Genomic DNA, 57306 nt, shown 5'->3' with positions numbered 1-57306 from the left:
AACTGGAGGCTGGTCAAGAACAGTGTCAAATGACTGGGGGGCACTGAGGCGAAGGAACTGAATGTGGTATTTTGCCAGACTGGAACTTAACGTAAAAGAAGAAGACGGAAAGATCAAGACAGAGAAGAAACAGACTGTGTTTGCTTTGAAGGCCGAACAGGACAGTGGGAAGAGAGGGACCAAGGTCAGGTGAACCAGGACAAGTTTGACTGCGAGCATATAGGATATGATTGGGTTGAAGTTGAACGCTGGACTCTTGAGGGTTTAGGGATGTCCACCACATCACAACAAAGAGGTAAACAATACAAAAGGTAAAGATAATCAAAATAACTGACAATTATATTAATGAATAGAAAACACACATATACAAACTGTTACATGTGAGATTATTTTCGAAACGAATCAGAAGTGAGATAGTTTGAATGTAGAGCTCAGTGAAAAGATGCATAAATTAAATATGAATACATGAAAATGCAATGAATACATAAGGATGCAATGAAGAAGCAGCTTACATTCATGCAATGAAGAAACTGCTTACACTTAATTAAGATGATCACCTGGCATGCAATGAAGAAAACAGCTTACACTGCATTTACATGACCACATAACGCAAGGAAGAACACGCTTACATACATGACATAATTGGTATTTTTTACTAGAGAAAGAGAAATGGGTGGTTTAGTGGGTCGTTTAGGCACCCGTGATAATAATGCAAATGTCTTAGTTTGTTATTTTCAGGAGTAAAGCAGACCCGGACCAATTCTCCAGATGCAGGAGTCTGAAGAAAGTACAGGTTAACATGAATGGATATGTTAAGGAAAGTTTCTGGTTGAATTGTTTACAGTGTCCAGGAACCTGACAGCAAGCCCTAACTGGTGGCGGAAGATCAGGAGGGCTGTGATTTAAGGTGGGGAAGTAAAATTTGGGTTAGTGATTGGGGGACAGAGAAAACTGACTCTTTAACTGGAGAATGGGAGAGTGTCTGTGAGATTGTGAAGCCATATATGCAAAATAGCACACACAAACATACGCAATGAAGATCGGCTTGCTACTTGTATGAGTGATAGAATGGTGTGAATGTTTAATAAAGTGGTTGAAGTAGTTTAAAAGGGTGACTTAGGAGCGCTGTTGCACTGATTGATAACAACAAGTGATTAGTATAGAAAGAAAATGAAAATAATTGAATAATGTGATAAAGTTTAAACATGTATTTGTTTTGCCAAGTTAGGTTGTTGAGATGTGATTCAGTATGCGAATTAGTTGGGGGAGCTTATGTGAGTGAGGACAGAGGAGCTTGCTGTGTGTGTGATTGAGACCTTAGAGGAGAAGTAGACTGTTACGAGGTGAAAATTTGATTAAGAGGTTTATAAATTAGTGTTGACATATTGTGAGAACGTGCTTATATGTTAGGTTGAATGTGAGTTTGGTAAAGTGCTTAAAGGGGGATATTGTGTACGAAACGGTGTAGCTTTTTACGTTTTGGCTGTGTTCTATGGGTGAAATTTAAGATTGTTGAAGATTTTTGAGGTTGTTGTTTTATTTTTAAAGAGGGAGTTTTAATAAACATGGACATGTTTAAGGGGTTTTGTAACAGTGCACTTATAAAGAAAAAACCTGTCAGGTGATTTTGTTTTGTACTTTGATGAGCTAATACTCAGCTCTCTTTTTTCTCATTTTTGTTCTAAGCAGGCCTGCAAAAGACAACAATGAATAACGGCGCCGACAATAGTCTCAGGAAAACAAAAAGTAAGGTGACCTTTTCCGAATTACAATGGGTCAGATTGTGGGTCCCTGTCTAAGAGGATTGCAGCGAGCCAATCCAGTCCAAAAGTATAAAGAACTATTTTCTTAAGAAACGAGTAAAAAGAAAATAAATGATTATATAAATAAACTGAGTTTGCTGAAGGTGGTAAATCTGATTATTTGTGCGGAAGTCAACCAACACCCGATGTTAATGCGTGTGAGTGAATGTGTGGGAATGGACAGGTGAATGGACGGACCAGGCAGACCATAGGTTGGACCGACTGGACACTGACAAAAGACTGGACTAAGGTTGGACACATGACTGATAATTGTTATGTTTTAAGTTTTGTTTTATAACACAGGTTGGATCATAAGTGGAGAAAGTGAGTATAAAAGGTGATGTTCTGGTTAACACACAGGCTTTTGTTTATAGGACGTTTCAAGGATGCAGGCTGTGGATGGAGCCAAGAAGGGATTTTGACATGATGATTAATTTGATTTCATTCCTTAAACACAGGTTTGAAGGCCCGGAGCAACTATACCTAATATGATATGATTAACTTTTCTTTTAATTCCCTAACCTGAGTGAAGGATTTTGAGTTTGTAACACATGAGATGTGTCACAAAAAGGGGGGTGTTAATATATGCGATTAGCTACATGAAATGTGCTCTTTTAGGGTTACTAAGCAAATGTCTACGTGACCTTTACCTAACAACCTTTGTGATGATAAACTTGTTTACCGACTTGCTCTCTTGTAGAACATACAGACTTAGGAAAGGGGAACCTCAGCTCTGAGTTTTGAGAATAACTCTGTTAAGTTGACAGGAAACACGTCGGAACAGCCATATAGGGCAAATGTATTAGAGCTTGTAATTAAATGTGGGACTTGAAAAGAGGAAGCAAATTTGGTACAGGACGTACTTGAGATGATCAGATGAGAGAAGGAGAAGGTCAGGAATAGTTTAAAGTAAGATTGAGAAATTAAATGGGGTAAAAGGGGGTGTAGCTTCAGGGCAGTTCACAGCCCGGCGTAAACGCAAGGTGCTGTCACACAGCTTAAGTTATTTGGTTGATTTATTTTATGACAAAATAATAAGGAAATATTAAAAATATACAACACGTTGAGGAGATCTCTTTTGTTATATTTTAGTGTTTAACATGAAAGATGCCTCTCTGGAGCTTCTCTCCCGCCAAAGACCCTTATCCATAGAGACCATGTCAGCTCCCAAACAGACAACAACAAACCAAGACTAGCAATAAACAATCTAAATATAAATAATAATAAATAAAGAACAATACAGAATCCAAATCTGAACCGAAGAACAAAATTGTGAAATGTGGATTATTAAATATTAGGTCTCTCTGTTAAAAGAAGTCTCTGTTAGCTGACGCCAAGCGGTCGCAGCAGATGGCTGCCCGTACCTGAGCATGGTTCTGCCGGAGGTTTATTCCTGTTAAAAGGGAATTTTTCCTTCCCACTGTCGCCAAGGTGCTTGCTCAGAAGGGGGCACAAGATTGTTGGGTTTTTTTTTTCTCTGTATATATGAAATATTTTAATGTGTATCTGCTCATTATCTTGTTTATGTATTTTAATAATGAAGGCTTGTAGAGGCCAGTTTTTACTCACAACCAAGTGCTCAGCCAGACTGAAAAACAGGAAGTTTTAGTGCACAAGACATATTAATAAATATAGACACAAAAAGAGGAACTCACCATATAAACAACGTTGAAAATGTGTGAAGTATAAAGTACCGAAATAACACTATATACAGTGGCTTGCAAAAGTATTCGGCCCCCTTGAACTTTTCCACATTTTGTCACATTACAGCCACAAACATGAATCAATTTTATTGGAATTCCACGTGAAAGACCAATACAAAGTGGTGTACACGTGAGAAGTGGAACAAAAATCATACATGATTCCAAACATTTTTTACAAATAAATAACTGAGAAGTGGGGTGTGCGTAATTATTCAGCCCCCTGAGCCAATACTTTGTAGAACCACCTTTTGCTGCAATTCCAGCTGCCAGTCTTTTAGGGTATGTCTCTACCAGCTTTGCACATCTACAGACTGAAATCCTTGCCCATTCTTCTTTGCAAAACAGCTCCAGCTCAGTCAGATTAGATGGACAGCGTTTGTGAACAGCAGTTTTCAGATCTTGCCACAGATTCTCGATTGGATTTAGATCTGGACTTTGACTGGGCCATTCTAACGCATGGATATGTTTTGTTTTAAACCATTCCATTGTTGCCCTGGCTTTATGTTTAGGGTCGTTGTCCTGCTGGAAGGTGAACCTCCGCCCCAGTCTCAAGTCTTTTGCAGACTCCCAGAGGTTTTCTTCCAAGATTGCTCTGTATTTGGCTCCATCCATCTTCCCATCAACTCTGACCAGCTTCCCTGTCCCTGCTGAAGAGAAGCACCCCCAGAGCATGATGCTGCCACCACCATATTTGACAGTGGGGATGGTGTGTTCAGTGTGATGTGCAGTGTTAGTTTTCCGCCACACATAGCGTTTTGCATTTTGGCCAAAAAGTTCCATTTTGGTCTCATCTGACCAGAGCACCTTCTTCCACATGTTGCTGTGTCCCCCACATGGCTTGTGGCAAACTGCAAACGGGACTTCTTATGGTTTTCTGTTAACAATGGCTTTCTTCTTGCCACTCCTCCATAAAGGCCAACTTTGTGCAGTGCACGACTAATAGTTGTCCTATGGACAGATTCCCCCACCTGAGCTGTAGATCTCTGCAGCTCGTCCAGAGTCACCATGGGCCTCTTGGCTGCATTTCTGATCAGCGCTCTCCTTGTTCGGCCTGTGAGTTTAGGTGGACGGCCTTGTCTTGGTATGTTTACAGTTGTGCCATACTCCTTCCATTTCTGAATGATCGCTTGAACAGTGCTCCATGGATGTTCAAGGCTTGGGAAATCTTTTTGTAGCCTAAGCCTGCTTTAAATGTCTCAATAACTTTATCCCTGACCTGTCTGGTGTCTAAATCCAATCGAGAATCTGTGGCAAGATCTGAAAACTGCTGTTCACAAACGCTGTCCATCTAATCTGACTGAGCTGGAGCTGTTTTGCAAAGAAGAATGGGCAAGGATTTCAGTCTCTAGATGTGCAAAGCTGGTAGAGACATACCCTAAAAGACTGGCAGCTGTAATTGCAGCAAAAGGTGGTTCTACAAAGTATTGACTCAGGGGGCTGAATAATTACGCACACCCCACTTTGCAGTTATTTATTTGTAAAAAATGTTTGGAATCATGTATGATTTTCGTTCCACTTCTCACGTGTACACCACTTTGTATTGGTCTTTCACGTGGAATTCCAATAACATTGATTCATGTTTGTGGCTGTAATGTGACAAAATGTGGAAAAGTTCAAGGGGGCCGAATACTTTTGCAAGCCACTGTAAGTCACAGCTGATGATTCTAATGTTAGAGAGCTCTTGCAACTGGCGTCTGAGCTGTGCAGAGGTCGCTCTTAAGACAGGTACTTATGTAGGTTAGCATAAGGTTGAGTCCAACAGAAGCAAGGCACCCTAAATGTGCACAGCATGCAGCAGGGGTGGCCAAAATAATATAGGAAACAGCACATGTAGGGAGAGAACACTCACTAAAAGTTCTGACTACACATAGTGTGGTGGCTTATGTGAACTTGCAGGCGTTCACTATGACATCATTAGCACAACAGAGACTGAGTAAAGTTTTAGATGCTCGAAATCTGACATTTACACATGAAGGAATCAATATGGCAGATTTAATGGGATTAGGAGGACCTAATTACTGGACTAAGAAAGTAGAACTTGAAGGGAAAGTCAGGGAAGATTTAAAAGCAGGACCTGTTGGGATTGGGGATTTAGAGATTTTTATTGCTATCATATAATCTGCCTTATGATGACTGCATTAATAACATGTTGTACAGTATTATTTTAATAGTATTGAATATGTTTGTCATAACAGTGATGTCTCTATTTACAGGTTGAGTTCATTTCAGACACAATGCATAACTGTGCTTGTTTAGAGTTGATGTTCCGTCCAAAAGGGTTTTAAGCTTCACTGGTGAGAGTGTCCAGGTGATACATGTTGAGGGAAGATGAGAACATAGCAGGTTAATTGCATGCACGCTTACAAACACACATGATTTAAATATAGGCGAGGCCGAAGGCCTGGACTTGATGTAGCTTTGAAAATTTACAGCTCCTAACTTGCAGGAATGGCGTGGAGTGTAATGAATGAATGGAAAACATGATTACAGACACAAACATGATATGGATTTATTTTACAGGGTAAAGGTGGACCACATGTTGCTTTGTTTCTGCTTAGCAACTGCTGAGGTAAAAGGTGTTAAAGATAAATATGCAATAAGTGAACAGGAAACATGTGAGGGTGAGCCGGGTGAAACAAAATGTTGTAGATAATGGAAACTTGTCTAAACTGGCATTAACAGTAACTTTTGCATGTTATGTATATGCTTGAAGCCAAAAGAGGCGTAAATCCTGATAGAAGATTTTGAAGTGTGCTTTCTAGCGGAGATTTAGGCTGACAGGGGGATGGTGTGTATTTTACTCGGGTTGTGTTTAAGAAAACTAAAAGCGTTGCTCACACACATAAAGAGTATTGAGATTAAGTAAAGTTAATATAATGGATAGAGCCCAGAACATGATATTGTGAACCGACTTTGAATAATGACAGGAACCTTAGATGAACACAGTAGGTTAGTAAGGTGTAGCAGAGAGAGGCTGTTTGTTTTTTATCCCTTACAGGAGAAGATTTCCACTAGAGAGGGACCCAGAAAAGGAGCAGAGACCACTTAAGCATGAAGTGTTTTCAAGTGGGAGCTGGTGTTTTATTACTGGACCACCTAGAGGACATGAGGTGGTTGTCTGATTTGCTGACTCAGAGGACGGCTAGAGAGGGTCAGAGCGAAGGAAGTGGACCTGGGAATGGTGGTTTCGGGGCCCATGATGCCATTAATGGATGTAGAGGTGACAGAGTGGGTCGAGGAGTGACACAAGGAAATGGTGTGGTGATGTCTCTGGGAGAGACATCAAGAGAGGGAATTGTAGAATTAAAGAAATTAGTTTACTGCTGAACTGTATATAACCATCATCCTTATCATTACATTAATTATGATTTCATGAAAGCATTTATTGAAGCTGTCGGCATGATGTTATAATTTGTATTACAGGGGTTATCATAATCAAATATTAACATGTTTATGACAGGTGCAGTTATAACCACTTTAAATCGTTGAGGTAAATCTATCATCTTAAAAGCTTATAGTTACAGGTGACACAAGGAGGACAACTCCATGGGGACCTCAAAGGCCTGAGATCATCACCATATTTGGATGGATGCCAGAAAGGGGGACTTCTGTGTCTGCAGTTATCTCTTAAAATACATGAATGTTCTGTACATGCAAATTATGTGACTGTAAACGCAAGAGGGGGCGTTACAATACCCTGATGTTATAAAAGCCATCTAGAGTGTATTTTGGGTAGAGATGTACAACTGATGTTTTGCAGTTTACACCTCTCCATGCTGCGTGCATTCATTAAAATCAATTGTTTGACCGACCTCTTCTGGACTATCATTGTTTTACTCTCGTCCTCAATTTCGAACCCGTAACACATGGTCCTAAAGTACTCTTTTTATTACATTTATGGCTCTTTTAATGGGACATTAACTGGAGGGACAACTGTGCCACTGTCCATGAAAGAGCTGAGGAGAGCCCCAGATGAGGGGTCACCCCGCAGCCGTGGAGCAAAACCCAGAGGGGGTTGCAGTGACATGCCCGTGAGCTCCGCTGGTAGCCAGCTGTGCCAGAGTGGACCGAGCCCCAGGCCCGGAGGCCGAGTGCACCCCGCTCCCTGATGGGGCCCGACCGAACCACAGGCGGCAGGCCCCAACAGGCAGCCACCAGGAGTGAGCCGGTGCATACCTGAGCGCCTATCCCCGGACACCAAGAACCACCAACGCACCGATGTCTGAGGGCGCCAGCCACTGGCAGGGGGAGTGGTCGGGGGGAGATTGGAGGGCCTGAGAGGTGGTGTCTAATACCCGACCTGATATATAGACACAGACAAACAGGCACACACAGATACGAACATCCATTCCCACCCTCATGCTCTCATATGCAATTACTTAACACTCACCCAACGTGGAGACAGACATAAATAGACACTGTACACACAATCACACTCCCCAAGCGTACTCTATACCCCAGGTCTAGGTACCCTTGCCCCTAAAGGGGGAAACTGCACCCAGACCCAGGAGGTGTTACCCTTTTCTCTAGGGTGGAGACAAGCAGACCGCCCCGACTCTTCAGTAGCAAGGAGGCCCCACATTCCAGACCCCAATCGGATGTTATTAAAGGGTACATTTTATATAATATATAATCAATTATTAACTCAGAAACACTCCAAAACAGGAAGGCACTAATCACTACTGTAGTAGTCAAACCACTACTGAAGAGCAGTGGTTAGACCCAAAATAGGCCTAATGGAGTATTTTGGTAGTTTAGTCAAATTGAGTTCTAGCACACACTTAAAACATCCACTGCTGACCAAAATCAAGCACAATAAACAGAAATAAAATGGAAAACATAGGAGAACAGGACAGGATTTTAAAAGGAAGTAAAATAATAAATACATAAAACAGATAAAAGTAGTTGGACCGCTTTCTGATTTAAAAGCTAAAGAATAAAAAAATAAAAATGTAGTCTATGGAATTAACAATTTCTTACACAAGTAACTTCTAGGATAAATTACACCCAAACACACTTTTATAACAAGAGACACACTGACACATAGAGACACTTCAGCAGAACCACAAAGAAGGACACAAACACAGACACAGAGACATGTTCTCATACGGGGACGTTACATGTTGGCTTTTCTGTGTAATGAGGTAAAAACTTCCATTTCACAGATAAAGTTTTGTTTCTAAACTTTTCAGGTTCGAGTGATTAAAAGTAGCTGAAAATGCATCCCAGACAAGAGCTCAGGCCTCAGCAGCTTCAAAGTCAAACGTTAAATGACTCGTTCATTTTACAGAGCAGCTTGAAGTGGCTGTAGTGTCACTATCACTTAGTCAATGGCAGCCATGACTTTACAATTTGTTCTTTATGTAGACAAAGAAAAAAGAAAAGAGGTGAAGTGAGACTGATAGTCTGGGTTTTGTCAGCATGAAAACAAAAAGAGGAACAAACAGTTCACACTGATAAACGTCAGCCATGTTCATCCTGAGAAAATCCACTTAAACACAACAAATACATTCTGTGAATCTAAGACGACAGATGATTTATAATAATTAGACTAAATTATTGGGTCTTTCACCCAAACATCATTAGTGTCCAGATTTATGGCACTGGAATAAAACGCAGATAAAATGATTAGACTGCAAAACTCTGAACTGCTGAGTGTTAACAGTGCAAAGAAAAACATTCAAGAATGGAGACAGAAGGCTGGAGCTGCAGAGCTGTAAGGACAGACGATGTTTCACACAGCATCATTTTACAGATGGAAGAAAAATACATTCACCTGAAAACAAATCAGTGTCTGAATTATATTTTCTGTCACATTTGGTTACTCAAAGTAGAATTACTCACAGCAGACCAACCTGTCACAGTGAGGAGAACAAATCCACTGACTGCTGTTATTACACTCATAGCTGCTCCTCTCATTGCTCTGTGTGAGCCGTTAAAATGCAAGTAGATAACTGACAGTCCTTTCTGTAAAGCAGAAGTCCACTCATCCCAGTCTTTAACATACAGAAGTGTTAAAAAATGACACCCTCTCATCTTCCTCCTTATTTGCATACATGGTTAAGCAGATGCAAGTGGATAAAACTTCAAGACAGCAAACCTGCAGTTTTACCAGCAGTGACAGCGTGTCTGATATTCTTTACAACGTCTTAGTCATCCAGGAGATGCTCTCTGTGGCAGGAAGCCTTTTTCAATCTGTGAACAAATGTTTTTGATGTGATACAAGTGTGTGAGATGGACTCACAACACTTTACAGAATTAGAGCTGAGCTCAAAATGAGGTCAGAGTTAAAAGATGAGTGTGGTCTGAACCACGAGTGCTGAGAAAAGCACACATGAACTGTGAAAGCTAATTCCTGGTTATCTTCTTTGCATATTCATTACAGTTTAAATGTGTGTGTAGGTGCCCGTATGATCAGCTGACTAAGCACAGTGTACATAATAACCTTGATAGCATAGTGTAGAGAATAGAGCTCTCCTCGTCTCTTGATGTTGGCAGAAGAAGCATGACGAGACAGGTTCAACTTTTTATTGCAGACAAATTAAACAAATGCACATTTGCAGATTAACAAGTTCCACATGAATATTGAAAACACAAACTGGTTAATAACACGGCAGCTTCAGAAAAGACATCAGAGGGTTGCTCTGTGTGTGTTACATACTACACATATTACACTTGTTGTTGGCAGAGTTGGTTTATTGTGCTGCTTTTCAGTGTTTCTGCAGCATCTTGCACAACAACAGTTGTTACAGCACAATTCATCAGAAACTCTGTTTTCACTTTAAATAAAGATCAAGTTTGAATCAAAACATCATCAAAATGAACAGCTGTGGTACAAGTGTTACACCTGTTACAAGTGGTAACAGGTGTAACACTGACAATCTGATCATTGCATTTATGGACTGAAAACATTCAATAATGATGTGAGTACTGTCACATCAGCTGTTTGTCTTTAAGAGAGAAAAGTCAGAGGAAAGAATGAAACCCATTTCATTTGACTTCACTTGTCTGTCATTTGTCTTTTAGAAGAGACGAGGAAATGGAAACAAAAGCTTGTGTACATTTCTCTTTGGAGGCATTTTTGAAACTGTTTGAAAGAACAAAAGTGTTTAACGAACCCATTTTCAGATCAGTGGAGCCGAGCAGATAAACACTTTTATGTTCTGTGTCAGAAAAACTGAAATATCCCCACATTGATCTGACATGTGACACAAAACAGAGATTAACACTGTCTGTCAACAGAGGCGGCAAAATACTGACATTTTTTACTTATGACAAAGTACACATACTTCGACTTAAGAAGCATAAAAAAACACTTAATATAATATTAATATCTGAAGTACTGTGAAGTACTGATTCAACATCTTTATTTAAGTAAAAGTGAAAGTACTATCGGTTCTGAAATGTACTCAAAGTTTCTACCAGATATTTTTGTGCAAAGTTTACAGACATATTTGTGCACCCACACAAATATATACACATCCCTAGTGTTAAAATAGTGGGTGAGAACACTGGATCAAAGTGCTACCTCCTCCCTTTCTTTGCAAAACCCATACTTTTGTACCGCTTTTTAAACTGAGTCATGCTGGGACGTTGCTCCAGTTCTTCACTTAGTCTTTTCCACAGCTTCACTCCACACACAGAGATGCAAAAACCTTTTAGTGTTGTATGGATACAGGGATGTTTTAAATTTAGTTCCTCCCTCAAAGTGTCCCCTTCCCTTTAAAAAAATAGAATATTGTCAGGAAGTAGTTTGTTTATTGCTTTATTTATTTTACCCAGTGAGAAAATGAAACGGATTAGGGAATTTGAGTATTTTTGACTTTAAGAATCATGGATTTGCATGATCTCTTTAACCAGTATTATGGATTATCCTTATGGCTCTTTTTTGCAATATGAATATTGATGATAGCAAACATTTACAGTATTGCCCCCAACCTTTGCACAGCAACGCAAATGTGGTTAAATCAGTGAACAACAGAGAGTGTGGAGCGATTTGTGGTCCAGAATTATGGTTGAAATCATATAACTGTCATCAGATTAAATCAAATTCATATTTGCTACCCTTGATGTAATCTAATCATAAACAGCAAAGCTGCTCTGTTTCAGCCCAGCGCTGCTAGATAACCTTTTTATCCTGCACTAAACTGCAAAGCACTTCATGCAACATTTGAACAACACAAAGTTTCATATATCTCACTCTGATTTGCACTTTATAAAGAAAAAAACAGCTTCACATCATATTTATCAAATAGAAGTGAGCAGTCCTCACCTTTAATTCTAATCTCTCCTCTCAATCTCTTGTCCTCCATCTCAGTGAAGTTTTCTCATTCCTATCTGAGTATAGCACTAAATAAAACAATCATCATAAGTCATATGTTTTTGCTGCTTTCATCTCTTTTTATATGATAAGACCTGGTGATGGATAAAGCAACATGATTGTGTGTGTTATTGTTTAATTTTTCACTCCATTTAGGCTCAAATTGGTTTGATGGTTGAAGGCTGACGGAAATAAAAACTTCCCACAGATGTGTTAAACCTAACATAACGAGTCTGTTTTAAAAATTCAAGGAATCAAACGTACAGAAACTTGTGATAAAATTTAGTGAGTAAAAGTAAAAGGTGAAAAAGAATACTCAAGTAAAGTACAGATGTGTGAAAGTTTTAACTAAGGACAGTCGCAAAGTATTCCCACTTCTGGATGTGCACAAACCCAACACAGCCAGAGCTCGTCCACATAGGAACAGATGTTTTTCATACACATAAAAGAAACATTTAAGGTGATCAAGCAGCTTTCAGATGTTGCCAAAAATAGAAGTGAGATAAAATACCTTCACTTTCAGCAATCAGCCCCCACAACAGTCATCTGTAAGGTGGAGTCATGACTTCCTTTACTGATGAACAAATGAGTAAGTGAAATGAAAACTGTACTTTCCTTGACAGTCAGCTGTAAGGTGGCATTATGACGTCCTCTGCTGTTCTGGGCCTCACAGTAAAAACACCCAGTGAGTTCAGGTCTGATGTTGGTGATGATGAAATTCTGTGCTCAGGTTTTAGAGTTATCATTCTTCTTGGTTGGGTTTTTACATACGCCATATTTTAAATGTACAAGACTTTATAGAAACCCACAGTGGGCAGTGGAGCCTCAGTTCCATTACCCACCAAAGCAAATAGTGTTCATTTTTTTTCAAATCTTAACAGCCATTGTTACGACCCCCTCTGCTAGGCGACAGGAGGGGAGTAACATACACAAGGCCCCACACGCAAACTGAGTAAAATAACAGGTTTTATTACAAACTTTAAACGGAAAACCGACAGGGCTGTTCAACAGACCACTGGGCAAACAATTATTACATAAAGACAAAAAACAGTCAAAGCTAATGGTTAACTAAGGCAAGCCAGCATCACAAAACTCAAATGAAACTAAGTTCAGCTGTGTACTAAGTTTAACAGACAACGTGCAACACAATGAACAGGTTAGGCAAACAAAGTTCAAACACGAGGCAGACGCTGCATATTCACTTCTGAGCAGCAGTCCCCGTAGTGTGAGGGATCTTCAGCCTTTTATAACCACAGGTGCACACAATCAGCCAGTCATTTCCTCTTGGAGTGTCATGGGATCTCCAGGCAGCCAATCGTCCGCGTGGTCTGGCACACTTTAATCTGCATAAAAGAAGGCTGGCACTGGTCTCCCAGTAACCAATCACCCACGAGTCATAGCACACTTGGATTTGCATGAACAAAAAAAGGCAGTCTCACTCCCTCCAAGGCCCAGGGCCGTAACACCATTTATTTCTTTAAACAGCATGGCATGGTCCTCAAGTCCTCCTGGTACGACTCAGTTTTCTCTCTCCTCCAGTCTGTATGAGTGTTTGTGAGTCTGCACACCTCTGCTTGCAGGAGTGGGATTCCTCTGTGTTTCCCAGCCCTCGTTCCTGTGCACCTGGAGCTGATGGGCACACTCATGGGTCATCATCCTGCTGCCTCTACTTAAACTGGAAAACCATTAGTCAACGCCCGATCGTTGGGCTCAGACTGTTAGTGTAGCCGACTCCTTGTTTCTCTACATATGACCTGCTTTTGCTTTGTGACTGCAGGTTTCCTGTTTTCTTCTGTGCAGGATAACTTGACAGGTTTCTGGGAGAGGTTTGTGAGAGAGGATCTGTTGAGGGTAAATCCTCCACATTGTGCTTTTCGGCAAATTATTGTTCCCATTGATGTTGTTGATACTCTACAGTAAAACTGTTGTTTCAAATATACACGGTATCTGTATGCGACGAAATTCATGCAGCAAACTCATTTTCTTTTAAATGTGTTTGAGAAAATGTGATTGTGAGGAGACACAAACTTATGGCCACACTCGAGGTAAGATATATTTCTGTGTGGAGAAATCTGGATTATTGATGGTTTGAATCCTGTGAACATTCCTGGATATCTCAGAGCCAATCATCAATAAAACTTCCTCTTTTTAAAACAGCAGCACTTTGAATCAACAAGAAGCCCAGAGTTACATGGAGGTAACATGCAGGATCACATGTTCAGGCTCCACATGTTAGTAAATTAAGTTAATATGTGTATCATTGACCACACGTATAATATCAGGTGAGTTTCTTTCTTATTTTCTTTTAAATACTTTCTTTTCATTTCTGGATGTTTCTGCTTTATGTCATGATGTCACTGACTCTCTGGTCATTTCACTCTCATCCACCTTGTCCTGCTTTCCCACCAATCAGAGGACTCCAGCCTCTCTTCTTTCCTGCTTACCTGTTCACACTTCCTCTGTATATACACCACATTCAGTCTTTGCCTGTTTATGAATTTGCAATAACTGTGTGTTTGTTATCTGTTCTGACAGGTTTTCTTGTTTGTGCCTTTTAAAAAGTGTATTTATTTCTGCCTCTGTCTCGCCGCCGTTACCGTCACTCCCAAAACTCTCCCCTCTCCCAAACAATCAAATCCCACGTGTTGACTTTTTTTTAATTGGTCGACATGGTACATTTTTCCACCGATAGGAAAGAGGTGGCTTTTTTCCCCCTTTCTTTACTGTTTTCGCGCTCTCCTTAGAAAACGCTTAAAACAAACACAAAAACGTGAGGACAGTATTTAGAAAAAAGCGTGGCTTATATATATTATCATAACTCTGGATTTATTGGCCTGTAATTAACTTTCAATGTGGGCTGAAACAGAGACTCAGTGTGGCTGCAGCTTGTTGCTATGTCAGCTTACATCAGTCATGTGATTTGGAAGTAAAGCATGTTGGTGGACCACAGAGGGTTAATAACACTCACCTTCCTTCCATTTGCAGAGTGTAAAATCCAAACACCTGTGTAAAATCCGAAATTCCCATGGTGTTGTTCAAAATGTGCTCTGGCACAATCATAAACATCGCTTGCTACTGAAAACAAGAAAAAAGCCAGTCCTGCTATGCCCTGAACCATTTGTTAATGGTGCAGGGGGGGAACACTATCCAATATATTCAGTTTTAGCATTTATATTCTCTGTTGACTGTAACTACGCTTAAACTGGTAAACTGGTCTTATTTTAATAAACAACACTGTCATATGCAAAACTGGGGTGGCACTTGGGGTGGCAAGGGATCATTTTAGGGTGGCACTTGCCACCCCATGCCACCCTTCTACATCCGCCCCTGCGTCCACATACAGCACAAAAACACAATGTTAAACTCAAATCTCTTAGTTCCAACACACACTCACACATTTCCCCAAACACACACTTTTAGACTCGAATTCTTTTTGTTACTTTAATTGACTCCCGTACTTCAGACGAGACACAGATTCTACCTGCGGTTTCACCCACACTACGCAATCTACACACACTGCAGTCAGCGGGCAAAGCCAAGGAGTCGCACTGCCACTAACGAAGCAACTTGCCCCCACTCTCATGCAGGTTATCAACCGCGACTAGGATCCAACACCTAGCTTTAGTTATTTAAGGCGCCCTCAGTGACCAGGTCACTAACCCGGCTGTCCTGTCCCACAGGTCCCAACGACGCGTCCGACGATGGGTTGAGTTGCCAAACTCGGAGCACACAGCACTCGGTTGCGACGAGGCCTTAAGCCCCGCTTTCTAACTAATAGTAACACATGTTTCCTGCTTTAACGCACGGAGGACGGATCACAACACCGCCACTTTTTTCCTAATAACTAAGACGGATCACACACCGCCACGGATGAAACACCGATTCTATTAATTACTAACTAAGACGGATCAAACACGGTTTCTTTACTGAGTGAATTTACACTGAGATACGCTCAACTTAGCGAACAGATAATTTAGGCTTTAAACAATATGCACGGTTCGAAAATAAACAGGTCGTGCTTACCTTTTAATCATGTGAGCTAGCTCTCTGTTCGCCTCGTTTCATGATCTCAGCTCTGCCAATTCCTCCCTGGGCCTCAAGCGAATCCCGGGGTTTCGGCACCAAAACTGTTGCGAAATCAGTTTTACCCCGGTTCTTTTATTCGTCGAGGCATCCAGAAACGGCACCGGAACTCAGTAGTCATTTTTACAAAATCTTTATTCATCTTTATTTATCTTCATTTAAGCTTGCACTTCTAGAAGGGAAGACGAGGCCGGTGTCCCTCTGAAACAATCTTCACCCCTTTGTTAGTCACAGCCAGCTTTATAGAAGCGGCCGCATCATAAAACCCCCATGGTGTGCTGCAACCTCTGTCTCTGTGTCTATGTGCACGAGCACGTGAGTGCCTGTGTGTGCACGTTCCCGCGTGTCTATGTGAGTGCACGTGAGTGAGTGTGCATGTGGATGTGTGAGTGTAACAGTTTAAGCACTGTGTGTGTGTGTGTGTGTGTGTGTGTGTCTCCCTGCCAGTCATAAAAGTCCATCTCCCTTCCAGACCACAGTTATCAAGTTACATATGTTGAGACCCCCACCTAGGTATGCCCTGAGGAATTTCCACTTAACATTAACTCCTTTCTGTCTTAGCTTCACAGTTCAAACTGGGGAGGGTCTCCTAAGATCTACTCCCAAGTTCATGACACAGTCAGGCCTTTATTTATATCCAGGGCAGTGTCAGTGTCTCACAATTCTATATCCTATCTAACACATTCCTAAACTCTAAAATAAGCTAAACATTCCTACATGGTCAACAGTATCAAACGCAGCACTAAGGTCTAGCAGGACAAGCACAGAGATGAGTCCACTGTCAGAGGCCATAAGAAGATCATTTGTAACCTTCACTAAAGCTGTTTCTGTGCTGTGATGAGCTCTGAAACCTGACTGAAACTCTTCAAATAAGCCATTCCTCTGCAGATGATGTGTTAGCTGTTTGACAACTACTCTTTCAAGGATTTTTGATATGAAAGGAAGGTTGGAGATTGGCCTATAATTAGCTAAGACAGCTGGGTCTAGAGATGGCTTTTTGAGTAAGGGTTTAACTACAGCCACCTTGAAGGCCTGTGGTACATAGCCGATTATTAGAGATAGGTTGATCATATTTAAGATTGAAGAATTAATTAATGGCAGGACTTCTTTGAGCAGTTTTGTAGGAATATGGTCTAAAAGACACGTTGATGGTTTGGAGGAATTAATTATTGAAGTTAACTCAGAAAGATCAATTGGAGAAAAAGAGTCTAACTTAACACTGATGGTACTAAAAGTAGCTGTAGATAATATTACATCTGTGAGATGATTATTGGTAATTGTTACGGCCCTAGCTGGGCCTCCTGATACTGCCCTTGTGTGGGCGTGGTGTGTTTCTCCGCCTCCTCCTTTCTTGCTCCACCCCTCTGTCTCTCTCTCGCTTCTTCTCTCTCCCCCAGGACACAGCTGCTGCTCATTGGCCTCGTTTACCACCTGGGCCCAGTCAGCAATCACCTCTCTGAGGTTATATAAGCTGGGGATGGACTGGATGTGGGAGAGTGGCTTTCTCTGGTGTCTCCGCGTTGCGTGTTATGTGTGTGATTCTCCTGCCTACAGTGTGGAGTGGTAGGAGCAGTGGGAGAGGTTTCTGGTGGATTTTCCTCTGTGCTGGTCAGTGTGTGTTTCCAGCCTAGGTGTGGAAAAGGCCTGCTGTGTGTGTGTGACCAGCCCCACCGTGCGTGGCTCTTTGTGAGTAGCTCTTAACCGTGTAGTGGTTTTGCTTAGGTGACGGCGGCCTCCATTACTTTGTTTGGCCTGCCTGGTTATTGTTAATAGCAGCGTTGCTGTCTTTTTCTGTTGAAGCCTTATAGTTGTTTTCTTTGTTGAAGTGGTCACCATTCTCCTTGTGTTGATCTGTCTGAGTTATCATTAAAGCAGCGGTGCTGTCTCTTTCTGTTATTACTATTTAAACGATTATTGAGGTATTTGACTATAATAAAGATTTATTTTGTGCTAAATACCTCTGCCTGGCGTTCTTTTCATTTCACCCGGATCCAACTGTTACTGCCCCCCCACCCTCATCGCCTAGCTTTCATGGGGGGGACGTAACAAAGTGGGGGCTCGTCCGGGATAGGAATGAATGGAGTTGAGCTGGTTACAATTGTGAACAGGTGTTTGTGTGTTGTGTGAGGGTCATTTGACTAGCTGCTGCTCTCCCTGGCTAGAATAGGGGAGGGCCTAGCTGAGCGTTTGCTCTTCCTTCGGACACTCATTTTTTGTTTTTCCTTTGTTATTTTCGGAGCAAACCCGGGTGGGGATTAATTCTCTGTTGGGGGTAGGCTTTTCGGTGCCTTTGGCACTTGATGATTTGCCTTTAAAGTGGCCTCGAGCCTGGTACGCTCCAGAAGCTAGGTGAGGCTAGATTCTGAGTAGGCAGGACTGGGGAGAGGGTTGGTAGTATTTTAGTTAATGGTTGACTTGACACAACACATTTTGTTTTGCCTGTTCTTTTGTTTGTGTAGTAAAGGTGTTGTGTGGCCCTTGAGTGGTTAGCTTGTGTTTTGCAGGCCATTTTGAGTCTTCATGGCCACTTTTGATATTTCTGGGTTTACGGCAGAGCCGTCGCTTGCCCTGCTGGATGTTTGTAGGAAGAGGGATCTACATGAGGTGGCAACATATTACGGGATCAGTGTCTCCACTGGGCTACGCAAAGCAGAGCGGAAGGCCGCTCTGGTGTCCGGGTTGTTGGAGAAGGGGGTGGTTGTAATGCAAGAACCCCCGAGCACACCCGGTCCAGCTGGACCAAGTGCTTTGCCTCATGTTCCAAGCCAGGTCGTAGGACCGCCAGTGTCTACACCTGTGGGCCAGGGGCTGCCCGAGGGCGGGCCAATGACGCTGCCCCGTTTTGATCCACTCTCCACCCAGTCATCAGAGGGTTCTAAGCAGGATGCTAGGCTCAAAGTCCGTCTGGCTCGTCTCCAGCTGGAAAAGGAGCAGCTCGAGAGAGAGTTCCAGCTCAAAAGGGAAATAGAGCTTAGGCGTTTGGACGCGGAACTGGCTAGGACCAGGGAGGTTGAGCTGAAGAAGGTGGAGGCGGAGACTAAGGTCAAGCTGCGACAGCTGGAACTCCAGCAGGCCTCCTCCCCTCCTGTGGCGGCCTCGCTGTCACAGACAGAGGTGCAGTTTGATGTAGGCAGGAATAGTCGTCTGGTACCTGTGTTTCGTGACACTGAGGTGGAGGTTTACTTTGAATCATTTGAGCGGATAGCAACAGCCTTGCGTTGGCCGCGGGATGCGTGGGCCATCCTGCTGCAGTGCAAGCTGGTGGGCAAGGCACAGGAGGTTTGTTCCTCGTTGTCCACTGAGTGCAGTTTGGACTACGACAAACTGAAAAGTGCTATCCTGTTAGCCTATGAACTAGTCCCCGAGGCTTATAGGCAGCGATTTCGGGGGTTGAAAAAGGTGCAGGGTCAATCCTTCCTGGATTTCGCAAGGGAAAAAAGTGTCCTTTTTGACCGGTGGTGTATGGCCTGTAAAGCTGCAGATCTAGTTTCGGTACGGGAGTTAATTCTCATTGAGGAATTTAAAAACTGCATCTCCGAGCGGATGGCAGTGTATCTGAATGAACAGAAAGTCTCCACTTTGCAGCAGGCTGCTACACTGGCTGACGAGTTCGCACTTGTCCATGAAGCCAATATCATTAAGCAAGAGCAACGCGACACACGAGTGAGGGCTAGCGGTGCTAGTGGTGAGCAAGGCACAAGGGGGGAGGTGCCTGTGCCTCGTCCCAGGTCAGACCGTAAGTGTTTTTTCTGTTTCAAGTCTGGCCATTTAATAGCTAATTGTGGGGCCTACAAACAGAAACGGTCAGTCTCGAGGGCTAGGATTGTGCCAGCTGACAATGCTAACACAGGCATGGTGGCAAGAGCCAAAACAAAACTCTGTTTTTTCTGCCACAAACCTGGCCACCTGATTGCTCGGTGTCTGAAGGCCAAATCAAAGCAAAAGCGATCTGCTTTCAAAACAGTGAACCGTGGTTCGCAGACAGACAAAGTTGCCAGTCCTAGGCCACAATTGGAGCATAATTGCTCAGTGGTGCCATTTGGCCAATGTCAGAGTTCACCCATGTATGAGAGGCCACCTGTTGACAATCTGTCGGGTCCAGATGACCTGCAGTGTGACACCTTGTGTACGACACACACATTCAAACCTGCACCTCTGGCTAACAAGCATGCCCATCGCCATGACCTAGCAACGAAGCGCCTGAACAGTGTTTCGGAAAGGCCTTCTAGCTATTCGCTGGGTTCTCCATGTGTGATGGCTCAAAGAACATCTGGCTGTCGCTTGGGACACTATTTTGGGGGACTTGAGCCAACCCCATTCAGTGTTTTCGACCCATCAAAAAGGTCTTGGCAGATTTGGCAGGGTATGCCTAACCGTTATTGTGGTGCATGGTAAGTGATATGTTTAAAAGTTGGGTAGGACATTCCGTGACAAACCACTGGTTTGTATTTATGGGAGGGGGTGTTACGGCCCTAGCTGGGCCTCCTGATACTGCCCTTGTGTGGGCGTGGTGTGTTTCTCCGCCTCCTCCTTTCTTGCTCCACCCCTCTGTCTCTCTCTCGCTTCTTCTCTCTCCCCCAGGACACAGCTGCTGCTCATTGGCCTCGTTTACCACCTGGGCCCAGTCAGCAATCACCTCTCTGAGGTTATATAAGCTGGGGATGGACTGGATGTGGGAGAGTGGCTTTCTCTGGTGTCTCCGCGTTGCGTGTTATGTGTGTGATTCTCCTGCCTACAGTGTGGAGTGGTAGGAGCAGTGGGAGAGGTTTCTGGTGGATTTTCCTCTGTGCTGGTCAGTGTGTGTTTCCAGCCTAGGTGTGGAAAAGGCCTGCTGTGTGTGTGTGACCAGCCCCACCGTGCGTGGCTCTTTGTGAGTAGCTCTTAACCGTGTAGTGGTTTTGCTTAGGTGACGGCGGCCTCCATTACTTTGTTTGGCCTGCCTGGTTATTGTTAATAGCAGCGTTGCTGTCTTTTTCTGTTGAAGCCTTATAGTTGTTTTCTTTGTTGAAGTGGTCACCATTCTCCTTGTGTTGATCTGTCTGAGTTATCATTAAAGCAGCGGTGCTGTCTTTCTGTTATTACTATTTAAACGATTATTGAGGTATTTGACTATAATAAAGATTTATTTTGTGCTAAATACCTCTGCCTGGCGTTCTTTTCATTTCACCCGGATCCAACTGTTACTGCCCCCCCACCCTCATCGCCTAGCTTTCACGGGGGGGACGTAACAGTAATTTTTTCTCTAATGATAAAAATTTTATTTGTGAAGAAGTTCATGAAGTCATTACTAGTTAACGTTAAAGGGATTGTTGGGTCAGTAGAGCTGTGACTTTTTGTCAGCCTGGCTATAGTGCTGAAGAGAAACCTGGGGTTGTTCTTATTTTCTTCAATCAGTGACGAATAGTAAGATGTTCTGGCTTTGCGGAGGGCTTTCTTATAAAGCAACAAACTATTTCTCCAGGCTAAATGATGATCCTCTAAATTTGTGACACGCCATTTCCTCTCCAGCTTACGAGTTATCTGCTTTAGGCTACGTGTTTGAGAATTATACCACGGAGTCAGGTACTTCTGATTTGAGGCCTTAGTTTTCACAGGAGCTACAGTATCCAGAGTCGTACGTAGTGAGGAGGTAAAATTATTAACAAGATAATCGAACTCTGTTGGAGCAGCGTTCAGATAGCTGCTCTGCTCTATGTTGGTACAGGCCATTGAAGATGAGAACAGTGGGTGGATTATATTCTTAAACTTAGTTACAGCGCTTTCAGAAAGACATCTACTGTGATAAAGTCTACTCTCCATTGCCGTGTAATCAATTATTGTAAATGTAAATGTTATCAGGAAATGATCAGACAGGAGAGGGTTTTCAGGAAACACTGTTAAATGTTCAGTTTCTATTCTATATGTTAAAACAAGATCTAGAGTGTGATTAAAGTGGTGGGTGGGTTCTTTTACATTTTGAGAGAAGCCAATTGAGTCTAATAAAAGATTAAATGCCATGTTGAGGCTGTCATTTTTAGCATCTACATGGATGTTAAAATCACCCACAATAATTATTTTATCTGAGCTGAGCACTAAATCAGATAAAAAGTCTGAGAAATCAGAGAGAAACTCTGTGTAAGGCCCAGGTGGACGATAGATGATAACAAGTAAGACTGGTTTCTGAGTTTTACAGCTGGGGTGGACAAGGCTAAGCATCAGGCTTTCAAATGAATTAAAAGTCTGTCTTGGTCTTTGGTTAATTAATAGGCTGGTGTGAAAAATTGCTGCCACACCGCCCCCTCGGCCTGTGCTTCGAGGTTTCTGGTAGTTAGAATGACTCGGGGGTGTTGATTCATTTAAACTAACATAATCATCCTGCTGCAACCAGGTTTCTGTAAGGCAGAGTAAATCAATTTGTTGATCAATTATTAAGTCATGTACTAACAGAGACTTGGAGGAGAGAGACCTAATATTTAATAATCCACATTTCACTGTTTTACTCTTTGGTTCAGATGTGGATACTGTATTGTTCTTTCTTTGTGATTTTTTTTTTATGTTTAAATTGTTTATTGCTGGTTTTTAGTTTTTGTCTGTTTGGGAGCTGACACAGTCTCAATGGAGATGGGTTTTTTTTTTGGGGGGGGGGGGGTAGCAGGAGGAGAGAAGCTGCAGAGAGGCGTGTAAGACTGCAACTCTGCTTCCTGGTCCCAACTCTGGATAGTCATATTTTGGGGGGTTTAATAAATTGGTCCATATTTCTAGAAATGAGAGCTGCTCCATCCAAAGTGGGATGGATGCCGTCTCTCCTAACAAGACCAGGTTTCCTCCAGAAGGTTTGCCAATTATCTATGAAGCCCACATCGTTTCTGGGACACCACTCAGACAGCCAGCAATTTAAGGAGAACATGCGGCTAAACATGTCACTCCTGGTCTGATTGGGGAGGGGACCAGAGAAAACTACAGAGTCCGACATTGTTTTGGCAAAGTTACACACCGATTCAATATTGATTTTAGTGACCTCCGATTGGCGTAACCGGGTGTCATTACTGCCGACGTGAATTATGAGCTTACTGTATTTACGTTTACCCTTAGCCAGCAGTTTCAAATTTCCTTCAATGTCGCCTGCTCTGGCCCCTGGAAGACAATTGACTATGGTTGCCGGTGTCTCTAGCTTCACATGTCTGAGAACAGAATCACCAATTACCAGAGTTTGACCCCCGGCGGGTGTGTCGCCGAGTGGGGAAAAACGGTTAGACACATGAACAGGTTGGTGGTGTACCTGGGGCTTCTGTTTAAGACTATGCTTCCTCCTCACCGTCACCCAGCCGCCCTCTTTCCCCCGCTGCTTGGGGTCTGCCGGGGAACAGCTAGCGGGGCCTAAGCTATCTTCGGCTGCACCAGCTACAGGGGCCTGGCTAAAAGAAAGGGTGCTTCGGATGAAGCACGTGAAGATTATACTATGAAAAAGGAATGTATCTAAAAGTTTTTAATTAAATTGCTAAGCAGAAAAGCTACTCAGAAACACCACTGTGTTTGAGCAGGAACAGGAAGTGATACTCTACCACAAAGCCAGCAAATACCAAATGACAGCGCCACCAAAAGTCACAGTGAATGAACTGAAAGAAGTCAATCTATAAACTGTTAAACTGATAAAACAGTCATGATGATTATGTAACAAGTTTTAGTCGACTTTCTACTGGTCGTTTTGGTATACAATTTAAAAGCCATTTTCTTTTATAAATACACCATACACTTTGTTCTCGACCATTTCTTTTCCTCATATCCTTAATGGACAGTGGAGGAACACTACATCTCGCTTCTGTTTAACATTTATCCAGGCGCCCCCACACTGTACCTCTTCAGAAACCAAGGGAGAGAGACAGACACTCAAAGAGAGGGAGACGGAGAGAATTTAACACAAACTTTTATTTCCACTTGAATCTTGATCTCAAAATAGAAAAAGTTTTACCACAAAATAATTACAAGAGCACAAATAAAATCTCAAAACCAAAGACAAATGAAATAAAAAGGCAAGGTCCTGCGACTGAACACATCTTGCATACCTTTAAAATTCACAAATTTCAGTTTTCTTTGTCAGTCTGTGGTATTAAAAAAATCTCAACATGATGACCAATGTTTGACCTTTCACCTCTAGCATAGTTTTCTCTGGATTTTAATCTGGCCACTCCTGAAATGACATTTATCAGTGTATGTACAGCATCCATTTTTGGTTTAGACAGTCTGACACAGACCGTCTCCATGGCAACCTCCGAGACTCTTCTTTTCCTAAAAAAAAAAGTCTCTATATGACCACCAACAAACCTGTTACACCATATTTTATCACCAGCTCACCTTCGCTGAAGGATCTCATACAAATCTAAACATCTTTTGAGAAAGTCCACATCACTCTGATCTGTAATGAAAACAGAAAAACAATGACAACACCAGCAGAGGCCTCCGACATAAACCTGGCAACATAAATGTAGATAACTTTGCTTATTTATCTCTTAAACCATGCAACAAAGATTAAATTTCTAACAAATATACCAATATAAATATATATTCCAGAAACAGGACATTCCAGTTAGATCCTCTTTGAACTGGGCAGCTCAGCCCATCATCCACTTTTACAAAACAGAAAGCCGCCTGATACAACAGCCCCAAAAGTGACAAAAATCCACCTCCAAAAAGCAAAAATTCTCATAATGGAAAAACAAAAAAGACTGTCAATCCTATCAAACACTTTCTCTTAATCTGAAGAAATTATTCCAACATCAAACTGTACAATTTACAAATAACTACCAAGTCTCTCATGAGAAAACTCTTGTTCACATTAGAGCTGTGTGGTACACAGTACGACTGATCTCTGTGAGTGATTCCACGGCATACTGACCTGCTCTGCATCCAGGAAAAACCACTAACACCACATAAACTACACTAACAACACCGTACACAATCACACTAAATCATCAGCCTCACAACACACTACACATAAAAAAACACAACTTTTAGCCAGACAAACCACACAGTCCACTAAACTTCCGTCATTCACCAGAGAGAGGGAGAGATATAAAAAGAGAGAGTTTAGTGGATGTGTGTTTGTGTGTGTGATACACACAATGTATGAATGTACTCTCCAATAAAGGTTATGTAGGTGATGAAAAGTGGGTTAGATTAAATGTTTACATTTCTTGTGCATGAAGTAAACTATAATATTTATATGTAAAATTCCACACCTACACCTATTGTCTGTCATTCAAGCACACGGTTTCAACATTGTTACTTTTCAAGCACCTACACCTGTGCGCCCTCACACTGCAGCACATTTTACTCCCCTGGTTGCAGAAACCGTTCTATATTTTGTCACAGCTGCAAAAGAAGCTCCACTCAAAGAAACTCAAAGATTTTTTGCTAAAGCATATAGTTAGGGCTGGACCAGGTGACCCTGAATCCTCCCTTAGTTATGCTGCAATAGACGTAGGCTGCCGGGGATTCCCATGATGCATTGAGTTTTTCCTTTCCAGTCACCTTTCTCACTCACTATGTGTTAAACCTCTCTGCATTGAATCATATCTGTTATTAATCTCTGTCTCTCTTCCACAGCATGTCTTTATCCTGTTTTCCTTCTCTCACCCCAACCGGTCGCAGCAGATGGCCCCGCCCCTCCCTGAGCCTGGTTCTGCCGGAGGTTTCTTCCTGTTAAAAGGGAGTTTTTCCTTGCTCATAGGGGGTCATATGATTGTTGGGTTTTTCTCTCTATTTATTATTGTGCGATCTACTGTACAATATAAAGCGCCTTGAGGCGACTTTTGTTGTGATTTGGCGCTATATAAATAAAATTGAATTGAATTGAATTGAAAGATGATGGAGAGGAAGAGATTTCAGAACATGAGGCCTTTTGCCAGACAGCAGACAGGAAGGTGGGGAGAGAGTGAAGCGGTATGGCACACAGGAAATGGTCGAGGGCAGACTCAAACCCAAGCGCCTTCAGTGAGAACTCTAACGTTTAGTACACGTGTCCCCACTCAGCCAGGTGAGATATAGCAGAACCATCAATTCAGAGTCTGGCAGTAAGGGTGAAGACGAGCCTGACTATTGGTCTGCTCCAAAACAAGCCCATAAGCAAGCGTTGAAATATTATGTTACAAAATTGTGAAACTGGGACATGAAATTTGATTTGAAAATCAAATTCATCCTGATCAGGAGCTGTTATGATCTAAATGGTGTTCTAGATCCAGTAAGCAAACAGGAAGAGCTCCAATATGTGTGCTTTTTCATTAATGAATAAATAATAAAAATCTATAGTGCAGACTACAGCGCCATTCAGTTGGTGTTCGCTCTCTCTGCAGTAGAGTATCACTTCCTGTTCCAACACATAGTGGTGTTTTTGTGTAGCTTATCTGCGTAGCAGTTTAACTAAAAACGTAGAGATAACTTCTTATTTCATAGTGTAATCTTCCTACTTGAACATGACATGCCCAAAGGGAACTGATGTCTCGTCCACACGTACCCGGGTATTTTTGAAAACGCAGATTTTTCTATGCGTTTGCACCTTTCGTCCACACATAAACGGCGTTTTCGGTCACTGAAAACGGAGATTTTTAAAAACGCCTGCCAGGGTGGATATTTTCGAAAACTCCGTTTTTGCATTTACGTGTAGACGAGAAAAACTGAGAAAACGCAGCGTCAAAGGTGTGCGCCTTTTTTGACGTCACACTGTGCGCCACGTTATTGTTTCGGTGAAATGAATTTCTACAATACTGTTACTGTTAATTGTACTCTCTGCAGTGTTTAAATGCTTACATATACACACACAGTTACTGTCCCTCCACACATACGACTCGGTTGTGCTTCTATGCCCCATCTTTGTTTACGATTTCCTACCGAGGCTTCCAGACTTCTGATTGGCCAACATTTAGGAATATATCGCCACCTGTTGCTTTGGCATGTTCCTAGCAGCGTTTTCCTTCATTTCTGCGTTTACGTGTGGACGGGATTATTTTTTAAAACGGAAAATCTCCGTTTTCAAAAATACCCGTGTACGTGTGGACGTAGCCTGACTATTTTGCAGTGGACGCTTTGTGTTTACATCTTTTTGTAGAATCTGTTTACACATTCAAAATAAAGAAAAAGAACTTTCGTTCGTTTGTTTTTTGTTTATTTTAACTTTCTTCGTAGTCTGAGCATATGTAAACTTGGGCCACATGCTTCAGGTATCCTTCCACAAGCTTTCTGCAATAGTTTGCTGGAATCTCAGCCCACTCCTCTTGACAGAAATGGTGTAACTGGGTCAGGTTTGTAGGTCTTCTTGCTCACACTCTCTTTTTCCGTCCCGCCCACAAATTTTCTACGGGACTGAGATCAGGACTTTGTGATGGCCACTCCAAAACTTTGATTTATTTTCGTTAAGCCACTTTGTAACTAATTTGGAGGTATGCTTGGAGTTATTGTCCATTTAGAAGACCCATTTGCGCCCAAGCTTCAGCTTCCTGGTTGATGTCTTCAGATACTCCACATAAATTTCTTTTCTCATGATGCCATCTATTCTGTGAGGTGCACCAGTCCCTTCTGCAACAGAACGGCCCCGTACGTGAAGCTGCCACCCCCATACTTCACAGTTGGGATGGTGTTCTGAGGCTTCAAAGCGTCCTCCTTTTTCCTCCAAATATACTGTTTATCATTATAGCCAAACAGTTACATTTTTGTTTCATCAGACCACAGGACACGTCTCCAGAGATTAAGAGGAACCTTTTAGCTCATGATAGTACAGGACTCATTTTACTGTGGATAGTGACACTGTGTTACCAGTTTCAGCCAGCATCTTTACAAGGTCTCCTCCCTGAGCGGTATGATGGTTGTACATTCCCATACTTTTTATACTTCCCACATAGCAGTCAGGCCTGGCCCGGATTTGGTGTCAAGCTGGCACTGCTGGCTGACTTCTGGCATGCTAAATAATCCAGACGTGGGCCAGGCCTGGTGTAGATGGCATTGTCTATGTGATGGCATGCCACATCTGGCCCGATTATGGTTTGGTTTATGTGGCCCAGGCTCAAAGAAAACAGGTCTGGCCCGGATCTGGCATCAAGTTGGCACTTCTGACTGACTGGTGTCGTGGTAGGGCGTATGTCAACCAGATGTGGGCCAGGTCTGGCAATGATGGCACTATTTGTTTTTCTATTTTCTTATTTCAGTTAGAAAACTCAAATGCTATGTTGCAATACTATACTGCTATGGTAGCCAACTTTTCAAATGCAGGTTTGACAAGTTTGAGAGTGTACACTTTATCCAAAACCTAGTGAGGGTTTACTCACGTTTACCACCGGGTGGCTGTAGCTCAGGAGGTAGAGCAGGTCACCGATTGATCGAAAGGTTAGTGGTTCGATCCCTGGCTCTTCCAGTCTGCATGGTAAGAGGTCAAGGTGTATGAATGTAGTTAGGATGCACTCAGTTAGGTGAAAGTGTGTGATTGGGTGAATGTGGCATGTATAATGCACTTTGAGTAATTGGGAGAGTAGAAAAGCGCTATATAAGAATCAGTCTGTTTCGTCATGTTACTTCTGTACTATTATGTTCCAGCACATGTTGTTATTACAAGGCTCGATTAAGGTACACATTAGGCTGACATCTGAGGCCAGAGCTGAAACTGTTCTGGGCCAGCAGTGTGTCTGCAACTGGCCCGCGGCTGCACACAATGTGCTTATACATCGCCCACATATCGCAAAGAATGATGGCCCTTTGGTGACGCTGATAATTGGCGTCTGTCTTGTGTCAGTGACGTAAAAGACGGATTTAATGCGACATGACCGTTCAAACAGCAGTCGCTTTCTAAAACATCGGATATGTATCGGATTCAGTACCACATACGAAAGTGACCCAGATCGGATTTGAAAATATCGGATTTGTGCCGTTCACACTGTCATACCGTGATCGGATATGGGTCGCATAGGGTCAAAAAAATTGGATTTGATGCGCTTTCGCCTGCAGTGTGAACGTAGCCTTAGTTTCAGAATAATTAAATCTGTGACTTTGTTTTATTGTAAGGTTATTAAGTTTCAAATAGTGTGACAAATAAATATAAACTTTAATTCTGAAAATATTTAAATATTATTAAATAACACCAACTACAATATTGGATAATATGTGTTTGTTCAGCAGAACAGTGCTTTGTAATTTGGTAAATAATTGATAATAAGTGTTAGAAGTACTGGCCGTGTTTTACCTCATCACCACGATGAGTTGGAAATACTTCAGTTTCCCTCAGGTGGCCTTTTGCTGGTTGGATTGCCACTACAGTCTGTAAACTGTAGAGGTAATTTTGTGAGCTCATTGGATGAACAGTTTCTGAAATACTCAGACCAGCCCATCTGGCACCAATTCTGATACTTTCTTTGACCTTCGGCAGGTCATCATGAACATGTCTGTATGCTTAAATACTTTAATTTGCTGACGTCTGATTGGTTCACTAGATATTTGTGTTTAACAAGCAGGTGAACAGGTGTACCTGGCAAAGTGTGTGTAACCCTCAGTGTTACTGACATGTTCCACACTGACGCACAAAAATACTCTGTGCCCCACACTGTTTTATAAAGTATGTCTAATCACTGTAGACATTACATAATCCTTCTTGAAGGAGAGGTCAAAGGTCAGTTACCTTTATAGGTTCTTGCTATATCAGAATCAGAATCAGAATACTTTATTGATCCCAGGGGGAAATTATTTTTTTGTTACAGTGCTCCATTATAAACCAACATTAACAAAACAGACAACACGCTAACTAAGAATAGTACAATATATAAAAATATATATATATATACATAAGTCACACATTAATAAATAGCTGGAAGTCACATAAGTCACACATTAATAAATAGCTGGAAGTCACATAAGTCACACATTAATAAATAGCTGGAAAAGAAACGTGTAGTTGTAGCAGTAACCAGTGTGTTAAGTGGATGCGTTGTACAGGGAGATGGCCACAGGCAGGAAAGATTTCCTGTGTCGTTCAGTGGTGCTTTTCGGTACTCTCAGTCTCTCACTGAACGTGCTCCTGTGACTGACCAGCATGTCATGGAGAGGGTGGGAGGTGTTATCCAACATTGTCTTTTTGGACAACATCCGCCTCTCCGACACCACCTTGAGGGAGTCCAGCTCCATCCCCACAACATTACTGGCCTTACGGATCAGTTTATTGAGTCTGTTGGCATCTGCGACCCTCAGCCTGCTCCCCCAGCATGCCACAGCATAGAGGATCGCACTGGCCACAACAGACTCAGACGTATATGTTGTGACATATACACAGCACAGTTGTAAGAATCAAAGTTTGTAGGTTCTAAGGCTTTTTGTCAATTTTCAACCAATAAATCATAAAGTTGACCTTGAAGACCACAAGTTTTAATGGATTGTTAACATGACCCCACTCTACAGCCCTACAACATTTTAACATGAGTTATTTAAGACTTTTCAGCTATCCTGTTAACAGAAAAAAGATTAACGAGCAGGAAAAAAAAGAAACAAACTTTAATTATTTCTGATTAGAAGCTGTACAGTCCGGACTGACTTTAACAAATGTGCTATAGGCTCACCTGGAAAATAGTGAGCTTTACAAGACTGATTTTGTTCCAAAGGCTTGCACAGACCTCAACCAATCCTAAGGCTAATTAGCACGGCTAGAATTTTAAAAACATTTGTTAAATGTAGTCATTGCTAACATCTACCTGTTTTAGAGCATGGTGAGTAGTGAGAATGCAAAGTTATTGTTACCTCTAAAAAGAAAAATGTGAAGATGTGATATTAGCATGAGCTATATACTATCTCCAAAAGTTGATTCTGTTCATCTGGACTTAACGTTTTGTGGGAAAAACATTTCGTCACTTCTTCAGTCTCATATGGTTACCTGCCCCCTTGCAAAACTTTGCTAGACCCGCCCCTGAACAGTTACCAGCTGTCAGCTACTAGAAAAGGATCCTGGTGTTGTCTCTCAGAAACAGTTCATAACTTCTCTTCAACTCATCCATGTTACCTAAAAGGTAAACCTGTTTCTCCATCACCTGTTCAGCTCTGATGATTCAGTAAGGACATCTCCTGGTTTCATCTTCATGTTTCCCTCTCACCACATATCCAAACCGATATCATGACCAGCAGCTGTTACAACTGTGGCTCCAGCAAATATCAGCTGATACTAGAAAGTCATATTAAATAAATTCTAACAACAGCTGATCAAGCTTTGGCGTGCCGCTGTTGTTTAGCGCGACATCCACTGGTTTCCTCTTTCTGGCTGAAATGCGCCATAAACAAACAAGAGAGAAAAGCCGATCAGCTGATCATTGATCAGTTTCATCATTTAAGTAGCAACAGGAGAGAGAGGGAGAGAGAATGGGAGACAAGAGGCAGCTGACAGCTTAAAGACAGAATATCTCCAGCTTCGTGTATTTTTTTTTTTCATTCTAGCTGAAGTATGGGACAAATCGCGTTCCTTTTCAGCCCAATACAAAACACGGCGGGTTCGGCGGCCACCACGGGTCTCTCCTCCTCCTTCCTCCCCTTTCCCTCATCCATCTGCTGGCCTCTGTGAAAGCTCTGCCACAGCCACCACGAAGCATCAGAGTTATTTTTACACAAATGCCAGCATCTGTCCACCACCTTTCATTTTTTATACCGTTCCAAAATAACAAAAAAACCCATCGGCCCATAAAAACGAAAAATCACCATCGGCCCACCGGGCAAATGCCCGGTATGCCTGATGGCCAGTCCAGCTATGACTGTAAATGACCATAAATTAACGGTAAATTACACTGCGGTGAGCTCCATTCATATAGTTCTATCACGTGCACGTGCACACGCACGTTGACAACCGTAACCATGGCCGCCGAGGGTATATAAATGCTGCACAAGGTTCCAATCGTCCCTTTACACTTGCTCGTGGACTTGTTTCGACCTGCTCCAACCTCAGCCTGTGGAAAGCTAAGTTTTGCAAAACCTTTTACTGAAAGCGGATTTTACTTGAAAGCGACAACAAGTACTTCATCTTTGGATTGTTTGTACTTGTTTTTGTTTTTCAAGTTTGAAGATGGCTCGCCGTGGACCCCACCTGGACTTCGCTGCAGGTACGTTTGAAAATTTCTTTAAATTTAAATGACTGTAATAATTTAACAAGTTCCAGTGTGAATATCAAGTTTTAACGTGATCAAATATGTGTATTCCAAGATTTTTCCCCGTAAATTGTTTGTATGCTTTAAATTTTCCGGGAGAGGTGTAGAAATTATTAACGACTGGTGTATGAATTTGAAAAAAAAAAAGGTGTTACGTTGATTTGAAGGCTTCAAATTTGACACTTTTCTTTAAAATGAAATGGTTAAAAAATAGCTTAATGGACTAAAATTTGTAAAATGCCCAAAAATCAGTTTCTGTGGTAACGGCATCTTCAGGATGTCATGACGTCAGAACACGCAGGTGTAAACACACAGATCCCGGTCCCCTCCTAACATCCTGTTCTTCCCGGATCAAAGGCTTTATTGATCTTATTTATTGATCATATTTTTTCTCTGCTGCAAAACACAAAGATAAAAAAAAAATAATACAAATAAAATAATATCAAAAGAATATGAAAACAGTAGTAATAATGGTATTAAGACCTATCTTCTGTTACGGTAATGCTTTTAATCTTATTAGATAGCAGAGAGATATATTGTACACAGGGATATTTACACAGGGATAGCATGTTTACCACAGATTAGATGTATCTGTCCTTGTGGCAGATACAGTCCTTGTGCACATTTCTAAAAATGTGGATTCTGAGTTAAGAGTTTCTGTTTGTTTGTTTGTTTATTTTTCACTTGACCATCATTTTCAGACATACCTGCAGAGCTTTGTGTGTGTGCAATTTTTACTCTTGCCAAGGAGGTTGTATTTTTATTAAAAAAAAAAAAATATATATATATATATTATACATTTAGGACATGAGATTGGTACATGTGGTCTAAATGTTACATTATGGTTTGCATCCACACATTTAACCTCTGAGCTTTTTTCAAAATGTATGACATCGTGAATTGTAAATAAAACAGGAGAATGAGCTGCATGGTTAGTTATAAATTTACTGTAGTATATTTATATAATAAGTTACTCATGTCCGGCTACTTACAAATCAATACCTATTATCCATTACCTATTCCAACATAGTGTTTGCATAAAGGCTTACAAAGAACAAATAAAGCAAATTGAATGTACACAAAATACAATAGTGTCACCTTAAAAGTACACAGAGTGAGCTGTCTTGGTGGAGGTTTGGTGGTCTTCTAGTAAAAAAAACTTCACTTAAAGATTTGAACTTAGTTGACTTGTTTTTTTTCTTGCATGAACAAGTAGAAGTGTCATTCAGTCTGACATAAATGTAGCCTAAAATGCTTTTCTCTCATCTTCTGCTCAAACTAACAGATGTAGGACTGTTGCTTTAACACTGGGTGTGTATTACATTCCTAATCTTATTTTAAAAATTGTTTCCTCACAGGGCGTCTTGACTATGTGGTTGAACGCCCTGCAGAAGAAGGCCTTCCTGAAGTCATCAGGATCCTGGATGACACTGATACCCAGCGTATCAGTGAAGGTGAGTATGGTGAGTATTTCTTCCCTCTCTCACTCTTCCCCTCTTCTGGTGAAGCTCAGGACACTGATACCCAGCGTATCAGTGAAGGTGAGTGTGGTGAGTATTTTTTCCCTCTCTCACCCTCACCTTCTTCTCATGATGCACCAGATGCTGATGACGGTGAACAGGAAGGTGAGTACCCCCCCTTCCTACCTGTAGACGATGAAGAGGTGAGTGAACAGACTGACGATTCATTTGACTGGAACGAGTTAGTAGAGTGGGGGGATTGGCTTAGCGATGACTCGGGGTACGACACCATGGATGAGAGAGATGATTCCCCTCTCATCCGGGAGCACCCTCCAGAGCCGTTTTGGCACGATTGGCAACATCCTATTGCTCCAGGTGCTGCCCCTATCGCCATACCGCCTTTTGGCCAGGCCAACGCCCCACTCTTCCCTGTTGCCCCAGTTGGTGATCCGCCAGCTGCTCCTCCCTCAGCTGCTCCCTCTGCTGCTCCTTCCTCAGCTGCTCTCTCATCTGCTTCCTCAGATGCTCCTTCTGCTGCTCTGTCCTCAGCTGCTCCCTTTGCTACTCCTTCCTCAGCTGCTCTCTCATCTGCTTCCTCAGCTGCTCCCTCTGCTGCTCCTTCCTCAGCTGCTCTCTCATCTGCTCTCTCTGCTGCTCCCTCTGCTGCTCCTCCCTCAGCTGCTCCTCCCTCAGCTGCTCCCTCTGCTGCTCCTCCCTCAGCTGCTCCTTCCTCATCTGCTTCCTCAGCTGCTCCTTCCTCAGCTGCTCTCTCATCTGCTCTCTCTGCTGCTCCTTCCTCAGAAAAGAGAAGCAGAGAAGACATCTGCACCGAAGAGGTAAGTGCAAAGAGGTGCAAGGTAAGTGACCAGTTCGATGCCCCTTCAACATCCTCAGGTTGTTTTGGAGTCAGACGTTTCTGGGAGAGGCCTTTTAACCTTTCATTAGATGACAGTGACTCTGATTAGTTTATGTTACGTGTTTTTAAACTTTGTAACACTTAAGTTGGCCTTTGTGTTTTGCAGTGTTTGTAAATATCTTTTACTTTTTAATTAACTTTGTAATGTTTAAGTTAAGCCTTCGTGTCTTGTGATGTTTGTAACACAGATATAAGAACATCTGACTCGCACATGTGAAATGTATTGTTTTTTTCTTGATATGTGACATTAATATTAATATTACATTGTGACTGAAAGGTAGTTTTTTAGTTGTTATTACTTCCATTTTTCTTAATATCACAGGTAACTTTTAAATGAATAATATATGTTTTTCCCAAGCCCCAATTCACCATGCAGGACAAAGGTAAGTCTGTACTTAATGTCAACACAAATAAGTAGAAAAGGTTTAAAAATGATGTCGTGAACTGACTGTAGTCTCTTGTTTTTACATAAGGTGTAGCCTGTGGCTAAGGGATCAGAGGTGAGGTAAAAACACATAACAGAAGAAAAGTAAATTTAACAAATCAGTGATCTGTGAATTCATACTTTTCTTTTTGTCTTTAAATTCAGGTGGTTTACACTTTTTCTCTCCCAGAATTCAACACTTCAGACACTCAACGTCCAAGATGGAGCTAACACCCCACCCAGAAGACAGCCTTACCCCGACCAACCCGATGAGAAGGATGGATGACCAAGTGACAAACTGGAGAGTGGTGCTGTGTTCCAACTATGTAAGTTATCACCTCACATTGACAACAAACTGTCTTGAAGACGAAGTTCTTCCAATAGTAGGTATAAATCATCATTCTCATCCCTACAGTCAGCAGCACTGTAGGTTTAGGTTTATTTATATTTTTCATGTGTATACGTTGGGTTTAATATTGCTTTTTAACAACATACTGCAGCTCCCAACAATGAAAATGCTGTATTGTGTTAAAATGACACCTTTCTTGTGTTATTGCTTTGCAGGGAAGCTGAGAGTGGACAGAGCTGCACAGAGGACCAAAGATCCACCCTCAGCACTTCATAACTGACTGGCCACAGCACCACCCCTCTTCACCCAGGGTGAGGAGGGTCCTGACCCCGCCTGCACAGAGGGAGTTGTGAACATGCACTTCTGTGTCGGTGGGTTTTGGAGCCTCCTCACACACACACGTATGAAGACTGTCACTGGAAGATGTCTCCATTGCATCAGCAGGATGTGAGCATTTGTAAAATATTGCAGTTTGTGATGTTTTATACATATTTTTATTGCTTCATTTAAAACTATGAGATATAAAATAAACCAGTTTTCATAATATTTTCTGTGTATTTAGTTGTTTTCTTAATAAGTTATTTGGAACATCATTGCAACCTGTCAGCTTTTTATTGAGGATTTAGAAACTTGCTGGTGGCCTGAGTGTGTACAGTGGGGTGTTGTTTTTGTCACATGGTGAAAGTGACCTCATGGGGAGCTAAAAGAACAACTGAACAATTTGGGGATTCACAGACTTTTCTAATCCTTAAAAAATGAAGAAAAATTGTTCAATGTTAAAGCTCAAATATAAACCATCCTGACACACTGACACAAATGATCTGCTATCTATAAGCAGGACAGTGTTTTCATGAGCCTGGGTGAAGGTCATTTGCATGAGTTTAACCTCCTGGTCAAAAACTTGCATGACTCTGTTATCACTGTAACTTTCTTCTGTTTATTTATTCACTTGCTAATTGTAGTAGATTAACCAACTGATTCTTACTCGGCCTGAGTGTTTGAATGTTTGCAGTTTCAGGTCCTACTGATCAGTTTTAAGTACTGTAGAAAGTGAGCAGCAATTTATTCAAATCCTGGGATGAAATGGGACAAAAGGGTAATGTGACAGCCACATTAGTTCCCTTCCCTCGTTTAACAATGTGTAAGCAAACTGCTTTAACCTGCAATTTACTGCATGTTATTAGGCTGCATGGTACAACCACAGTCTGCTAACCACCCGTGGTGAGCGAAGGTTTTGAGGTCTTGCTCGAGCTACTGATGAAGTTTTATCAATGCTTGTTAAGTTTCCCAACCACATTTCATCCCGATGGTCCAAGGCTTACATTTTTATGCTCATAAACATGCTTCTGTAATTAATCAGTAACCAATTTATTACTTTAAGTTACAGTGTGAGGGGCATTAATGAACATAAATTAGATTTAACTGGATTATGTGTTTAGGTCAAGAGACACAGACCTTCATCTTTTAAGAGGCTGTTCTTAAATGTCTAATCACGATGTTTGTGTTTGTCTGCAGCATCACTGCAGCAGAGAGGGTATAACACAAGGACACAGTCATGTGGTTTCTGTCCTGCTATTAAGTGAATAAAATACTGAAAAAAACATCTAGACACTAAATACAGTCACTGGCCACTTCATTAGTTACACCTGCCAGTACTGTTTCACCTTCAGATCTGACTTAATTCTTTGTGGCACAGATTCAACAAAGACCTGGAAACATTCCTCACAGATTTAGTTTCATATTGACATGATAGCATCACACAGTTGCTTCAGATTTGTCGGCTGTGCATCCATGTTGCAAATCTCCTGATCCACCACATGCCAAAGATAATCTGCTGGATTGACATCCGTTATAAGATGAGTATACTGTGGTCATAAAACGATGGACATGGTCAGCAGCACAGCTCAGGGAGGTTGTACCTCTGGAGAGGCCTCTTCCTACACCTGAAGTTTTTACCAGTGAAAAGAACAGAGGGTTCCTCGCACAGTGTTTCCTAGTGTTTCATCAACAAAGGAGAATTTATTCCTCAGACTGTGCAAAATTGCATTCATGGTTATCCTGCTGCGAGGGCGAGCTATGAGATGGGCCCAAGCCATGCTTGCTCCTCAGCAGTCTTTATTTAACCTGATATGTGGAAGACTGCTCCGACTCTGGACAAGGAGTTATGCTTTCTGTTTTTTTAAATGAGCAGTAATGATACTTGTAATAAATGTAGCCTTTATGCAGCTCTGGAGGCCTGGATCACTAAACTGAACTCTCGGCATCCCACCCTTGAAAACCTGTAGCTGGTCAGGCCCCTGTAGCTGGAGCATTGGAAGGTGGCGTAGGCCCTGCTACCTGTCTCCCAGCAGGTTATCCTGAGCAGACGGGAAAACATGATGGCTGGGTGACGGTGAGGAGGAATCATAGTCTTAAAGAGAAGCCCTGGTACACCACAAACCTGTTCCTGTGTCTAACTGTTTCCCCCACTCGGTGACACACCCGCCGGGGATCAAACTCTGCTAATTAGTGATTCTGTTCTGAGACGTGAAGACAGCAGCAACCATAGTCAGTTGTCTTCCAGGGGCCAGAGCAGGCGACACTGAGGGAACTTTAAAAACTGCTGGCTGAGGGTAAACCTGAATTCAGTAAAAGTATCATTCACATCAGCAATAATGACACCCAGTTACATCAATCAGAGGTCACTAAAATCAATATTGAATCAGTGTGTAACTTTGCCAACACAATGAAGCCAGGTAACACACACCAATTAGTTAAACTGCAGGAATGTCTTAAAGACATAAAGACCTGGATGGCTGCTAACTTTCTGCTTCTTAATTCAGATAAAACTGAGGTTATTGTACTCAGCCCTGAAAATCTTAGAAATATGGTATCTAACCAGATTCTTACTCTGGATGGCATTACCTTGGCCTCCAGTAACACTGTGAGGAACCTTGGAGTCATTTTTGACCAAGACATGTCCTTCAACGCACATATTAAACAAATATGTAAGACTGCTTTCTTCCATTTGTGCAACATCTCTAAAATTAGAAATATCCTGTCTCAGAGTGACGCTGAAAAACTAGTTCATGCATTTATTACTTCCAGGCTGGACTACTGTAATTCATTATTATCAGGATATCCTAAAAACTCTCTGAAAAGCCTTCAGCTGATCCAAAATGCTGCAGCAAGAGTACTGACAGGAACTAGAAAGAGAGAGCATATTTCTCCTGTATTGGCTTCCCTTCATTGGCTTCCTGTTAAATCCAGAATTGAATTCAAAATCCTGCTCCTCACATACAAGATCTTAAACAATCAGGCCCCATCTCATCTTAATGACCTTGTAGTACCATATCACCCTATTAGAGCACTTCGCTCTCGCACTGCAGGCTTACTTGTTGTTCCTAGAGTATTTAAAAGTAGAATGGGAGGGAGAGCCTTCAGTTTTCAGGCCCCTCTTCTGTGGAACCAGCTTCCAGTTTGGATTCAGGAGTCAGACACTATCTCTACTTTCAAGATTAGGCTTAAAACTTTCCTTTTTGCAAAAGCATATAGTTAGGGCTGGACCAGGTGACCCTGAATCCTCCCTTAGTTATGCTGCAATAGACGTAGGCTGCCGGGGATTCCCATGATGCATTGAGTTTTTCCTTTCCAGTCACCTTTCTCACTCAGTATGTGTTAATAGACCTCTCTGCATCGAATCATATCTGTTATTAACCTCTGTCTCTCTTCCACAGCATGTCTTTCATCCTGTTTTCCTTCTCTCACCCCAACCGGTCGCAGCAGATGGCCCCGCCCCTCCCTGAGCTGGTTCTGCTGGAGGTTTCTTCCTGTTAAAAGGGAGTTTTTCCTTCCCACTGTCGCCAAAGTGCTTGCTCATAGGGGGTCATATGATTGTTGGGTTTTTCTCTGTACCTATGAAGCGCCTTGAGGCGACTTTTGTTGTGATTTGGCGCTATATAAATAAAATTGAATTGAATTGAACTGAATTGAATGTCAGACTGTCGTCCCCTCCCCAATCAGACCAGGAGTGTCATGTTCTCCTTAAATTGCTGGCTGTCTGACTGGTATCCAAAAATAATGTGGGCTTTATAGATAATTGGGAAACTTTCTGGAGGAACCCTGGTCTGGTTAGGAGAGATGGCATCCATCCCACTTTGGATGAAGCAGCTCTTATTTCTAGAAATCTGGCAAATTTATGAAATCCCCTGAAACATGACTATCCAGTGTTGGGACCAGGAAGCAGAGTTGCAGTCTCACACACCTCTGCAGCTTCTCTCCTCCTGTTATCCACCTAAAACCGAATCTCCATAGAGACTGTGTCAGCTCCCAAACAGACAAAAAACAAAGTACAAACCAGAAAAAAATGACTTAAATGTAAAAAAATAAAAGAAAGAAAGAACAATACAGTATCCTCAACAGCACCAAAGAGTTAGTACATGACTTAATAATTGATCAACAAATCGATTTACTCTGCCTCACTGAAACCTGGTTACAGCAGGATGATTATGTAAGTTTAAATGAATTAACACCCCTGAGTCATACTAACTATCAGAGCCTTTGAAGCACAGGCCGAGGAGGCGGTGTGGCAGCAATCTTCCACACCAGCTTATTAATTAAACAAAGATCAATACAGAGTTGAATTTATTTGAAAGCCTGATGTTTAGCCTTGTCCATCCCAGCTGGAAACTTAGATAAACATTTAAAAAGAGCCCCGTAAAGCTAGAACATCTTACTATTCATCACTGATTGAAGAAAATAAGAACAACCCTAAGTTTCTCTTCAGCGCTGTAGCCAGACTGACCAAAAGTCAGAGCACTGTTGAGCCAACGATTCCTTTAACATTAACTAGTAATGACTTCATGAACTTTTTCACAAATAAAATTTTTATCATTAGAGAAAAAATTACTCATAATCATCTCACAGATGTAACATTATCTACAGCTACTTTCAGTACCATTGATATTCATTTAGAGTCTTTTTCTCCAACTGATCTTTCTGAGTTAACTTCAGTAATTACTTTCATCATATCATCATCATGTCTTTTAGACCCCATTCCTAAAAGACTGCTTAAAGAAGTCCTGCCATTAATTAATGCTTCAGTCTTAAATATGATCAACCTATCTCTAATAATCAGCTGTGTATCACAGGCCTTCAAGCTGGCTGTAGTTAAACTGTTACTTAAAAAGCATCTCTAGACCCAGCTGTCTTAGCTAATTATAGGCCAATCTCTAACCTTCCTTTCATATCAAACATTTTGAAAGAGTAGTTGTCAAACAGCTAACAGATCATCTGCAGAGGAATGGCTCATTTGAAGAGTTTCAGTCAGGTTTCAGAGCTCATCACAGCACAGAAACAGCTTTAGTGAAGGTTACAAATTATCTTCTTATGGCCTCTGACAGTGGACTCATCTCTGTGCTTGTCTTGCTAGACCTCAGTGCAGCGTTCGATACTGTTGACCATAATATTCTATTAGAGCGATTAGAGCACGCTGTAGGTATTACAGGTACTGCGCTGCAGTGGTTTGATTCATATCTATCTCAAAGTCTCCAATTTGTTCATGTAAATGGAGAGTCCTGTTCACACAGATTCTTACTCTGGATGGCATTACCTTGGCCTCCAGTAACACTGTGAGGAAACTCTGAGTCATTTTTGACCAGGATATGTCCTTTAATGCACATATTAAACAAATATGCAGCACTGCTTTCTTCCATTTGCACAATATCTCTAAAATTAGAAATATCCTGTCTGAAAGTGATGCTACAACTTAAAATAAACTGCTTCATTATGATCGCTCACTCTACAGAGCCCTGTTGCCAGTTTCTGTTTAATATCCTGTGACGGTGCTGTGTGATGTCGTTCTACCACTGTGGTGCTTTGAACATGTCTATTTGATTAATAAGTAGTTTTGATGAATAAACATTCCTTGTTTAAACATGTGTCATGGTGTGGTCTCTCTTTGCTTGTGACTTCTTGACGTTTGTAAACATTTGGTGAACTTTATGAGTTTATTTCTGCCTTCTGTGTCCTGCATCTGGGTCCACACTCTACCTGCCACACAGCAGACCACGACGGCTGTAACTAGAGAACGGTCGAGGAATCTGGCTGTTTATTTGAAGCAGCTACTGCAGTTCATGGAAACTGGTACAGTTAGCAAAGTGTGATCCATGGTCTGATTTAGATGAGTGAAATCATTGAACAAAGTGAGGAAGCTGATCCACTTTGACATGTCTATTGTGAAAAGACTTTATTGGATTCCTACATCCAGGTAGGTCTGGATAGCTGCTTGTCCCTTAAAAAATTATTCTTCTGCATTTTGTATACACTCAGATCTTGGTCTATTATTAAAAGTGTGATATTTAACAACAACAACAACAACAAATATACAAAAAAGAGGAAAATACTTTACACAACAGTAACATTTTTCTACTAAACATAACAATATAATGCATTTTCACCTATTTTATAAACCATTTAGCTACAATTGAGCTTAAATCTTGTTTTTTAAGTCAACATAAATATCACATCATCATCATCAACCCGTCCCTTCATCTGGTTTTGTTGACTGTGGAGTACAGTGCACATGAAGACTCTCCTGTTTCCTGACTTCTGTCTCTGAAAACAGAGAAGAACATTTCATGATTTGGAGGATATAGCATCAACTGAAATCATTTCCATTAATGGTGAAAAAGAAGAGTAGAAGCAGTGAGTTTGTTTCTTAGACATGAGAGGACAGTCTCTCTCACCTCTTGGCTGCACTGCCTCTGTTAAATCTAACAGCAGTGTACTCAGTAACGTCCTGTTCCTGCATGTGTCTGTGAGGCTGAGCTGCTCTGATGTTGGAGTAGAGAGGATCTGCCTGGTTATTGGAGAAGTGGATGCTGGTATACTGAAGATCATCCTGTTCCTCTGGCTGTCTCTGATCAGGTAAACACTGTATAGGAAAAAAGATCTCAGCTACAAATGTGATCAAATGTATTTGAGTTAAAGAACAACAGCAAAGAAGGATTTGTGAGTCCAACATGAAGTTTAAAACCACAAAGTTGGTTATTTGTACAACACTGATGTGACTGTTTTCACCTGTTCTCTGTTGTTGGCTCTGTCTTCAGATTTAACAGGTTCCTTGGACATCCTCTTTTTTCTGGTTGGGACAATTAATGATGAACAAAATAATGACATTTATAAACTGTTAAAATCAAAGTTTATCTTGTAAACAATAATGTAACAGATCTGCTCACTGAATCCACAGGAAGACAGAGAAGAATATGACAGGCAGGAGAACAGCAGCAGTTACTCCAGCAGCTTCTAATGTTCCTGCTCCTGTGGAAACAAAGATCAAAATAAAACACTGACAGTTAAGTTAGCATTACAACAACTGAGCACAGAGTCGATTCAGGCACGACATCAAGTCAAGTTAAGCCACAACATTGTAGAATAAATGTTACTGTGCCTGGAATTTTAGATAATTGTACTCTTTGTAAAACTGCACAGGAGCTTGTTCATGCATGAATAGTCAGTAAAATAAGCTACTGTAAGACTTGATGTCAGAGGTTCATGTGAGAAAAACAGAAACATTACAATTAAATGTGAAGTTAAACCAGCATCACTTCCTGAGTACAGAAAGTAACACTAAGTCTGTAGAGTCATATATCATATGTCAACAACTGCTACAAAACTCAGTCCCAGTACAGAACAGTACTGCTGCAGTTTCAGCAGCTTTCAACTGTAACTTTTTTTTACATGTTTAACTTCTACTATTAACTATTAACCTCTGAGCTCATGCAGTGAGGAGGATACTTTGTGAAGAAAGGCCATCAGTCAAGTGGAAGTTAAAGTCAAACACTGCCAGAAGAACCCAACAATGCAGCCAAAGCTCTTCCTCAGAGCAACAGATGTTTGATATACAGAAAAACAACAAAGCAGATTAATATCACCAACAATGAAGAGGACAAAAGTCTAGGATGTGAAATGTGGAGAGTGTGATCTTTGAGGTGACCGAGCAGCTTCCAGCTGTTGGATGAGATATCCTCCTCACTGCCATCATCATTAAATCCACATGAGCTGAATGTCAATGACTACCTGCTACAACAGTCAGCTGTAAGGTGGAGTTATGAGTCCCTCTGTTGTTGTGGGCCACACAGTAATAACTCCCACTGTGCTCAGGTCTGATGTTGCTGATGGTGAAGTTCTGTCCTGATGTTTTAGGTGAGTCTTCATCCTCCTTGTACCAGGTGTAATTAGCTGCTGGGTTAGCATCACTGCTACAGGTCAGAGTCACTGAACTGCCCTCCACTATCTCAACAGAGGGACTCACTGACACAGAGGGAAGCTTTGGAGCATCTGGAGGAGGAAACATGAACATATTTAAAAATGTTGAACTGGATGTTAGATGTTTGCTAATATTTTTCATGCGACTGTAAATTTAGAGGTGAATTTTATAGTCCTTCATAGTTTAAATCACCTCACTGTACGTCTATTATGACATACATCCTGCTGCTGTAGTTCACGCATCAGCTCTTTATCATCTATTACAGCTGATGCGTGAACTACAGCAGCAGAATGTGAATGTTAAACAGGCAGAGTTAATGAAATGTTTCAGTTTTTACTTTTTTTTTTTACTCACATGTCACATCAGTAAGTTTGGATCCAGACCTCTTCATCCCCAGCTTGTTTTCAGCTCTACAGTAATACTGTCCAGAGTCAGAGGACTGAATGGAGCTGAAGACGAGCTGTGAGCCTTCACTGAGATGTTTATGATCATCCTCCTTGTACCAGGTGTAACTAGCTGCTGGGTTAGCATCACTGCTACAGGTCAGAGTCACTGAAATGCCCTCCACTATCTCAGCAGAGGGACTCACTGACACAGAGGGAAGCTTTGGAGCATCTGGAGGAGGAAACATGAACATATTTACAAACTGTGGATTTTTAGAGCAAAACATATTTTAAATGTACAAGACTTCAAACACACAGTGAGAAATGAAGCCTCATTTCCTGCTGAGGCTCCACTTCTCACCAAATCAGACACTGTTAAGTTTTCTTCACACTTTTCATTAATAATAATAAAAATATGTGAAGTGGAGCTGGAAGAATATTCCTCTTATATGTTTGACTTTCCCTTTCCAAAATTTGGAAATTCATCAAACAAGAATATGTCTGGAACGTGTTGGAAAAACTGAAATAATATCTCTGATTGACCAATGATGATGAGAGCTGAGTCTTTATTGTTATCTTTATGGAAAATAAATAATACAAGTGATTAATATACTGCATAGGTTAAGCTAAATGATGAATGTATTTGACACATTATGTTCTTTATATTTCATGTTTAAAAAGCACAAATTATTATTATTCCTGACTGATGATGTTGGTAAGATGAGTGAAATCGATATAAAGAGTAAAGGTTATATTCAATTCAATTCTATATAAATTCAATTCAATTTTATTTATACAGCACCAAATTCCAACAACAGTCGCCTCAAGGTGCTTTATATTGTAAGGTAGACCCTACAATAATACATTCAGAGAAAAAATCCAACAATCATATGACCCTCTATGAGAAAGCACTTTGGCGACAGTGGGAAGGAAAAACTCCCTTTTAAGAGGAAGAAACCTCCAGCAGAACCAGGCTCAGGGAGGGGCGGGGCCATCTGCTTGGACCGATTGGGGTGATATTATAGAACAGATTAAAAATCATATTAATTCATAGTTTTTATGTCTGTATCATCACAGTGAACATGAAGAATGTAAACTTGTATTTTCTTCCTTATTTTGAGGAATTCAGTAAATGTTTGCTTCCACTGATGATGTTGATACTGTACAGTAATAATGTGAGACATAAAACTGAAGCATGTTGGTTAAAAAATATTTCCATGTGAAGAAATTCATGCAGCAAACTCATTTTCTTTTAAATGTGTTTGAGAAAATGTGATTGTGAGGAGACACAAACTTATGGCCACACTCGAGGTAAGATATATTTCTGTTTGGAGAAATCTGGATTATTGATGGTTTGAATCCTGTGAACATTCCTGGATATCTCAGAGCCAATCATCAATAAAACTTCCTCTTTTTAAAACAGCAGCACTTTGAATCAACAAGAAGCCCAGAGTTACATGGAGTTAACATGCAGGATCACATGTTCAGGCTCCACATGTTAGTAAAGTCTGTTGAATAAACTCACACACTGATGGAGAGGGAAACTCCTCGTGTCCTTTTAGAGCACAGGAAATGTTGTCTTCAGGAAATAAAAAATACAGAAGAGTAGAAGATCTTTCTCTCAGATTGACCTGCCCATTCTTCATCCACACATAGGAAGGACGATCAGGCAGACAGCTGCTGTGACATTTCAGCTGTACCTGGGTACCATCCTGTTGGTGCTGTGATGTGATCACCTGCACCTGGAGATCTGCACACATGAGGAAACAACACAAATTCAGTTTATGTTCTTAAAATATGTGCAAACCAAGGGCGTAGATTTGGTTTTGGCATTGGTGGGGACGGATGATTCAACCACCGAACCCTGCCCTGTTTCTTTTTTTTCCCCCCTTTTTGTCTTTGCTTCTTGATAAAAAAATATATATATACTTGCCTACATATGCTATTCTACATGCTTTTAAACCATTTAAAATTACAATTCATAGTTTTATATGTGAATTATATAATGTTAAATTACTTAAGTATTTTAGGCTTTAGTTTACTTCAGCCATATTCCATATAAATCAGGTATCATACAAAAATAAAAATAGAGTCAAGACAATAAAAGAATATGACTTTAAGGACTTAACAACATTACTTCAGTTATAGTACACCAACATCTCTGATACATTAGCACTAAGGGAACACTGAATGACCTGCTGTTTTTTTGTCCATAAAACTACTCATCTAAGATTACCACAAAGTAAAAGATCTCTCAGCAAAATTATGCAACATTCAACATTTTGCCCCGATCAAATCAGTGAGCTGGGATTTTTTATTCTAAACATGAACTACTGTTACAGCAACAGACATGGACTACTGGTGCCCCACACAACAACTCAATGTCCAGTATGTGAAGGAGCCAAACACATGCCTGCTCCTCTCGTTAACTGAGAAACTGCTGGCATATTGGTTTTACATCTATACTGTCCAGTCTCTCCTGGTGGACATGGCATACAGCAGCATTGTTTAATCTCATTGGAGTCATTGTTAACCTTAGCCATGCTTTTAGTCTTCTGAGAGCACTGAAGCTTCTTTCAGCCTCAGTACATGCGTTTTATCCTCAGATTAAAATTATTATTCTGTGCTTGATGTGCCTCACCTTTGGCCCTGGCTTTTCCACTCTGACTGCACTAGGACATATTGCCACCTGATAAAATAACACATTGATTTGTGCCATATAAAAAGTGAGACATGTCAATTTAGATTCTTTGTCAAATATACACTAATGAATCAATTTACATCAGCAGCCTAACAATTGTCATGATAATAAATACTAGTTAATCTATAGCACCAAAACATCAGTCAGTCACCTGTGACCTCGCCTCTTCACCTGGGTCCGAGCTACAACATGGCAGAGCTGCCTCTGTCACCTGATAAATAACAGTGAGACACTCCACATACATGCAGTCACACAGGTGCTGCAAATACAGTCATGAACCATCAAGTCATCATCCAATTTCACCTGTGATCTTGTGTCACCATCAGTCTCTGAGCTTTGTGTTGGTTCTTCTGTCACCTGACAAATAGGACATACATGACAATAAGAATAAAATGTGTAGCTGCTTCAGTGTTTCTGTCACTTTGTGCAGATCTTGACTCATCATGATGAGTCAGTAATGTTTGTAGGGTGAGTGCATTTTAAAAACAATTTGTGCAAACTGCACTACAAGGTGGAATATTTGCAAAATCATGACTACCTCATGATATATTGCCTCAAAAATGAACCGTATGAATATGTCAGCGCCATTAGGATGAAATTATTGTGTCACCAACATTTTAACGTTAGACATATAATTTTAACAGCCTCTGTAAACTAATATCCTGGCTTGCTCGAGGCTGCCGTTTTCTCTGACAGTTTCAATCAAAATTAGAAATGCTGCTCTGAGACTGCGATAACTAACAGTGCTGCATGTTGTGCAGTTAGTTTCCAAAACACGTTATTTATGGTTACATACATTTTAGACTGATGTGGGCCGAAGCCTAACATAGCCTGTAACGTTATTATGACGGACACATTTTATGAGTGAACTTGACTTTAAGTGCCTTACAGGTTTCTTTGAAAAATACTTTCTTATATCCAGGTTCTTCCGTTTTGCTGCCATCCTCCTCTCCTCCTTGCAGGTCCAGCGCAGGCTTGCGGCTGCTAAAACTAAATAAAGCTCCCTGAAAGGCACAGCCAATCACATTGGCCATATTTGTCACATGAGGTAGGACTCCAGTAGAGAACGTGATTTAACTCTTTCTGCACCGCTGGGTGAATGAGACGCTGACAAATCGTTTTTTTCTTTCTATTGGGTTTGTTTTTCTTTACTCGAAGAGATCAAGTTATCGGTGGGGACAATTCAATAATCGCTGGATATTGGTGGGGACATGTCCCTTCCGTCCATGCCAGATCTACGCCCTTGGTGCAAACTGTATCTAGAACCAAATAATAAATTCAAATAAAATGTTACCTGTGACAGTCAAAGTGACTCCAGGTGAACCAGTATAGCTCCCTCCTTGTTGGTTTGTTATGAATCTGAACTTGTACACAGCTGAGTCGCTCTGTCTCAGCTCTGTGATTCTCAGAGTGCAGTCCTTCTGATTAAAACGATACTCCACTCGTCCTGTGTAGTCTGAGTCTGATTTCAGATCCACAGGATTATGACTGGTTCCTTTAGTAAACCACAATTTGTCTTGAACTTCAGTAGTTACATGATACATTTGATAAGATTGATAAGTTTGATATTGTATCCTGTATGGGTATGTGTATCTGCATTTTATTTCCACCGTTGATCCTTTCACAGCACAGATCTGAGTAGAAGTGTAAGTCACTCCCCAGCCATCCTGACTCTGTACCACTGTAACACAGAGCACATCAGAAACACTGTTAAAACCTTCAGTTAACAATGAGTTCAAAGACAAAGAGAATAACTGGACAAAACTCAAACTCATCAATGACAAGATCACTGATTTATATTAATTGAAATAAATAGTTATGGTATATGTTTTTTGTTTTATTATTTCCAGATAATTTTTTATCATTTCTGAATGTTTCAGCTCGGTGTCATGATGTCACTGACTCTCTGGTCATTTCAGCCTCATCCACCTGTCCTGCCAATCAGAGGACTCCATCATCTCCTCCTTCCTGATCACCTGTTCACATTCACCTCATTAGTTCCTCTGTATAAACACGACATTCAGTCTTTGCCTGTTTATTTATTTGCAATAACTTTCTGTCTCATTATCTGTTCTGACAAGTTTTCCTGTTTGTTTGCATCTTTTTTTTCTTTGTATTTTTTTTATGAACTTTTAGTGAACTGTTTGCCAACTTCCTGTCTCTCCATCACACATTTACGTTTATTTGAAGTGTGAAATGTTGGTCCACTTATTTTCCATCCCTGTTTTGTTTATCTCCTTATCTTTGAAAAATGTAACAATAAGAGAAAAATCACATCCTCCCTTCTTTAGGTTGTTTTTTTTTTTTTAAATATATATATCACTAAACATTTGTGCCTTACATGGTTCATTCTTAACTCTGAGTTTCAGTTTCTTCTGGAGAAGTCTCTGATATTTTAAGAGGACTACGCCGATTTTGTCAAATAACTTGTCCATTTTCAGTCATCACACTGGTTCACACTTTGGTTCTCCATCCATCCTGATCCTCAGTCCTGACTGTGTCCTCTGCTGCTATTGGTGGAAGCTGTTTGGCTGTTCTGCCATAAAACAACTTTTCCTTCGCCCTCAGTTGTTGTATTTTTTGATGTACTTTTGAACTCTTTTCAGGCTTGATGTAGTTTGGCAGTGTGGTGCACAGTTTTCTGTTCATCAGCAGCTCAGCAGGTGACAGTCCACTCTCAAGCAGTGAGATTCTGTTTCTGCAGTAAAGGAGGGTGAGCCATATACGTAGCCATGAAACCTCTCTAAGGCAAAAAGCAGTCACAGCATTCTTTATCAATTTGAGCGTAGCAGTCACTCTCTGTCATGGACCTGGAAGCATAGCGATTGGTTTCCAATGTTCACCTTCAGCCTGCAGAAGAACTGCACCGCTTCCATCTTTTGAGGCATCAGTTGATAGTTTGATCCTCTTTGATGAGTCACAGAGTGTCAGCACAGGTGCAGTTGTTAGTGTTCTCTTATGTTCCCATCCACCTTCATTTGAACTCGTGTTCTTTATGCAGCAGCTCATGAATACAGGATGTTTTGCAGACAGATTGGGAATGAATTTACTAATGGTGTTCACTGCTGTCATTATGTGTAGCACTCCTGTCTTGTCTGTGGATCTTTATGTCCAGCACTGCCTCGATTATTTTCTTGATGAGGCTGAACTCCTTGTGCTGAGAGTTTGTCTCCCAAAAACACGATTTCTTGCACTGCAAACCAACATTTGTTCTTGTTGAGCTTAAGTCCATATTTTTGAATCCGCCCAAATACCCTGATCAGTCTCTCTTTTTTGTTCTTGCATTTACAGCCCCAGATAATTATGTCATCCACATGAACTCGGACGCCTTAGAGTCCTTCTATTATATGCTCCATTGCCCTGTGAAATATCTCAGATGATGAGATTAATCCAAAAATGTAGTCTCAGGAAACAGTATCAGCCAAAAGGTTTATTGAAGGTGCAGTGTTTGGTGCTGCTTTCATTCAGCTTTAACCTTGTGAAGCATCGTGTTTTGTGAAGTATCTGGTGCCATTTCACTGGTTATTTCTTCATGTTTAGGTATTTGGTAACGCTCCTGTTTGATTTTAGTTCAGAGCTTTTGGACCCATGAATATTCATTTTCACATTTGAACAGAACAACAAATGTCTCACTTAAATCAGTATCTTCTACCATGTTTACTGATGGCCTTTTCTTTTCCTCTTAACATGCTGCTGTGCTTGACAAATCTTTGTAGCTCCTTCAAACATCAGTTCAGCCTCAAATTTTTCAATAACTCTGTCAAACTTCCCATTATCGCCCCGCTCGTCATAAACAAATGTGTTTTACAATATGATAGCTTGAAGTCCAGCAGTTGTAAATAGTAATGCTACCTTTTTCGCACTTGCTTGGTTTTAAATCCTACAGCTGGACTCATTGCTTGAAGGCGCGCCAACTGCTGCTGATCTTTCCTGTTAACTTCAAACTGTCTGGCAGTTTAATAGGATTCATACCGTGTCCACAATGTGCCTCTGTTTAGACTTTTATTCCTGGCACCGTGTTATGTTTCTCTCCTCATTTTTGAAGAATGAGTTGTTCAGTCTCTGCTACATGCTGTTATTCATACTTGTTGCGTAGCAGATAAAACAGTGCCACACAGCCAATTCTAATTCTTATACATGTTATTTTTTCCGTACCTCTCTCTACCTCTATCTGCCATATCGCTCACACCTTTAGTCTCTACACAAATATTTAGACACTTTTTTGTGTGGCGTGGAATTACAACAATTTTACCACTATAACAGATCTGATCATCACATTGGTGTACCCACAGAGGCCACAAAATGCCTCTAAAAATATTCATAACACAGACTGTGGTGGTTGGGTGTGGACACAAACCACACCCAACCACCACAGGAGAGGAGGGGGTGGGGTGGAGTAGAGGGTTCAGGGGCAGTGCCAGAGGAGTCTGGGTCACTGGGACCAGGAGTGTTTGTGTGATGAGGAGCAGAGCTGACAGCAGGAGGCTGTAACACAGTGACTGTGAACTGACAAGTAACTGCTTGTTGCTGAGACAGCCTGTGGTTACAACCGAAGGAATAAAGTCTCAAGAAGGTCCTGGGTTCAAGTCCACCAACTGGTCAGGGCCTTTTTGTGTTGAGTTTGTTCTTCCTGTGCCTCCATGAGTTCTCTGCAGGTACTCCTGCTTCCTCCCACAGTCCAAAGACAACCAGTTAGTGGGTTTAGGTTAACTGGTGAATTCTAAATTTGCTGATAGGTGTGAGTATGAAAGGCTGCCCGTCTCTCTGTGTTAGGCCTGCAACAGACTGGTGACCTTCAATAGTGATAGATAGCGCTGCCCTTTAACCCTGAATTCTATAAGTAGAAGACAATGGATGGATGGATATTTACACTCTTATAAATAGTTTGTTTCTAATGTTAAAATGAATCTATACTGAGCTTTGACTTTGTTCAGTCTTCAGTTTCACACAAACAGCAGTCGTTTAATTATTGTGAAGGAAAACGACACAATGTGCTTTTCTCACCTCTCTGTTCACAGCTGAGTTGTGAAACCACGTAAAAGCAGAACAAACATGCAGACAGTGAGAAAACTCTGTAGAGCAGCTATAGCATAACTGTAGATACCAACATACAGAGGACATACAGATTTATTTGTACAGCAATTTCATATAAACACAGAGTGTTTTATAGATTGACAGAAAGAGGAATATAAAGAGACATTAGAAACAAGTGAAACGTGTGTACATGTATACAGGTCATGACAGAAAAACAAGTAAAACTAAAGCTGTTTCTCATGTTCACAGATGTCTGTTCATATATTATATGTAGTTGCCACAAATACATGTCGTTTCCATTTTAACCTTCTTAAAAGTAATGTTTAGCCTATAGAAACGTTTGGTCACAATAAAAAATGAATAAATAAAAATAGAAAAATGCTTAACCCAGAATTTGGACCCACAGCATCCAGAAAAATGTTGATTTTTCACAAAACCAACGTTTTTAATCCTAATTCTTTGCACTCTGTTCAGATTTTAAGCCTGATTTTAAAGACTTAATTCAACTTTCCTACATTTGTGTTTTAAAACAGTGAATGTAAATGTCGACACACAGTACCTGACACAGAGAGAACGACGACAACAAATCCTCTCACTGCTGTATTTAATCTCATAGCTGCTCCTCTCATCTGTCTGTGTGACTTCAGAGACAATAAAACATGTCAGCAGGTAAATAATGTATCCAGGAATCAGACCCATCAAAGAACAGTTCTACTTACAAATGTGAAGGACGTTGTCTAAAGATTTCTTTTGCTGTGGTCTGCAGGCAGATAAAGGAAGTGTTTAAATATAACAGCTTCCTTCCTGTTCACAGTAGGACAAATGCAAGTAAACACAGAAGTTAAAACCTGCTATTAATCCACTTTGATTATCTTCACTCGTTCAATGAATAATAAAGATAATGTTGTTCTCAGCATGTGCTCTTTTTCTTTAACTTGTATGAACTGAATCTTCTGTGGCACTGAAATGGATCAGTGCAAAGAGCATTGGTGGGATGATGGATGCAGACAGTGGAGTCCTCAGTACTGAAGCAGCAACACTAAAGTCTCACCACTGGGGGAAACTGAAACATCAGAAACTCAAAGAAAAAAATATAAACACATTTTATGGTTGGTTTATTTTTAAAAAGCAAACAAATGTCTCTGATCTTATTTAACCCTCTCAGGGCAGGCGTTGCAGATTTGCAACAGTTAAAAGCTAACAACCTGATTACCCCACATACATATTTTATGAGTTTTTTTACTCAGAAGTACCACTGCAGGACTTGGTTGTGCATTAGCAACAAAAAAACTTAATTTGAGCCTGAGAGGGTTAAAATAATACTCTGAAAACCATGAAAACAGAAAATAATTAAAGGTATAATCTTTCTTTTATTTAACATAAGAAGCAGTTTCAGCAAATGGTCAGTGTGGACAAGTAGTTAAAGACTCTAACCTTCCTGTAAGGTTCCCTTTTTCAAAATCCACACTGCTGTGGTGGATATCAGTTTTCCATGGTTCTCTTTGGTCAGTGACTCTCAGAGATCCATCTTCTCTTTTCAGTGACCTGAACATGACTAAAAGTCCTCTGACATTCTCAGGGAGTGAAGGATTTTACCAGTGTCGCCTACATTCAGGACTGAACCAGAGCTTTGATCACTGGAGCTGTTTTACTGAGATACCTTTCTGCTGTGCTCTCCAAGTACAAGAAAGAAATCCAACTATTATAAAATACCAGCTTCCTTCCTGTTCACAGCACTAATATGCAGATGAGCCAACTGAAAACAAACAGGAAACAGAAGTGTCACTAATTTTGTATTTCTTGGTGTGAGAACCAGAGCAGTTTCTTGCTCTATGCAGATGGACAGGAAATGAGTTCAGCTTTGATATGTTTGATATCCATTTAATGTCTTCATGTGTTTATGAATGTGTTTCCAGCTGCAGGATTTCAAACCATGTGTCTGTGAAAGAATGTTCCAGCATTGTGCCGTGATATAATTCCACCTGTGCAACAAGTCCAGTCGTGAAATTTCCCAACTACTGAATATTCCACAGTCAGCTGTTTGTGGAATTAAAACAAACTGCAAGTGATTGGAAACAACAGCAACTCAGCCATGAAGTGGTAGGAAATGTAAAATCATCATATCAGGAAAATTCAGACAGTGGGAACAGTTTGGGGATGGCCTTGTTAACCTTTCCTCGCCGTCGGTCCCCTGACTGTGGTCACAAGTGTCATGGTCCTGGGTCATTAGACTCAGCGTTTTGTGTTTACTGTTCTCATTATTATCCTGTGTTGTAGTTTATTCTGATTTTGGTATTTTGTTCAACAGTTCTTAAGGTTTTAGTTCTTAGTGCTTTGTTATTCCTGCCTGTCTGCTTTCCCGGTGTGGCGTTCGTTGCCCTGAGTTTGTTTGTAACACAGTTTGTGATTTCCTGTTTTACTTTGAAGTCCTGTGTCGTTTCCTGATTACCTTGTGTCTGTACTAGTGTGGATCTACCTCTGCTCCTCGTGTGTAATCTGGTGTTCTCAGCGGCTCGCTGCTCCTCGTCCCGTGTGTCTCCGTATATTATGATTGCAGGTTTGGTTTCTAGTTTTCCCATTTTAGTTTATGTCTAGCTTGTGTCCACATTTCCTGTTTGCCACTTACCACACTGTAAATAAAATTCACTCGCATCACCACCGCCGTCTGCAAATTGGGTCCTCCTTCAATACATCACATGACTGCTGCCCCAGTCGTGACAGAAAGGGGAGATGATGCCTCGTCCAGGGCTGAAGTTGATGTTCTCCTTCAGGGTTAACTCCGAAAAAACCCTGAAATGTAATCTTGTTGGACCTGTTTACATTTGTATTTATTTCACTATATTCATCAATTTAATGTTTTTTAATCCATCAGCCAGCTGGAGTCTTTCTGTGTGGAGTTTGCATCTTCTATCCATGTCTGTGCGGGATCTCTCCAGGTTCCAGCTTCCATCCACAGGCCAACAACTGGAATGAGATGATGCTCCAACTAGAGAGCGGTTGAGGAACCTGGCTGTTTAATTTGAAGCAGCTGCTGCAGTTCATGGAAACTGTTACACTTATCAAAGTGTGAGAGCTCAGAGTACAATGAGTTGTTTGGTGTTAGTGGTAAACTGTTGATGTGGCCACACTGATGAGGCTCTGCTCTGTGACTCACAAAGGGAAAGTCCAACCCTGTTACAACATCAACCTTTACATGACAACTTATCTATGTGAAGATATGAATATACTTAATGTTTAGTTTCCCAAATTTTGTAGTTTCCATAAACCTGTTGACTGCTCTTACACACAGCACTGGATGATTTAATCCACTGAAATTAATTTGTGGACATAAGCAGGCAAATATGCTCTAAACTGAAAAGATTATTTTTTTAATCTCTCTTTTTTAGAACATATCCTAGCAATCATAGGGTGAGAGGCAGGGTCCAACCTAATCAGATTACCAGGCTACACACAAAGAGTCTTCACTGTCACTGAAAGATCGTTATTGCTATTGTCTCAGAGTGACCTGCCCATTCTTCATCCACACATAGGAAGGATGATCAAGCAGCTGCTGTGACATTTCAGCTGTACCTGGTTACCATCCTGTTGGTGCTGTGATGTGATCACCTGCACCTGGAGATCTGCATACATGAGGAAACAACACAAATTCAGTTTATGTTCTTAAAATATGTGCAAACTGTATCTGGAAGCAAATAATGAATTCAAATAAAATGTTACCTGTGACAGTCAAAGTGACTCCAGGTGATCCAGTAAATTTCCCTCCTGGATCGTTTGTTATGAATCTGAACTTGTACTCAGCTGAGTCGCTCTCTCTCAGGTCTGTGATTCTCAGAGTGCAGTCATTGTTTTTACACTGATACTGAACTCGACCTGAATACTCTGGATCTGTTGTCAGATCCACAGGTTCATTATTACTCTCTTTTGTGAGCCAGAATGTCCTCACAACTCTATAAGGATTATGTGCTCTAGATGGGTATGTGTAGGTGCAGCGTATCTCCACTGTGGATCCTTTTACAGCACAGATCTGAGTAGATGTGTAAGTCACTCCCCAGCCATACTGACCCAGAACAACTGTAACACAGAGCACATCATAACAAAAAATAAAGTTAGATTAACAAAAATTAAACACACTTATTTGGATTATTATTTTTCTGTAGGCTACATTTTCAGCTTCATGTGTCATGGAAAACAAAGTTTGCAGGTTTTTATTTTCAGCTAAAGATTCATCTGATCTTCACATTAGAAGGCAGGAACTCAGTGAGAGCAGCTGCTTTGTAGACCGAGTGTAATGAGAACCTGCAGTTAGTGTTGTCGTTTGGACAGATAAATAGACTCTCACTCATGTTAGAATAAAACAAACTATATGATAAATGATTTGCTGATGATAAAGGTAAATGTGTAGAAGTTACAGGCTGCCAGAAATGTTTGCATTGACCCACTGTTGCTCTTTGTGCACAAGGTAAGATGAGTTTGAAATGAATTTAAATGTGTTTCAGTCACCGTATGAAACACTAACAGCATGAACTCCTCCTCTTTCCATTATGATGCATGAGACGTTGTTCTGGGAGTTAACTCAACCACAAAGAGCAGTAAAGTTTCATCAAACAGTTGTTTTCTTTGTGTCAGAGTATTTTAGCAGGTGATAGACGCCATCCTGAGCACAGATCTAAAATAAGGTTTTAGTAGTGAGGCTACCTTTGACGCCCAGGTTAACCCAGACAGAAAGGGAACCAGGAAACACCTGGCCAGCCCGAGTGTTTCTGGTGACATGGACAGTGGCAAAGGAACAGCCAATCAGAAAGGGTTTCATGTGTCCAGAGTGAATGCAGCATGGAGATGGTTAGCAGAGGTGATGGAGACAGGAGAGGAGGAAGCTACTGAGTAGCCCACAGTAACAAACAGATAAAAGCAGAAACCTTTTGTTGGAATTATTGCTCATGTAGTTTAATGTATTCAAGGATTCAAGGAGTTTTATTGTCATTCTCATCACATGTTAACATGAGGTGGAACGAAATTATGTTCACACGGTCCCGGAGTGAAAAGAAACAAAATAATGAAATAAAATTACAATAAAAATCATGAAGAAACTGAATTATTTTTAAAGTAATAAATAAATAGTTGGGTTTGTTTTTTTTTGTTTAGTTTTTAGTTTTTTTTAACAAACAGAAATGACAAGTAACAAAACAATACAAAAAATAATACTATAACTAGAGTGCAACAACCTGAGTACCAGTATGGAGTATGGGTATAGAGTGTAGGTGTAAATATAGGTGTAAATAAACACTTGCCAGCATTGATAAAGTGACAGTGTCAGTAGTGATTAAGGTGCTACAATAACAGTTCTTGTCCATTATGCACAGAGAAGTCTCACAGCTGTTTCTCAGTCTGGTGGTTTTGCATTTAATGCTTCTCAGCCTCCTGCCTGAGCGGAGCGGGACAAAGAGTGTGTGGGACAAAGAGTGTGTGTGCTGGGTGAGTGGGGTCCTTCATGATACAGGTGGCCCTCTTCCCTCATCTGGAGGTGTATATGTCTGTGACGGTCGGGAGGCTGCCTCCGACAGCTCTCTGTGCAGCCTTCACCACCCTCTGTAGAGCTTTCCTCTCTGCCACAGTGCAGTTTCCGTGCCACATCTTGATGCCAGAGCACACTGCACATCTTTAAAAGGAGATGAGGACTGAGCTCTCCATTCCCGCACGCTTCAACCTCCTCAGGAAGTAGAGCATCTGGTGAGCCTTCCTGATCAGGCTGGAAG

The 57306-nt window shown here is 41.1% G+C and overlaps 1 protein-coding gene across 1 annotated transcript; it reads right to left on the bottom strand.

Moving 5' to 3' along the window:
• Positions 1-41504: 41504 nt before the first annotated feature.
• Positions 41505-52319, bottom strand: LOC134628935 (carcinoembryonic antigen-related cell adhesion molecule 1-like). The gene is made up of 10 exons (XM_063475776.1): positions 52273-52319; positions 52113-52194; positions 47814-48200; positions 45344-45568; positions 43790-44050; positions 43246-43506; positions 42405-42486; positions 42247-42307; positions 41913-42100; positions 41505-41781 (listed from the first exon to the last, which is right to left on the bottom strand). Exons 2-10 carry the CDS (start codon positions 52180-52182, stop codon positions 41715-41717), a joined length of 1602 nt encoding a protein of 533 aa, XP_063331846.1. The 5' UTR covers positions 52183-52194; positions 52273-52319; the 3' UTR covers positions 41505-41714.
• Between the last annotated feature and the right edge of the window lie 4987 nt (positions 52320-57306).

The sequence above is a fragment of the Pelmatolapia mariae genome, linkage group LG6 (assembly GCF_036321145.2).
Source record: "Pelmatolapia mariae isolate MD_Pm_ZW linkage group LG6, Pm_UMD_F_2, whole genome shotgun sequence".
Lineage (NCBI taxonomy): Eukaryota > Metazoa > Chordata > Actinopteri > Cichliformes > Cichlidae > Pelmatolapia > Pelmatolapia mariae.
This window is presented reverse-complemented; position numbering and strand designations above follow the sequence as displayed.

Excerpts from the sequence above, each read along its gene's own strand:
- LOC134628935 (XM_063475776.1), bottom strand. The coding sequence starts at position 52,182 with ATGAGAGGAGCAGCTATGAGATTAAATACAGCAGTGAGAGGATTTGTT. Across the intron at positions 42,487-43,245 it reads ACAGCTGACTGTTGTAGCAG|GAGCAGGAACATTAGAAGCT; the intron begins GTAGTCATTGAC and ends TTGTTTCCACAG. Across the intron at positions 42,101-42,246 it reads GAGCCAACAACAGAGAACAG|TGTTTACCTGATCAGAGACA; the intron begins GTGAAAACAGTC and ends TTTCCTATACAG.